Source organism: Pristiophorus japonicus, chromosome 4 (assembly GCF_044704955.1).
Source record: "Pristiophorus japonicus isolate sPriJap1 chromosome 4, sPriJap1.hap1, whole genome shotgun sequence".
NCBI classification, from domain to species: domain Eukaryota; kingdom Metazoa; phylum Chordata; class Chondrichthyes; family Pristiophoridae; genus Pristiophorus; species Pristiophorus japonicus.
Window position 1 is genome coordinate 98,358,639 of NC_091980.1, and position 72,089 is coordinate 98,430,727.

General features: G+C 43.9%; 1 protein-coding gene across 1 annotated transcript; it reads right to left on the reverse strand.

Annotated features, from left to right (window-relative positions):
• Positions 1–19,081: 19,081 nt before the first annotated feature.
• slc26a2 (solute carrier family 26 member 2) lies at positions 19,082–54,283 on the reverse strand. The gene is made up of 3 exons (XM_070878448.1): positions 54,144–54,283; positions 41,183–41,809; positions 19,082–22,554 (listed from the first exon to the last, which is right to left on the reverse strand). Exons 2-3 carry the CDS (start codon positions 41,795–41,797, stop codon positions 21,025–21,027), a joined length of 2,145 nt encoding a protein of 714 aa, XP_070734549.1. The 5' UTR covers positions 41,798–41,809; positions 54,144–54,283; the 3' UTR covers positions 19,082–21,024.
• Positions 54,284–72,089: the final 17,806 nt, after the last annotated feature.

Below are 72,089 nucleotides of genomic sequence, written 5' to 3' on the forward strand. Positions count from 1 at the left end.
GGGTCATTTTCAGGTTGGCAAATTATAACTAGTGGGGTGCCACAGGGATCAGTGCTGGGGCCTCAATTATTTACAATCCATATTAATGACATGGATGAAGGGATCGAGTGTAATATAGCCAAATTTGCCTCGGTGGGAAAGCAAATTGTGTGGAGGATGCAAAGAATCTGCAAAGAGATATAGATAGGCTAACTGAGTGGGCAAAAATCTGGCAGATGGGGGAAAATGTGAGGTTACCACTTTGGTAGGAAAAATAAAAATCAAATTATTATTTAGGAGATTAGAAAATGCAGTGGTACAGAGGGATTTGGGGTCCTTGTACATGAAACACAAAAAGTTAACATGCAGGTACAGCAACTAATTAGGAAGGCAAATGGAATGTTGGCCTTTATTACAAGGGGGATGGATTATAAAAGTAGGGAAGTCCTGTTATAACTCTACAGGGCGTAGGTGAGACCACACCTGGAGTACTGTGTAGTTTTGGTTTCCTTATTTAAGGAGGGATATACTTGCATTGGAGGCAGTGCAGAGAAGGTTCACAAAGTTGATTCACGAGATGAAAGGGTTGTCTTATGAAGAAATGTTGAGCCTACACTCATTGGAGCTTAGAAGAATGAGAGGGGATCTTATAGGAACATATAAGATTCTGAAGGAGCTTGATAGGGTAGATGCAGAGAGGATATTTCCCCTCGTGGGGGAATCTAGAATTAGGGGCATAATTTCAGAAAAAGGGATGACCCATTTAAAACAGAAATGAGGGGAAATTTCTTCTCAGAGGGTCGTGAATCTTCCTCAGAGAGCTGTGGAGGCTGGGCCATTGAATACATTTAAGGTGGAGATAGACAGATTTTTGAATGATAAGGGAGTCAAGGGTTATGGGGAGGGGGCAGGGAAGTGGAGTTGAGACCAGGAACTAATCAGCCATGATCTTATTGAATGGTGCAGCAGGCTCGAGGGGCCAAAACGTCTACTCCTGCTCCTATTTCTTGTGTTCTTATGTAATGGGAGCGGAAGTGGAAGCAGGCCCATCAAGCTCAGGGCGCAAGTGGGGGGCACTTAAAGGGGAGAGCCGTTGCGAGCTCTGCGATTCTTCTAGTTAGAGGGTTTCAGCCGGACCAGCGGCCTGACTCCCAAGAGGCAGTCAGCCGATAATAAAAAGTAAGATGGCGGCCTTGGCAGTGCGCCCTCCCCTTTAATGGTGGCCATGCTGCCATTTTACACACAGTGCAAACACAGTGCTCCAACAGAAAAAACTGTCGTGGCACCGAGCGGCAGCTGCAAGATTTTTCAAGGTAAATGTTGCTGCGGGGCGGGAGATCGGCGCTGCGCGCTTTGATGACACCTTTAGGAGGGTTCGGCAGCAGCGGGGTGGAAGTGGGGACCGCCAGAAAAACCACTGAGGTGAATTTGGCGAGCGCCGGGCATTCCACAAAAGAATCAGCAGCCATTCGACAGCACTGCATGGCCGCCGCTTTCCGGCAGTAACAAACCTTATCGGGAGGCTGAATTTCGTCACCGTGAAGTTATCCACTTTGATAGGAAAAAGAGAAGAGAGTATTTTTTAAATACTGAGAAATTGGGAAATGGTGGTGTTCAGAGAAACCTGGGGTGTCCTTGTGCACGAATCACTGAAAGTTAACATGCAGGTACAGCAAGCCATTAAGAAAGCCAATGGTATGTTGGCCTTTATTACAAGAGAATTTGAGTATAAGAATAAAGGGGGTAGAAATTGACCCCACCCAAAATGGGCCGCTCCCACCCCGTTTTGATGGTTTTTACAGCAGCTGCGGTTCAGGTTGCCTCTTGAGCGACATCTGGAGCCAAGGGAAAAAAAACGAAGAGCCGAATGTCGCTCTTAATGGGGGCGGTGACAACACTTGAGGGGCGGAAGTTGGGGTTGGTGCGGCGTAACCGCCGAGATAATGTTATCACAGCGCCGTGTCACCCCAGCTTTCCCCTTCACTTAAAGGGGAGATCCTCCGCGATTTTAAAACTTTGCCCATTGGGCCGCCAGGGAGGTTTCAGCCAGGCCAGTGGCCTGGCACCCAAGAGGGGGTGCCAGGCTGTCTGTTAGCGGCCCGGCCGAACCCAGGGGCATAATTGTCGGGCCAACATGGCAGTCGGCTGACAAAAAAAACATGGCGGTGGCGACAGTGCATCCTCCCCTTTAAGGGAAGCCGCACCACCGTTGCAGAAGGCCACAGCCTCACTGGACCACCACTGTGTGTTTGTGTGGGCATACTGTCCATTACACTGTGTGTGTGTGTGTTTGTGTGGGCATACTGTCCATTACACTGTGTGTGTGTGTGTGTGTGTGTGTGTGTGGGGGGGGGGGCGCATACTATCCATTACACTGTGGGTGTGTGTGTGTGTGGGGGGGGCGCATACTGTCCATTACACTGTGTGTGTGTGTGTGGGTGTGTGTGTGTGGGGGGGGCGCATACTGTCCATTACACTGTGTGTGTGTGTGGGTGTGTGTGTGTGTGGGGGGGGCGCATACTGTCCATTACACTGTGTGTGTGTGTGTGTGTATGTCGGGGGGGGGAGGGGGCAACCATACTGTCCATTACACTGTGTGTGGTGGGGTGGTGGGGTCGGTCTGTTGTGGAGAGAAGCGAGAATGCCGAACTTAAAAGGACAGAATCACCTCCTAATTTTTTCTCCCTGGATGGTACCTGCCAGGCTAAATGATGAAAATCCAGCACATTTTCTCTGCATTTGTTCCTTGTCATAGCTTGGCAGTTGGGTTGGGATCAGTTTGCAGCATGAATAGCCTAGCCATAGTGGTATTCGGAGGGATGGGGCGGGAGGATTTGTGGTGCAGCTCGTGGGAGAATTACAGCTATAATTAGCGGCAGGAGTGGGTAGGCAACATTTTGTCACAAGCTTCATTTCAGCCCTCATTATGTTGGGGTTCCACTCCTAGCAGATCCAGCTCATCTGTGATGGAAATCAGGATATGTCCTTACTTGCCACTACGACGGGCATCAGAGAGCAAATTCTACAATGGCAGCACCTCACCCTTGCCTCTATGAACCCTCCCAGCTGACACAACCGCAGGACCTTGTCAGGAATGCTAACCTGTGTGTTAAAGTTCAAACCTACTGAAAGCTCCACTTACTGTAATGTGCATAAATAACAAATCATGAGACAAGTGTTCAGTGTATTTCAAAGCAAACATTTATTTTACTGCAAGCTAAAGAGGTGGAAGGCTGTGTGTGTGAACATAAGGCTGTTAATTGGGAAGTGTGTGGCAATTGTAATGGGACAACTGAAGTGAGAGATGTGAAGACAGGAAGATGTTAGAGCAGAGAAAGGGGCTTTGGGGTTGTGCTAGGCAGTTGGTGTGTGCTAGGGAAATTGTAGGCGCCCTTGGCCAGAGTATAATAAGGAAAGGTTAGTAGTGTGAATGTTGCTTTAAGAGGGTGAAAAGTGTGATGGTGCCCAGGGTAGAGAGGAATGGGAGTGTGGTGACATGCTGCCCTTGCCTACTGTTGTGGAGTTCTCAATTTATGCTGCACCTTTGATCAGTTCTGGGCATGAGGGAGTTGGGCATCAGTGATGGGCTACCTCCCTGCAGGCAGCAGGACTGAGGTTGGTGTGTGGCTTGGTGAAAGGAAAACCCAGCAGTGTGAAGCTCTTTGAGTTGGGCTTGGAGATCATCAAAGAAGTCGGCTGAGTTTCTTTTGTCTGCTACCTTGGCGCAGTGCCCAGTGAGCACAGCTGGTAGCACAGACTGACACTGTGGGCGAGAAATGCTGTTACATAAACTGGTGGTGAGTGCCAGTAGAATCACTTGTCAGCCACTTACTTGCTGTGGGACAGTGACCTGCTGCTGCCTGGAGTCTATAACGTGCTTTTCAAAAGTTACACTGTTGTTGTTTCTGTGGGCCGGGTCAACAACTTACACAGTTTTTACATCCAGAGCTGAACCAGAATTACAAGCAACGAGGATGCGAGCCAATTAAAGCCCGGACCAAGTACAAACCAAAATGGAGAAAAATAGCCACATTAAAATACAAAAGAATGCAGTCTGCACACCTAGTTGAAATGTCATTAATCTCGCGAACAAAAGGAAAAAAAGGATACAGCGAAGAGGGAGGGAAAAGTTAAGCAAAATTGAAAAAAACTAACACAGAAAGTGCAATTAGAACTTTCTAATATCCAGATCCTACTCATCCTTTGCCGTCTGCCCACAAGAGTAGCATTCAGAAAGTGGAGCATAGAAAAATTAACATTTGGAAAAGTTTCACTTAAAACAGCGGACAGAAAACATAGGCCGAAAAATTCGATACTTTAAACATTGGCCATTAAGGACTTTTTGTAGAAAAAATGGCAACCGCCTCACACCCGCCCATTTCCGGCATGGGACATGGTTGCCACCATTTTGGCAAGGGCCATATCGCTGCTGTTGATAGTGCTGGACTCCCAAATTTAAATAAGTAGATTGTGACATCAATCGGTGTGCAACGCTCAAGTTGACACCATGACTGCTAATTTAGATGTTCTCATACTCAACTACGCTGTATCCTAATACATAAGCAAAATACTGCGGATACTGGAAACATCATCATCATAGGCAGTCCCTTGGAGTGGAGGATGACTTGCTTCCACACTAAAAATTAGTTCTCAGGTGTTTGAAGAATCCGATGCAGGACCGACAGTCACTGTCACAGGTGGGGCAGAAGTTGGTTGAAGGAACAGGTAGGTGGGGTACCTTGGTTGCTACGCGCTCCATCTGCTGTCGACATAAAAAATAACTGCAAAAGCTTCTATAGATATGTGAAGAGAAAAAGATTAGTGAAGATAAACGTTGGTCCCTTGCAGTCGGATTCGGGTGAATTTATAATGGGAAACAAAGAAATGGCAGACCAATTGAACAAGTACTTTGGTGCTGTCTTCACAAAGGAAGACACAAATAACCTTCCCGATGTACTAGGGGTCCGAAGGTCTAGTGAGAAGGAGGAACTGAAGGATATCCTTATTAGGCGGGAAATTGTGTTAGGGAAATTGACGGGATTGAAGGCTGATAAATCCCCAGGGCCTGATAGTCTACATCCCAGAGTACTTAAGGAAGTGGCCCTGGAAATAGTGGATGCATTGTTGACAATTTTCCAACAGTCTATCGACTCTAGATCAGTTCCTATGGACTGGAGGGTTGCTAATGTAACACCACTTTTTAAAACAGGAGGGCTCAGTGCTGGGACCCCAGCTCTTTACAATATCTATTAATGATTTGGATGAAATTGAGTGTAATATCTCCAAGTTTGCAGATGACACTAAACTGGGTGGCGGTGTGAGCTGTGAGGAGGACGCTAAGAGGCTGCAGGGTGATTTGGACAGGTTAGGCGAGCGGGCAAATACATGGCAGATGCAGTATAATGTGGATAAATGTGAGGTTATCCACTTTGGGGGCAAAAACACGAAGGCAGAATATTATCTGAATGGCGACAGATTAGGAAAAGGAGCGGTGCAGCGAGACCTGGGTGTTATGATTCATCAGTCATTGAAGGTTGGCATGCAGGTACAGCAGGCAGTGAAGAAGGCAAATGGCATGTTGGCCTTCATAGCTAGGGGATTTGAGTATAGGAGCAGGGAAGTCTTACTGCAGTTGTACAGAGCCTTGATGAGGCCCCACCTGGAATATTGTGTTCAGTTTTGGTCTCCTAATCGGAGGAAGGACGTTTTTGCTATTGAGGGAGTGCAGCGAAGGTTCACCAGACTGCTTCCTGGGATGGCAGGACTGACATATGAGGAGAGACTGGATCGACTGGGCCTGCATTCACTGGAGTTTAGAAGGATGAGAAGGGATCTCATAGAAACATATAAAATTCTGACGGGACTGGACAGGTTAGATGCAGGAAGAATGTTGGGGAAGTCCAGAACCAGAGGACATAGTCTTAGGATAAGGGGTAAGCCATTTAGGAGTGAGATGAGGAGGAACTTCTTCACTCAGAGAGTTGTTAACCTATGGAATTCCCTACTGCAGAGAGTTGTTGATGCCAGTTCATTGGATATATTCAAGAGGGAGTTAGATATGGCCCTTGCGACTAAAGGGATCAAGAGGTATGGCGAGAAAGCAGGAACGGGATACTGAAGGAATGATCAGCCATGATCTTATTGAATGGTGGTGCAGGCTCGAAGGGCCAAATGGCCTACTCCTGCACCTATTTTCTATGTTTCTATGACACTTGGCTTCAGCTTGCTCTCGAGGTGTTCAGTGCCTTCCCGGATGCTTTTCCTCCACTTTGGGCAGTCTTGGGCCTGGGATTCCCAGGTGTCCGTAGGGATACTACATTTTTTCAAGGAGGCTTTGACGGTGTCCTTGAAAACGTTTCTTCTGCCCACCTCGGGCTTGTTTGCCCTGTCGGAGCTCCGAGTAGAGCGCTTGTTTTGGGAGTCCCATGTCAGGCATGCAAACGATGAAATAAAGTTTAACGAAGGGTCATCGACCTGAAATGTTAATTCTGTTTCTCGCCACAGATGTTGCCTGACCTTGAGTATTTTCAGCATTTAATGCTTTTATTATACTGTGTCCTACCCATGTACAAAAGAGCGCGCGTGAAGCAGCCCTGCAGAGATGTTGTCAGCGCTTCTGAAAGGGACACACACATCTTTCCGGTAAGCTTGAATTTCAGCTTTTGGACTTAAAAAAATATATTTTATTGAAGTAGTGGCTTGGTGCAATAGGTTTAGAAAGTTTTTAAAGTGTGCAGAGACTGCTTCTGGCCGTTGCAAAGCTTCAGAAGGTAAAGAAAGGGCTCCGAGAAGACAGAAAATGCTGGAAGTACTCAGCAGGTTAGGCACTTGCTCATAGTCCTGGGAGCACATAGAAATGAAGCTGCTCGCAGAGGGAGAGAGGAAGAAGCAGAAGAGGAGAAAGCGGAAGGAAGGATGCAATCTTACACCATCTGTACCAAACACACCTCACATTCCTAGCTTGACCTCACCCCATTGGAGGAGACAGTGCTGGCCATTCTTGGCAGGGGCATTGCTGTGCCCTTGGCTAGCAGCAGGGTTGGAAGGATAGAAGATGCTGGTATACACATATCTTCCTTTTCACAGCTCTGCTTTCTAAAATGATAGGATAGCTTTAAGAGAATGCTGCCTCGCTCCAGGGATGCTACGGCCATTCTACAAAGGAGCAGACGGCTGGGATATCGGGGAGGGAATCATCCGCCTGCGGTACCCGTGACAACAGCCCCAATTCTCTTTCAACATTTGTCCCACACCTTGCCTTCCCTCTGTTACTGACCATTACTGTGTCATTTTGGCCACGATGCTGAAATAAAAACCATCACAAAGCAAACTTTCCAATCCAACTTTATAGATCTATCCATCCAATATGACATCAAGATTTCAACTCATCACCTTTGTACATTCCCTTAATGACTGTCTTGTGTGTACCTTTGCCTATCCTAGTGATGTCACGCAGTGCTATCTCAGTGGCTGTAGCATGGCTGTTGGAAGGCTGTGGACTTTCAGTGGGGGAGACTACAGATGGCCTTGCAGGACGACCTCGAGGAGCTGGTGACTGGGCGTGTCAAGTCAAGTGACTGTCTTCACCACTGTCCTCTCCCTCTACTTGGTCACCCACTGGCTGGGCAGGCTGGACTACTTGGGTGTCTGAAATGAGGAAGGCAAAAGGGTAGGGTTGTGGTGACGGGATGCAGGAAAGCAAGAGCTGCATGCTTACACCATTTGCACCATGTAAATCAGAAGATATTGTGGGATGAGGGAGAGGTGGGATGTGAAAAGGAGGATAATGTATGAGATTACCAGCACCTTATATCCTTTCAGGACTGCTGTGCCCCTGCCAAGAATGGCCAGCACCATGTCCTCCAAGGGGGTGAAGTGAAGCGAGGAATGTGAGGTATGCCTCGTAATTGGTAGATTGTTGATGAGTGGGGTGGGGGATGGAGGGGGAGGGGGGGTTGTGGTGCGGTACTGCAATGAGCAGTGTGTGAGACTAGTGGTGCAATTGGTAAGAGATGGCTTTTGAAGATACATTGACTGACCTTGACCACTTGTCATGAAACTTTATGAATTGGAGCCAGGTTGTGGGGGGGGGGGGGGAAGAGGAAAAGAGACAGGACACTGCTGGCAGTGACAGCCTCTGTGATCTGGTCCCACATCCTTCTTTCTGGAGACCCTCCAGACCTCTGTGGGCAGAGGAACAGTCTTGCAGTGTTGACCCCCTGCATAAAGCTGGAGTGCTGCATGCGAGACCTTGGTGCCCCTTCTCTGCATTGCTGAGCCATGTGTGTTATGCTGAAGTACTTATCATTTTCTTTTTATGTGCAGAAGGCAATTCAGCTTTAACAGCTGAAAAAAAAATAATTCTGTAATGGCAGTTATGTTTTTTTTTCAGAAGGCAGTTGAGCTCTAAGGGCTAAAGACCGCCTACTTTTCATTTTAGAAAGCAATTCCCCTTTAAGGGCTCGACACTGCTTTCGAAAATGACAGGGTAGCTTTAAGAGAATGCTGCCTTGGGGATGCCTCCAGGAATGCTACGACCACACTACATTGGGCCTCCTGCTGAGACTACCACCTGAAACAGCGCGTTACACAGTAGGTTTTGCGCTGCTCTAATTTAAATCAGCAGGCAGCACCAAAATACCAGTGCTGCCTGAGCTCTTTTGCGGGCAGCCATTAACCTCGACCCGCCTAACCGAATTTCTAGGCCATAGAATTTTGTGCTTGGGCTATCCTCTAAAATCTTCTGATCTGATCAATAAGGTGGAGAAGCTTTATTTATTTTTTCCCAGATTTCACCATCCTAATAAAAAGATAGCATCAACTCTAAGGGGTCAAGTTTTGGGCCGCGCCTAAAACAGCGCATCCCCAACAGCGACGCCCGTTTTTCAAGCCCAAAAGCGCAACAAAAACTTACCTTGGAATTGTCGGCCTCCCTGCAGGTTCCTCGGAGCTCGGCACGGAGAGATCAGCGGGGGACGGAGCCACAGCGTCACGCTGATTCTGGAAGTGCAGGGGGGCGGGGCTAACTTAGATGCGAGGACGTCGTGCCGGCAGCCCTGCGCATGCGCAATGGAGCGTGCGCGCACGCGCAGTAGGTCGCAAACATTGGAACTTGGTCATTTTTAAAAGGAACTTGAAGAAAAATGCTGATTTGTCTCGTGGACCTCTGGAAAGGCTTGGGATTGAATCTTGGTGATCTTTTTGCGCCTGAAGGAGTGCTTTTAGCAGTACTGTTGAATATATCACCTGCTGAAATCAGCGAGTGCTGCTTTTTGCTGCTAAACTTCCAGAACAAGTGCTGATAGGTGCATGCAAAATAAGGACTGTCTGTTTTGAAAAATAAGAGTGTCAATTCAATACAGCAATGGAACAACGTCCACCAAGAACAAAGAATTTCTTGCATGAGGAAGTGGAGATATTAGTAAACATCACTGAGCAGAGATGGCAGGAGCTGGATATCAGCAACAGAGGTCGCATAAAAGTGCCACCTAAAGAAATGAAGAAACGCTGGAACCAAGTTGCAGAAGATTACTGCGCAGTTGTGCATACCATGAGATCCGGAAGCCAGTGTAAAAAGAAATGGCACGCCCTAGGTCAAGTAGTGTAAGTGATATTTTCATTTTTTTATGTAATCGTAATTGTCATGCGACTATCTGTATGTCCCACCCTGCAGAAGAAATTGGCAAACAACAAAAGGGAAGCAACTCGAACAGAAGGAGGCACGTCCAATCTGCATCTACTGACACCCTTGGAACAGAGGGTTGCTGCTATGATGAGTCGTACATGGAAAAAAGCAATCAGTACAGCACAAGCTGGGCCTACACGCGAGGGAGAGGATAAGTCCTGAAAATGCATCTTGGCCCTTCAAATCAACCTGTTGCATGGCCTGCTATATGTGAGAGTACTCATCCCACCCATCCTGCTCCCTCCCTTGCTGTTAAACATTTGACTGTTCTGATATATTTTGCAGAACATGATGATGATGATGATGATGATGCCAACCCTGAGGATCCTGAAGATACAGAACAAGAACCAGTAGAACCAGATGCAGATGATCCAGATTGGATGCAGACGATCCAGATTGGATGCTGGCGGCGATGACTGAAATATCTACAGAGGAGACCTTCCAAATTAATGTTTATGAGCCCACATTAAGGGGCATCAGAGTTTCAAACCCTTGCATAGGTTCTGGTTCCACCTTCCATGGTTTTGATTCCGACGTTGCGGGTCCCAGTGGTGCTGGTGATATCATGGAGCAGTTTACACCCATTCACCCACCATCCCAGCCCACGGCTCGCACTCGAGTGCTGCAGTCTGGAACACCGAGCGTCCCACCATCCCAGCCCACGCCTCTCAATCTAGTACTGCCATCAGGAACACCGAGCGTCCCACCGTCCCAGCCAGCGCCTCCCAGTGTGGTGGTGCCACAAGACAGACCCAGGCAGAGGAGAAGGAGATTGGAGACACGCTCTCTTGAGATGCAGTGTGCAACAGATGTGGCTCAGGTTTGTAGCATTGGGTAAGGAGACCAATGAGCTTACCCGATCACTCATCGGTAGCGTCAGTGCAGTGGGTGAAGAGGTGACGGTACTGACAGGAGAAATAGCAGTAATGACACGGGAACTTAGGGAGGGAATGTCCGAGGGAGTGCAATCGACGGCACAGGCCGTCAGGGAGGGCATGCAAGTGTCGGCACAGGCCCTCGGGGAGGTAGCTGCTGCAATAAGGGCACACAGCCCGGCCAATCAAATGACACCCCCATGAAGAAGTGAACATTCACTGAGATGTGGATGGGAGATGGTTGCAGCCTTTCTTTGCTACTTTTGTTCTTGGAGCTGTAGTAGCATTTTTCAAATTGAAATTGTTTCATAACTTTACAACTTAGAAGTGATCTTTGGGTTTTTAAGTGATTTTATAGTGTAAATGCCCTCACATTTTGTATCTTATTTAATTTTGCACCTAAAAAATGATCCTGAAGTTTAAGTGATCAAGAGTGTGAGATTTTTCAATTTGAAATTGTTTTGTAAGTTTTGTAACTTTACAAGTTTATAAGTGATCTTCAAGAGTCATATTAAAAAGTAAAGTTTGATAAAATATTTGTTGTATTAGTGACGTTAACTTTTAATGAAAAAATATTTTATTGAATTCCATTAACACAACACAACATAGGCACAACTCCAAAAAATAAACATGCCCACGTGCAACAGTTGTCGCAGAGCCCTCAGGCATCAGTAATTGAAGCGTTCACGGATGAGCTGCTGGTGCAGGGCTCGAGCAGTCGGCGCAGGGCTCAAGCAATGTTAAAGGAGCACGATGGATGACCCTCCTCCGACATCAGGCACTTGCATGCTTTCTTGATTGTCGTCATCATTCTCATCCTGCTCTTCCAAATTACTATCATCAGGCACTGGCCCCTCATATGGGTCTTCTGGTTCCACTACCAGCTCCTGCTGCCTCATGATGGCTAAGTTATGCAGCATGCAGCACACAACAGTGAAGTGACCGACAATCTGAGGAGCGTATTGCAAGTGGCCTCCGGAATGGTCCAGGCATCGGAAACGCTGTTTCAATATGCCAATGGTCCTCTCAATGATGCTGCGCGTCGCAATGTGCGCTATGTTGTATTGACGGTCAGCTTCCGTCAGTGTCACACGTAGGGGTATCATGAGCCAGGTGGTCAGGCCGTACCCTTTGTCGCCCAGTAGCCAGCTCTGCCCTTCTGGCTGCTGCACAAACATGTCAGATATAACGCTGTCGTGTAGGATGAACACATCATGAGTGCTGCCAGGGTATCTCGCATCAACTTACATGATGCACTGCTTGTCGTCACACACGAGCTGCACATTGATGGAGTGGAAACCTTTTTTATTCCTGTACTGCTTGGAATCCTCCACAGGTGCTCGCAAGGCTATGTGGGTACAATCAATGCAGCCCTGTATCTTTGGGAAGCCCGCAATCCTGAAGAAGCCCACAGCCCTCTCATGGATCGCTTGTGCGGTCATTGGGAACTTGAAGTCATTCCTCTGCGCATAAAGTGCAGCCGTAACCTGGTAAACGCAGGAATGTATTGCACATTGAGAGATAGCGCACACATCTCCAGTTGTAGGCTGAAACAATCCCGAGGCATAGAAGGCAAGTGCAGCTGTTACCTTCACTTCAACAGACAAGGCAGTTGGGGTTCTGCTTCTGGGCTGCAAATCTGCTCTCAGCATATCACAGATCTCAACAACAACTTCTCTGTGGAAACGCAGCCTTTTGACACAATGAGCCTCGCACACGTCCAGGTACGAGCACCTGGCTCGATATTGCCGATGTGGGTAAGGTCTCCTGCCCATCAGCCTACGGGCTATGATGTTCCTGGTGCAGTGAGCTCTAATCAATTCTATCATGCAGTGAATTGATGGAAAACCATTGCATAATCCATGGTGTTGACAATGCAGCACCCATACAGGAATTACAAATTTAAGTTTTAAACTGGCTAGCTGGCTGGCTCTCCCTCTCAATGCTTTGCATGCCTTACCTATCCCCTGGCCGAATGGCCTCAGCCTCCTTCGCAGCTCGAAGGCTGCTTGCTGTTTCTTCGCCTGCCGTCGAGCCACTGACACACACCCCTCCCCCCCCCATCTCCTACATGGAAGGCCTGCCTGAAGCACCGCAGCTCGAAGGCTGCTGCTGCTTGATACAGGTAGGAATATTCAATATATTTTTTATTTGCTTTGTTTATAATTTTTAAAATCAGGATGCCTCTTTATTTGTACAAGTAAGACTGTTGAATGCTTGTAGAATTTAATTACTTCCCTCCCCCCCGTCTCCCTCCTCGTTCCCTACGCCTGATTTCTAAAGTGTAGGCAAGGATTTTCTGAGTGTACAAAAATCTACACTTACTCCATTCGAAGTTTGTTTGGAGTAAGTTTTTAACTGCCTAAACTTGCAACAGGACACTCCCCCTTTTGGAAAAAAAATCTGTTCCAGAATGAAACTGTTCCAGAATGACTAGAACTGGAGCAAACTAAATGCCGAGAATTGCAATTTAAGATACTCCATTTTAAACCAGTTGCTCCAAAAAAAAAAAATAGGTTGAAAGTTGACCCCTAAAACTCTATTTTGAGCACAGAACTGGAATTTAATGTAAACATTTTACAGATAGCAATCTTGAATGACTCAACTACCGGAAGCTGCAAGGAAGAATGAGTACTGCTGACGCCCAGGCTGCCTACATTAGCATTTGATGGAAAAATAGAAAAAAAAAAGGTTCAAAATAAAAGGGGTTAATTTTCTAAATTTGCTGAAATAGAAAATGAAAGTTTTGCCCTCCAAAAAGAACTCATCATGCTGCAGAGACATTAAATTCCCAGTCCCACACTACCAAATTAAAAGGAGTCAATTTATCACTGGGCAATTTCATACAGATAATACATCTTTAATTTTACCACATTAAGGGTCGTACATGCATTAAACAAAGCTCAAATTCATCAAAGATAATTAAGTCACGTGACATTAGTGGTCTGTTTAATTTCCTACAATTAAAAAAAAATCTATAACAGAGAAACTTGCACAAGCCCCAGCATCAATCCTCACACAAGGGCAATTCCCAAAATACAAGACGGTCACTTCTGAAGCTAGTTGATGTAGTGAATCACACATTAGTTCAAATTGGGCACAGATTACTGTGAGAGCTGAAAGTCTGCTATGTGTTGATTGTAAAGGTCCTGTGTGAAATAGTTTTGAGTCGTATCAATCCATTTCCTCGAACCATGAGCCTATAGCACTAAACTGACTGTAATCTGGCATTGTCTCAGATAGGCCTAAAAGATGTTTGATGTGGGAAATCGAAAGTGTCACACTGATGCAGAAGGGAGTGCTTTCTTAAATTGGCCCACGAACCACATAGCAGTTATATTCCAATTGCTACTTTATGTTTTAAACAGACTAAATACCTAAGTCAGAACAATTTTCAGTGCATCATATGCACATTATTAAAAAAAGACATTTATGTAGTTAAAAACAACCATTAATAAAAAAAACACAAATCAGCATCATAGTTCATATTTTTTTATTTAATAGGTCAATCTAATTGAACAGAACAGTAATAATCACAATACCCATAAAGTATGTGCATTTACAAATAGTTCACAATCCAGTTTCAGATATGCTTCACAAAACACAAGAATTGGTGAGGCACATTAGTTTGACAATAAAAAGAAACTTATTTACAAAGCATCATGACTATGAATGAATATAAGCATGTAACATTGTAGAGCCCCTCTTTCTTTTGATTGGACCATACTAATATTGTGAGCAGTCACATTGTTATTAGTGATCAAACTTGCAACCAAAAGCAGAAAGTGGCAATGAGAGTTCCCAGCTAAATTCACTCTGCCTTTGAACAATGCCAATGAAGATTTACTGGTCGATGTAAAACCTATTGTAAGCAAGCACTTTACTAAGATTATACTGCGCTGAATGCTAAAGTTCATTACATTATCTAACATAGATTCTTCAGGATTTTTAAGCAGGATGTGAAGCAACTAGAACTTTGTACTTGAGCAAACTATGGCTTGCAAAATTTTACCCTGATGCCAGTGATTAAAAAAAAGTGTTTAACTTTTAACTGAATATTCTGTGCACCTTATTATTGATTAAAAAAAACACACCAAAGTGTGGCTGTGGTCAAAATTAAACCATAAGATTTTAAATTCAGGTGTATTTAAAAACAACAAAAAGTTAAAACCACATTTCCATGAACTTCATTTAATTTGTATTGAAACCAACTAGAATATGGAGCTACATCGACCGCATGCCCGACACGAGACTTCCAAAGCAAGCGCTCTATTCGAAACTCCTACATGGCAAGCGAGCCCCAGTTGGGCACAGGAAACATTTCAAGGACACCCTCAAATCCTCCTTGATAAAGTGCAACATCCCCACTGACACCTGGGAATCCCTGGCCCAAGACCACCCTCTATGGAGGAAGAGCATCCGGGAGGGCACTGAGCATCTTGAGTCTCGATGCCGAGAGCATGCAGCAATCAAGTGCAGACAGCGGAAGAAGGAGTGTGTGGCAAACCAGACCCCCCACCCACCCACCCTTTCCTTCAACCACTGTCTGTCCCACCTGTGACAGAGACTGTAATTCCCATATTGGACTATACAGTCACCCGAGAACTCACTGAGAGTGGAAGCAAGTCTTCCTCGATTTTGAGAGACTGCCTATTATGAAGAATATGGAACTATTCCAGACACTAAATGTGTTACATTTCTAAACGTTATCAACATTTCAGTAATAAATTTAAGGACTGCATAAAATAACATTTCACAAGGGATGTTACAAGTAATAATTTAAGGTTTGAAACAGTGTCCCGATTATATAGAACCTGATATTTTAAATCCAGTGGTGTTTTGGGTTTTACAAACGTTTGCATGTCTGGATTTAAATTTGTTTGGCAGCTCTGCATTATTTTATTATTCTGTTAAATGTCAAATGGGATGCTAAACAATTTAAAGTATACCTTCAGATGGGTCAACACATTTAGAAGTTGCATAACAAACATATTGTTCAAACGGTTTCTTTAATTCTAACAAACTCGATTAAAACAAAACAATGTCCTCATTGAAGTTGGAAACTGCCTTAATGAATTTGTTATACAGTCTGACACGTTCATCTAACACAAGGTAATTGAACTGACTCTTAAAAAAAAGCTAATCTTTATCTGATAATGAGAAGACACATGTTGTTCCTTCAAAGGCAAATACCCTTGGCACAGTGTGTTATAGCACTAAGCAACAGTAAAGAAGAAAGTCAGACCAGACCATGGGCCGGCAACTTGAACTAACCAAAAGTCAAAAAACAAGGCTACACAAAAAACAGGATGATTAATGCTAAATATAGGTTATGATACTGAAACAAAAATTTAGGCAAACATTTGATGGATGTAAAAAGCATAAATGCAGTATAATAAAATGCTCAAGATGGGTTCACATTTCTTTGTCAAATGTTACAAAGATTGCATTTATAAACCCGAAACATTAAAAAAAGTGCAAAATATTCCTGACTTCAATTATTCAGCTCAGTTTTCAAAGACTGGAAAATATATTCCATAAATTATCAAAATTAACCACATAAAAACTTCTACATCCCATAATTACTGACAACAGGTGTGCATTAAACAATTAAGACAAATACAATCTTTGAGACAGTAGGCATATTAGACAATACACACGATTGAAGATAATGATCAATTACTGCACTATGTTCTTCACAAAGGATATATACAGCAAATAAAACAAAGTTTGCAACCAGGCAGCAGACAATGAATACATGGTATCATTAGAAAAAATGCTATTGATCAACATTCTAGGTATCAGAATTAAATAAATAGATAGACAATACTTCAATACCCTCCAAGATCTCTGCGATCCTTCAATTCCAGTTTCTTGTATATCACCAAATTCCTTCGCCCCACTATTGGGATCCGTGCTTTCAGCTGTCTAAGCCCCAAGCTCTAGAATTCCCTCCCTAAGCCTCTCCAGCTCTCTCTCCTCCTTTAAGATGCATCTTAAAATCTACTTCTTTAACCAAGCTTTCGATCACTTGTCCTAATGTCCCCTTTGGCTTGGCGTTGATTTTTTTTGTTGTCCAATAACTCGTGTGAAATGCCTTGGGACGTTTTGCTATGTTAAAAGGGCTATATAAATGCAAGTTGTTGTTGAATAATAAGCATCAACTACAATATTTCTTAAATTGTTGGTAGTCATGACTCAGTTCAATCAAAATTGGCTGCAGATAAAAATTAATGTTGGATATAGTTTTGCACTGCAGGCCTTTGGTTTAATTGTGTACATTTGTAAAATGCAGTGGAAGAATGGCTCACTATTCTTGTCCAGAATACTAAGAATTTGGAGTTTATCATTTTGGGTCCAGAAACTAATATAGGCAATCCAAACTATATAAAGTACTGCATTTCTTAGAAGTCATAGAATCGTAGAATCATAGAAATGTATGGCACAGAAGGAGGCCATTCGGCCCATCGTGTCGGTGCTGGAAAGACAGCACCTATGACCAGTGCAGGGAGTGTCAGCCTGGACTTTGTGCTCAAAACTCAGTGGGGCTTTGAACCCACAACCTTTTGGCTCAGAGGAGAGAGTGCTACTGCTAAGCCAAGGCTGACACCTTAAGCTTAATTGAGATCAGATAGAAAAAGCATTAAAATGTGTAGAAATGCTTTTAAAAAAAAATATAGCAATACATATATTTAAAATAAAACTATTTTGCTATAATCCATGCACCTGATAGTGTAGCAGTCTGTGCTCCATTTCTCGGCTTGCTCCGCTTCATGAGTGAATCTCAAAACTTGGATATGTAAGTACGATGAGGCTACTCAGTCCTAAATGGGTTGTAAATGATCTCCTCATAGCTCAAGCTGCTTGTGTTCTTTTCTTTCCACAGCTGTATCATGTAGCACCTTGGTTCGAAAACTCAAGGTTGCTAAGTGGATAGTGTAGCTTTAAACTATTTAATATTCAAATCAAACTAAGGCCTTAAATCACAGTAGTCTAATGTTATAAGAAAAATATATGGAGCCTTATGGTGATGGAAAACATCATGGGGGAGCAGAAAGAGACAAAAGGAAGAATCCACAGGGAAATCTATTCTGCCTTAAAATGCACACCTCTGACCATCTGTAAAGATGCCCACAATTTTGATTGCTGCTTTCAGAGATATGGGAGACTGAGACAAAGTCAAAGCAACAGGAGTCAGAAAAAAAAGTCAAAAAGTAAATGAGAAGAGATGTTGCTAGCTACTTGCATGATATTAAAAGTGTGAAACTGGAAGTTTTCATAAGGTATATTGCATTCACAACCGAGTAATTTGCAACAAGAATTTAAACTCTGAAATGAATGATAAAATGGAGTTAAATGTTTGATTAGTTTGAGTAGTAAATGTATAGAAATATATGCTATTTGTTTATTTGTGCTACAAATATGTAATGTTGCATAACTAAAAGTTCAGTCACAACAGGTTACTTTAGTTGTGCAGGTCACTTCTTTTCAATAAGCACATCTTTGTTGAAAAAGAAAGATATTAAAAATACAAGAGAAATAAAAACTGGATTGGAAATGTAAAACAGTACAAATTGATATTTTGTTTTGTCCACTTCTGTCAAACAACTTGAACTCCAATTACTTAAAGCTAAAATAGATTCTACAATCAACATGGACGGACGACTGTGAAACAGTACATTCCCTCAATTTGTCAGTGCTTTCCTTTAACAAAGGTATTTATATTACTAAAAGGATCAATATGCCTCAATTATCTTCACAAATCCAATAATTGATGGTTATCTAGAAATGATGTAGAAAGGCATAGGGAGGAACTTATGTTTTAAACACATTCACACACGCACAATTCTCATTTAAAAATCCACGTAAAGGTCACCGTCTTATGTTTAAAGAATTATGAAATGTTTCAACTGCCATGACCAGTTATAATTAGAATTTAGGATACATCATCTGAACTCATTTACCATCCAATAGAAATTAAGCAGTAATGCAAAGTTATAGCCTCTAAGTAATCATAATTTGCAATACCATCAAGGTTTTCTACTCTATTTAAAGATGTATATTTCATCTATTTGTGTCCAACACCTTACAATGAGTTGTATGCTGTGTACGAGCAGTTTGAGTCGATATAGATGAATTACCTTGAGCAACAGAGCCAAGTAAATACTCGTGCTGTCAATACCATTTTCAGTTTGATTAATTGACCAGGTCAGCTGCCTGGCACTTCCATATTGCTTTTCAATGAAAATGTTTAAATTGATTCAGTAAACAGCTTAATGCTTCTTCATAAAGCCTATAATTAGTGCAACATTATTGTTCATTGTGCATTGTGTAAGGCATATAATTACAAATTGAACTACAGCTTCCCATTGTTAGTAGGTCTATGCACATCATGAAAAAAAATCATGAGATTTAAGTAGATATTTAAACCTAGACCCAACAGAAATGAGAAGAAAACTTGCAATTAAAAATAATGTAGTGATATTTTTACATTTTTCTAAAATATACAGTAAATAATTTACAAGCCATCACAGTGACTAGCAATATACACACACATTATAAACCATTGTCCTTGATATTATTGAGTAAGCACATCTCCAAATTAACCTGGAGGAATTGCTGGTCAGTAATAAAGGATTACGCTTTTTAATGATGGATATATTGCTAGTGCTAGGATCAGGATAGAACAGATTTGCTATTGTACTTAATATAAATTTCAGGTTGTTATTTATATTAAGTTCACTTTAAAAGATGCATGTCCTTCTTAATTTCATTTTTTATAAACAGAATAATTTGCTGGTGTAGTCATTCTTCTGGTTAGACCAGTAAAACTTTTAGTTGCTAAAGCATCATATGGTGTATTACTGAGCCATACAGACCAGAAGGTGCTGTTTGATTCCTGGTCTGTGCCAAGTTCTTGGATCTCAGCTGGTACAATAGTTTGGCCTGGACTGGAGAATTTTGGCTATGAGGAAAGTTTGGAGATGCTGGGTCTGTTTTCTTTAGAACAGAGGAGGCTGAGGGGAGATCTCATTGGAGGTGTATAAAATTATGAGGGGCCTGGATAAAGTGAATAGGAAGGACCTGTTTCCCTTGGCAGAAAGGTCAACAATCAGGGGACATAGATTTAAAGTAATTGGAGGGAGGTTTGGAGGAGGGGAGGGGAAATTTCTTCACCCAGAGGGTAGTGGGAGCCAGGAACTCACTGCCAGAAAAAAAAAAAAAGAGTGGTAGAGGCAGAAACCCTCACCACCTTGTAAAAAATACTTGGATGTGCACTTAAAGTGCCGTAACCTACAGGGCTACGGGCCAAGAGCTGGAAAGTGGGATTAGACTGGACAGCTCTTGGTCAGCCGGCGCGGACACGATGGGCTGAAATGGCCTCCTTCCGTGCTGTAAATTTCTATGCATAGCATTCCAGGCTAGGGAGGGGATGCAAAAATCAAATCAGTCTGGGTTCCCTCACTTGACTGCCTCACAGCAGGATGCATGTGTGAATATCAAATGGGAACATGATCAAGCTCAGCTGGGATCTGTTCCATAATTGAATTGTAAGCTGATCCTCAAGCTTCACACATGAAGAATGGCAACATGAGTGAGAAGACACTCATGAAAATATATCTCACCAAGATTCAGCACCTTCGTGAGGGGGGGGGGGGAGGGAATTGGAGAGAACAGAAGAGAAACAAGGAAGAATAAAGCTCATAAGTTGCAACTTAAAAAAAATAAATGTATTCAAATATATAAAGGATCAACTATCTCTAGTGTGGCTGCTATCTTTGATCTATGCCAGTACAGAGACTCCACAGCATATTTTTTATAGTGAGCTTGACCCAATTTCCCAGTTGATGCATGGTATGTAAATGTATTGTGTTTGCTACCACACCCAGAAGTACTCTATTGAATCAGTAAAACTGAATTCCCCTAAAAGTATGTAAAATTGAAACCAGATATTCCACCCTCAAATAAATAATTTCAGGTATAATAAAGGCAAAAGCATATTTAGAGTTAAAAAATAAAATACAAATTAATCAGTATTCCACCTTTAACTGGCCAGAATCTACTGATTGCATCATTGTATCATGAAGGAATATTTTTCGTTAAAAATCTTTTGCAAAACCCACTTCTCAACTCAATAGCCTCCAGAAAAATGTTTAAAATAGCCGTTTCAAAAATTAAACTTCTCTGACATCAAGTGTTTAAAAACCAGTAGCCTCTTTCATTAAAAAAAAATGAAATCCAAATGAAGTGATTTTAAACAAATACTATTGATAATGTTGATTATAAATCTCTTATAATAAACGCCATGATTAGAAAAGCACAGAAACACATGTAAAAAAACATTCTACAGATGCATATAAAATAATTACTCGAGTTAAAATGGAGAAATGATTTCAGGTTGTTTTAAAACAACACGTTCAAGTTTCTCGAGCCAATGTTGTTGAGCGGTTTTCTTGTATTTGGTTACAGGGTCACAATTGAAGATCACAACAAGCTGTTTGCTTCACAGTCACCATTCTTTTGGTGTTCGTTTGAGGCAAACATGACAGCATCATGAACACTGTAAAATAGCAATGTGTTGATGGTACCATTTTCAAAATAGCCTCCTTTGCGAAGACTATCAATAACAGAGGCATTGCAGTTCGAAAGAAGAATCGGGATTCCAATCTGTTTGTAATCTTTAACGACTTCTTTCACTGTAGTTATACCTACAGTATCCAAGAATTGAATAACGGAACAATCAATGATAACAGTATGGAATTCAAACTCCTGCTTGGAGAGCTGCACTGTAACTTCAGTCTTTGTGGAAGCACTAGAATTTGCTGTTGTTTTTTGTTTCATTTCCCGAATTATTTTCCTTTCTGCTTTTTTCTTTGCTACTATGACTAGAATTGGGTTAACTCCTGTATGTTTATATAGGGATGTCTTGAAGACCTCTTTGTTTGCATAGTACAATGGAGCCTCAAATCTAAATATTTTGATACCAGGTACATTTCGAAGATTTTTATATCTTCCCAAGTCTTCATAAATTTCAGTCCCCTCCAAATGGCCAAGCATGGTGGCTGTTGGCAGTTGTGTTCGCACAATGACACAGATCACAGAAAAGCTAACCCCGATCAATAGTCCTATCTCTGTGCTGATGAAGGCTGACGATATCATTGTAACAAACCATATGGCAGTATCCATCTTGCTCACCTTCCACATTTTGGGCAACTCAATAAATTTTCTTAAAGCACCCCTGAGATTTACAATAGTTATGACACCCAAGACACATTTCTGAAGCGAATAGAAAAGAGGTGCAATCACAAGTAGCACAAGGAGGAGGACTAAAGCAGTCACTATACTTGAAAACTGTGTCCTACAACCAGTGGATTCTTTCACAAGCGTTTTCGCAAGGGCTGCACTGGTTGTAAAGCAATGAAAAAATGCTGGAATAATGTTACAGGTACCAATGGCAAACATTTCTTGATTGGCTCTCACCGTATATCCATGCTTCTTGGCAAACATTTCTGAGAGAGAAACTGTAATTGCAAAGCCAATGATAGAGATTGGAAGGGCATCTGCAGCAATCCGAGGTATTAAGCTCCAGTCTGGAGCAGTGGGAGCCATAAATCCAGTGGGAATGTTTCCAGCAACAGTAGAATTAAAATTTGCATTCAATTGTCCATAATGCGAGACCAAGGTAGCAACAACTACAACCAGAAGCTCGCCTGGAATTGGTGCTTTCAATTTGGATTTATAACATTCATTTACTTCTTTTAAAGGCACTAGAACCAGAAGGCACAACATGCTGGTTACAAGATCACAGATATTAGTATGATGGATATTTTTAAAGATGTGCACCCAGGTTTTCACAAGTGAACCAGGACCATGGGCACGTGGAATGCTGATGCCAAGAAGGTACTTAACTTGTGAGGTGAGTATGGTGAACGATGCTCCAGTGGCAAATCCACTAAGTAAGGAACCAGACAGGTACACCGATATAAAGCCCACTTGGAAGATGCCCATGGCCACCTGGAAACAGTTTTAAAAAACAATTGTAAATAACAAAAGTCAGAGACAGAAAAAGTTGTGGGTTCTTATGCTCATACAGTGGTTGATGTTTAAACCCCTTTATTTTCTCCAAGAATCTAAACATAATATTATTGAATCAAATAATCAAGTGTTATATTTTGTTAAAATGTCCTTATTGAAGTACACAAACGAAAAGCGAACAAAAATTATGCAGATGCCGGAAATGAAACAAAAACAGAAAATGCTGTAAATGCTCAGAGGTCAGTCAACATCTATAAAAAGAACAGATGAGTTTATATTTTAGGTGTGCACCCTTCATCAAACCGTATTGAAGAGCACTGGTCTTTTATGTGGCCAAAGAAAATGTGACCTGCATGAACCAATGATGTATTAACATTTCCCTGAAGCATGGAATTGTGGCTATAATTAGGATTGCTAGCCAAGTCCTTTATTTGATTGGATTGGACCTGTAATGTATGTAGCACTCAAATCACTGACTCCACAGTCTTGTGTTGTAGTAACTGCTGTGACCATAGTCCTTTATTGTGTAACTCCAGAGTGCCCCTCAGGTGTGGTGGGCAGCCCTTTATACTCTGTCTTGCAGGTACTTTCAGGTCTCCCACCACAGCGCCCTCTGTGGCGCACCATTTTACTTATACATTTAATGTACTTGGACAATACATAACAGGACCCTACATTTTTACTTTTACAAACAGCAATATTTTTGTCCTGCACCAGAACAGTACAATGACAATCACAGCCTGTAACAAGACATCGTTGATTGTGTTCCGTTTATCCTGAACTTATTTTTATGGTCATACAAGTCAACACCATCTTGGTAGCATTTTCCCAAATCTAGATTTATGAAAGACGATGAGTGGAATTACAGGCAATCAATTTTTGGGGTATCCTGTAAATGTACGTTAGGAAAGGAAACCTGCTGTGCTTACTCAGTTTAGCCTATTTATGTGACTCCAGTGTGATAGACTCTTACCTGCCCAATGAAGTTGCCTACCAAGGCATCCAGTTGTATCAAAGCCACAGCAACTAGTGAAGAACAATAAATGCTGGCCTTGCCAACAATGCATTCATCCCAAAAAAGTATAGCACACAATTAGAATTTGTAAGTTTAAAACCAGCAAAACGAGAGATTGAGATTTCATTTCCCTACAAGGTGGCAGATACTCCTAGTAAAAGCTTTTAATGTTGTTTCAATTAACTTCTTCAAAAGCAACTGGATCAATAAAATTAGAAATTTTAAGATTAAAGTTATGGAAATTAGAATAAGCAACGATAATCAAATACCTAGGCTGCTCTTGCCACCCAGGAGATGACATCTGTGGAAAGCAGGATGAATAGTGGATGCAAGGGGATGGATAAATATTCTGGAATATTGCTTGGACTACCTTTGGTGAGTTAGGGTGCAATGGAAAAATGATGAAGATCTTTCCTGTAGAAAATTAAATAAATCAGAGTCCAGGACAAGGCAGACTACACATGGTCAGGAAGGAGTGGGCTTGAGACAAAACAGATTCAATGTCAGTAAGTGTGAGGTGGTAATTTGGGTTGAAGTTAAAGTAATACTTGTACTTTGAATGGAGGAAGGCTGGGTGATGTGACATTGTAAAGGGATATGGGGCTTCAGGCTCATAAGACATTAAAAGCAGTACTTCAAGCGGACACGACCATTAAGAATACAAGAGGTGAGAAATTTGCGTAGTTTGCGCTTCCCGTTAGTGCCCCCTACCGCCTCCCGCAAAATTCCAAGGGAGTTACCAGAGGCGCTACGGGCCACTGTGCTGGCGAGTCATCACCACGCGCAGCGACTCGTTTTCACCTCAGAGCGAAAATTCAGTAGCACCTCAGGAGGCCGCTGCATGCAATGCCAGCGCCAGCTTCACGGTTCGCAAACCAGGCCGCACTCCGCTCGCAGGGTGAAAATTAAAGGGGAGGTGCGGCACGCACTTAATGAAAAGGGTCTACATGGCCTTGCTGTGTCGAATTCGCGGGGTCCCTTCCGCACTTTTGCAGCCCGGCACTCCGCTTCTGTACCGGGCTGCTGCCACTGCACCCTGGTGGTGAGGTGGTGGCCTCTTCTCTCCGATGCCGAGTCAGCAGCATGTCGTTCTTTTTAATGGAAGGGGAGGGGCTCGTGCTCCCACCAGCACTACACGGCACTCCGCCTAGCACTGGAAAAATTCCATACTTAGTGCTCCAGTCCCGTCCCCGAGAGGAATTCGAGTGTGCGACATTGCACTCCAGTTCCTCTCGGGGGCAGTAACCCCATTTTCACTGCAGGGGCGGGACTTCCTGCGTCCGGATGGGACTCCTGCGCGGTACCGAATTTCAACCCCAAGATCTGTAAACCAAGTGGAATGCTGGGTTTAACAGCAAGAGGTATAGAATATGAAAGTTAGGAATGCTGAATATACCTTAAACCATAATATGACCAGAGTTGTGAGTACTTTGTGCACTATTGGGCTCCGACCTATAGAATGGATGTTGGGTCAATAGAGAGGGTGCTATATAGATTCACTAAGATGCTGCCTGGTCTGTGAAATACAAATAGAGAAATACTTGAACATTGGGGCCATTTTTGTTAGGAAGAGATTATAGTGCAATTTGATAGAGGTGTTTAAAACTATGAATGGATGGGACAGAATAAATCTAAAGGCCTGAATTTTAACAGCAAGAGTGAGTGGGCTTGGGAGCAGATGGATAGTTAAAAGCGATGAAATTGACAGCGTGTCAGGAGGTTGGCTTCAATCTGCCAGCTATCGCATTTAACTCAAGCATGTTCAGCAACAAGCGAGAAACTCCCTCGGGAGAGGTGGGTTACCCATTTAAAGCAATTAACAGCTAGTTAAAAGGCTGGTAAGAGCCTTTTTTACCTGTGGTTTGAATGGTTACTGGATGTCCATGGGATTCCCAGGCTTGCTGAACCTCGCCAGTGTAAGTAAGGCTTGAGCAGAGCAGCAAGAGGGAGCTGAACAATTGTCAAAAAAATCCCATAAATACTGAGACCTCACACCTGCCTCCTTGCCTAAGGGAAATGTTTTTTGCTCATGCAACTTGCTCTGAGAGTTTGCTTTCAGCAGTTTGCAGGTGATTTCTACAACTTGGTCACTCTCACTACATTGGAGGATTGTGTGTCTGATCTCCACTTTCCATCCATCATATATCAGATCAGCATGGGTGTCACTTATGCTGTTTCCCCTTGGACCTCAGATGACGGCCATGATGAGCCCCAGCAGCAGCACCAGCAGCATCCTTTTCCGCACTGACCTGCCATTCGACAAGAGGGGATCAGCATAGGGGTGCACCTCGCAGGAGGAGAGAGCCCTAACACAGGGTATACAGGCAGAGGATGAGCTTCCTGGACATGACTGAACAGCAGTGCTTCAGGAGGCTCAGGCTATCGTGTCAGGTCGTGACAGACATTTGAAGCTTGCTGGAAGAAGACCTGCTACCAAGTGGACCCGGTGAATATGCCTTATGCACCAGTGGCTGTAGTGACCACCGCCCTCAACTTCTTCACCTTGGGCTCCTTCCAGGGATCTGCAGGAGATATTTGCAGGATCTCGCAGTCGGCCATCCTCAAGTGCATCACCCAGGTGACCAATGCCATGTTAGCAGAGCAGACAGTTATGTACACTTTGCCACTGATGAAGCCAGTCAGAATAAGTGGGAGCTCGGCTTTGTGACTCTGGCTGGCTTCCTACAAGTGCAGGCCATCAAGGCACCCCCAGATCACCCAGGACTATTTGTGAACCATAAGAGCTTCCACTCCATCAATGTGCAGCTTGTCTGCAACCACAAAAAAAATCAAGCATGTGGGTGCCAGGTTCCCAGGGAGCCACCATGATCATTCATCCTGCGCCAGATTTACCGGCTGGCTGCTTGGATACAAGGGGTATCCACTGAAGATGTGGCTGATGGCACCTTTGAAGGGACCAAGCAATGAGACTGAAAAGTGCTACAATCAAAGCCAAGTGACAACGAGATGTGTAATAAAGCAAGACATTGGGATGCTAAAGATGCGCTTCAGATGCCTGGACAGATCTGGAGGAACCCTTCAGTACGCAGCAGTCAGGGTCTCCAGAATAATCGTGGTATGCTGCGCTCTGCACATCATAGCGCAGCAGCAAAGATTGGAGCTGCTGGAGGAGCAAGGTGCAAAACCGCTTTGGAGGAGGAAGAGCTTGATGTGAACAGGACACCAGCAGTGGTGCATATTTCTGCCTGGGATGCCCCCGTAATGGCACGGTTTAGTTAGGTTGCATCAGTGCATCCATCTGGCACCCAGATGCTGAACCAACTAACCACCCCCACCACCAGAGCAGTCCTAAAATGACCAAACCATTCCTGTCACACACACCCATTGCTCGCAGTTATGTCATGTCTGACCATTCGTTACAACTGACAAGGCCACTTGCCAGGCAACAGGCAAAAGTGGGGAAGACGTGCCCGAAAGTAGTGCAAAGAAATAATTTTATGCGCCTCCAAATAACGTAAACTTAACAGTGAAACATTGCCCAACAAACACAGAAGCATACCCTTGTGCATCTAGAATTCTTTCATCTTCCCCTTCCCATCACCTCTATAGCATGCAACCCCTGTGACATCAACAGAGGTCGAAGCAGGCTGCTCACTTCCCTGCTCCTACATAAGAACATAAGAAATAGGAGCAGGAGTAGGCCATACGGCCCCTCGAGCCTGCTCCACCATTCAATACGATCATGGCTGATCCGATCATGGACTCAGCTCCATTTCCCTGCCTGCTCCCCATAACCCCTTATCGGTTAAGAGCCCTGCCAAGGATGGCTCCTCCTGCACCTGTGCAGAGACAAACTTGGCCATCGAGACAAGGTAGCAAGTGGGGCTCTGACTGGGGGCAGGGGGGCAACGGGTGAGAAGAGTCCCCACTTCCATGTCCCTCTCATGGCCCACCCACACTTCCCTGCTAGCGAGGAGCTGAAAAGCACTTTGCTGCACATAAGCGGGGCAATGATCGGCCTAGTTTCAGTTTCTATCCAAATTAAGGTGCCATTCAGAGCATGCATGCGCTCGTTTGAATGCTGTATTTGATGCTCCATACAGGTGGCCACCCTTTCCATGGACGAACACATCATAGCCAAGGCCTGCGACATGCCAGTCATTTTGGAGATGGACTCCTCCATTCTCCCTACAATTGCGCACATCACAGCTGGAAATCCTGCCAGAGCCTCATTTTTTGTTACTGCTCCAGAATCATCCTGTTTGTCGACGGCCCTCAGGGTTCACCATCTGCACGTAACTGAACACTGCTTGAAGCATCCTGCCCCCTCTGGTAAGGACTGTTCATTGCTGTCGCTATCTGCACCATCTGCTCTGGCTCACGGGATTTGAGAGACCAGGTGACAACACTACTATCTGACTTACTGGTTCCACCGACGTGTGTGTGTGTGTGTGTGTGTGTGTGTGTCTGCCCTGGTGCTTGGTGTGCATGCGAACTGTGACAGTGCACCCTCAGAGTCCACGACCTCCTCGGAGAGGTTTTCTTCCTCCTCTGTGTCAGTGTCAGCTGTGGCTTAGTGGGTAGCACATTCACGTCGGAGTCAGAAGTTTGTGGGTTCAAGTCTCACTCCAGGACTGTGAGCACATAAATTTAGGCTGACACTCCAGTTCAGTGCTGAAGGAGTGCTGCACTGTCGGAGGTGCCGTCTTTCGGATAAGAAATTAAACCAAGGCCCCGTCTGCCCACTCAGGTGGATGTAAAAGATCCCATGGCACTATTTTGAAGAACTGCAGGTGAGTTATCCCCGGTGTCCTGGCCAATATTTATCCCTCAATCAACATAACAAACACAGATTATCTGATCATTATCACATTGCTATTTGTGGGAGTTTGCTGTGCGCAAGTTGGCTGCCGCATTTCCTACATTACAGCAGTGACTATATTCCAAATGTACGTCATTGCCTGTAAAACACAAGAGATGTCCGGTGGTTGTGAAAGGCACTATATAAATTAAAGTCTTTCTTTTCCTCTGCCTGGACTGGCTGTGGGACACTAGATAGGCCTGTGGGGGAAGTGAACACATGAATTAGAACGGTTATGATAAGAATGTTTTAAGTGAACATTATGCACATGATCATATTTCAGTGGCTGCTGACATAAAATCAACATAAGTGACTGTTGTATGCTGTGTGGCTGAGAGATATTTAATTTGGTCACCAGGTAGCTGGGAGTTTCCGGTCACCCCATCTCCTGCCGCCATCAACTCTGCTGATCTCCAGCGCCTCCTCCTCTGCTGCAGTCAATGTTATTATGACTGGAGGACCACCTCCGGTTCTCCCTGGTGTTCTGGACTCTTCTCCTACAAAGAAGGAAACAAGAGAACTTTGAGTTAGAGTCATGGAATGAGTGGAAGAGATGGATGGCTAACAACTGTAGAGGGTGACTATGAAGGAGAGGCGTGACATTGCATTATGAGGGCGAGTGTTTGTGGTGGATGGTTTGATGGGGAAGTGAGCATGTGCATAGATAGGGAGGGATGGGTGCACCTGCTACGTAGGTTGGTATGAGGAGTGATGTTCAGGATTAGGCTTGGGAAGGCAGAGTGAGGTGGTTGGGGTTACACATACATCATTTGAATTTGGCACTGTACTCACCTTTCAAGGCCTCATGAGGTCATTAAATCTCTTCCTGCATTGTATCCTGGACTCCTGCTGCTCACTTCTGCCGCCATCTCCAGCCATGCTTTCATGGTGTCTGCAGCTGGCCTCTTCCTCCAGTCCACAGGGAATAGAAGTTCCCTGCGAGCCCTGACTCAGATGGCAAAGTGCCACAGTACAATGGGACCTGGGGGCACTTTTTATCAACTATATCTAGGCACCTCATAATATTATACATCTCAATGAGGTCTCCCCTCAGCCTTCTCTGTTCTAATTTAAAACAAATCCAGCCTATCTAATCTGTCCTCATAGCTTAGATTCTCCACTCCCGACAACATCCTCGTAAATCTCCTCCTTATCCTCTCCAGTGTGATCACGTCCTTCCTGTAATGTGGTGACCAGAACTGCACACAGTACTCCAGCTGTGGCCTAACCAGTGTTTTATACATTTCAAGCATAGCCCCCCTGTTCTTGTAGTCTATGCCTAAGCTAATAAAGGCAAGTATTCCATATGCCTTCTTAACCACCTTATATACATGGCTTGATATTTTCAGAGATCTGTGGACATGCACTCCAAGGTCCCTTTGTTCCTCTACACTTAGTGTCCTACCATTTAATGTGTATTCTCTTTCCTGGTTAGTCCTCCCCAAATGCATCATCTCACACCTCCCTGGATTAAATTCCATTTGCCACTGTTCTGTCCACCTGACCATTTGATTGATATCTTCCTGCACCCACAGCTTTCTTCTTCTTCATTATCAACCACACAGCCGATCATCTGCAAACTTCTTAATCATACTTCCTAAATTGAAGTCTAGATCATTGATGTATATCACAAAAAGCAAGGGACCTAGTACTGAGCCCTGCGGAACCCCACTGGAAACATCCTTCCAGTCACAAAAACACCCATCAACCATTACCCTTTGCTTCCTGCCTCTGAACCAATTTTGGATCCAACTTGCCACTTTGCCCTGGATCGCATGGGCTTTTATTTGTGACTAGTCTGCCATGTGGGACCTCATCAAAAGCTTCACTAAAATCCACAATATAAGCCTAGTCTACTCAAGCTCTCCACATAGGATAATCCCACCCCATTCCAGAAATCAGTCTGGTGAAACTTTGTTGCACTCCCTCTATGGCAAGTATATCCTTCCTTAGGTAAGGAGACCAAAACTGAACACAATACTCCAGGTGAGGTCTCACCAGGGCCCTTTATAATTGCAGTAAGGCTTCTTTACTCTTCTAATCAAATCCTCTTGTAACAAAGGCTAACATACTATTTCCTTTCTTAATTGCTTGCTGTACCTGCATGTTAGCTTTCAGTGATTCGTGAACAAAGACACCCAGGTCCCTCTGAATACAAACACTTCCCAATCGCTCACCATTTAAAAAATACACTGCTTCTCTATTTTTCCTACCAAAGTAGATAACTTCATATTTCTCCTCATCTCCATGGAATATGGCACCAAATTTGCCACAAAAGGCATGTAACAGAAGGGGTTTTGACTTATTGAATCGCTGTAAAGCAATGGTCTTGATAGTATTGCCTACATGGCATAACCACCCCTACTGTTATAAAACAGCTTATCTGCTGACTCAATGCAAGTAACATCATGGGATATGTGCTAGTTTAAAATTAAAAAGCTCACTATCTTCAGCTTTAATTCCTAGAAACAATTAAATGACAGCTTTAAAAATAAGTTGGTTGTACATTTTACTGCTGGTTATCCATATTTAAAGTGTTTGAATTGCTAGATCTTATCAGAAATTGATAAACAGACGATTGGAAGGCATGCAATAGGCAAGGTACACCCACATTAGGCAAGATAAGCAAATGTCGAAACTCTGGAACTCATGGGTGTACATTGCCTTAAAAACCAGACACAAATAACCTTTCAGCACCTTAAATGCATATATTTAAACAAAATGGTGTGTATGTGCAAGTACTAACTCCTTTTATTCCCTAAAAACTAGAGAAGTAATCTAAACTACAGAAAAAATCATCTTAAAATACAATTTTGCTTCTTGTTTACATTAGGGGTGGGGGGGAAAGAGAGAGGAAAGAAGGCAAGTGAAACATAATGGCCCAGATTTTGCATAGATAATAATGGTGAGGCTAACAACACTTAAGAGTAAATCGGACAGTAACTTCCGATGTCGGCACATGCACAAATGCAGAACACTGGAACTTGCTGTCAGAAGTATCCTGCTCCTCCACAGGGCGTGGCACAACAATCTTCGCCGATAAACTCAGCACTGAAATCAGTGCAAGGGCGTGAAGTTGGGGTCCTTGCCTACCAGTTATCCTCTAATGGGACTGAAAGCCGATAAATCCCCTGGACCTGATGACCTACACCCTAGGGTTTTGAAAGAGGTGGCTATAGAGATAGTGGATACATTGGTTGTCATCGTCCAAAATTCCACTGATGCTAGAACAGTTCCCATGGATTCGAAGGTAGCAAATGTAACCCTGTTATTTAAGAAAGGAGGGAGAGAGAAAACAGGGAACTACAGTCTAATTAGCCTGACATCAGTAGTAGGGAAAATGCTAGAATTTATTACTAAGGGCGGGATAACAGGGCACTTAAAAAAAAAATAATAGGATTGGGCAGAGTCAACACGGATTTATGAAAGGGAAATCATGTTTGACAAATCTGTCAAGAGTGTTTGAGGTTGTAACTAGCAGAATAGATAAGGGGGAACCAGTGGATGTGGTGTATTTGGATTTTCAGAAGGCATTCGATAAGGTGCCACACAAGGTGTTATTAAATAAAATTAGGGCTCATGGGATTGGGGGTAATATACTAGCATGGATTGAGGATTGGTTAACAGACAGAAAACAGTAGGAATAAACGGGTCATTTTCAGGTTGGCAGACTGTAACTATTGGTTGGGGTACTGCAAGGATTAGTGCTTGGGCCTCAGCTATTCATAATCTATATCAATGATTCGGATGAGGGGGATTTCTGCTGGCTCTGTGTAAGCTTGTGGAATTGTTTGGAACTTTCTAAAGTTATTTAAAGTTGGTGAGGTAAAAAGAGAGTGGTGCTGCAAGTGGAGAAGGCCTTGCTTTTGAATTCAAGGGTTCCGATCAGACCACTTGCTCCCAGTCATGGGTATTCTAGTTGTCATGCCCCTTGGCCGCAACCGCAAAGGTTACCATTCACTGAATGTGCAGTTGGTGTGCAAACATGCTCAGCACATCATGATGGCAAATGCTCAGTATCCTGACAGCAGTCATCATGCATTTTATTCTGCATAAGTCCGCTGTTCCCTCAGTTTTTGAGCCACCAAGACAAATCAGAGGCTGGCTACTGGGTAACAAGGACTATCCCTTGACCACCTGTCTCATGATTCCACTCCGCAACCCAACCACACATGGCCAGCATGCATACAACGAAAGCTGTGCTGCCACACAAAACATCATAGAGCACACCATTGGTGTGCTAAAGCAACGCTTCCGTTGCCTGGACTGCTCTGAAGAAGCACGACAGTACTCATCGGAATGTGCCCCCCAATTCATGGTGCTCTGCTGAATCCTCCACAACTTAGTCATCATGAGGGAACAGCCTTTGCCACCAGCTCAGGATCAGGAAGAAGAGGAAGAATCAGAATAGGAGGAATTGGAAGAGGAAGGAGGAAACCCAGCCAGCCCGTTTCTGGCTGGGATATGCAGGAGTGAATCATCCATCTCCGGTACCAGTGACGACAACCCCAATTCCCCTTTCAGCATTAGTCCCACACCTTACCTTCCCTCTGTTACTGACCATCACATTGTTCTCTTGGCCACAATACTGAAATAATAGACACACAAAGCAAAGATTCCAATCCAACGTTATACATCTATCCATCTAAAGGGGTAAAGTGTGTTAAAAAGACAAGCCTGAAGGCTCTGTGCCTCAATGCGAGGAGTATTCGGAATAAGGTGGATGAATTAACTGCGCAGATAACAGTTAACGGATACGATGTGATTGGCATCACGGAGACAGGGCTCCAGGGGGGCCAAGGCTGGGAACTCAACATTTAGGAAAGATAGACAGAAAGGAAAAAGGAGGCCGGGGGCGTTGCTGGTTAAAGAGGAAATCAATGCAATTGTAAGGAAAGACATTAGCTTGGATGATATGGAATCGGTATGGGTGGAGCTACGGAATACCAAAGGGCAGAAAATGCTAGTGGGAGTTGTGTACAGGCCACCAAACAGTAGTAGTGAGGTTGGGGACAGCATCAAAGAAGAAATAAGGGAGGTGTGCAATAAAGGTACAGCAGTAATCATGGGCGACTTTAATCTACATATTGAGTGGACTAACCTAACTGGTAGCAACGTGGTGGAGGAGGATTTCCTGGAGTGTATTAAGGATGGTTTTCTACACAATATGTCGAGGAACCAACCAGAGAGCTGGCCATCCTAGACTGGGTGATATGTAATGAGAAGGGACGAATTAGCAATCTTGTTGTGCGAGGCCCCTTGGGGAAGAGTGACCATAATATGGTAGAATTCCTTATTAAGATGGAGAGTGACAAAGTTAATTCGGAAACTAGGGTCCTGAACTTAAGGAAAGGTAACTTCAACGGTACGAGGGCGTGAATTGGCTAGAATAGACTGGCAAAGGATATTTAAAGGGTTGACGGTGGATAAGCAATGGCAAACATTTATAGATCACATGGATGAACTTCAGCAATTGTACATCCCTGTCTGGAGTAAAAATAAAACTGGGAAGATGGCTCAACCATGGCGAACAAGGGAAATTAAGGATAGTGTTAAAGCCAAGGAAGAGGCATGTAAATTGGCTAAAAAAAAACAAAACTGAGGACTGGGAGAAATTTAGAATTCAACAGAGGAGGACTAAGGGTTTAGAATACCCCTGGATGTTGAGTTCCCAGCCTTGGTCCCCCTGGAGCCCTGTCTTCGTGATGCCAATCACATTGTATCCGCGCAGTTAATTCATCCACCTTATTTAGAATACTCCTCGCATTGAGGCACAGAGCCTTCATGCTTGTCTTTTTAACACACTTTACCCCTTTAGATGGATAGATGTATAACGTTGGATTGGAATCTTTGCTTTATGTGGCTATTATTTCAGTATTGTGGCCAAGAGAACAATGTGATGGTCAGTAACAGAGGGAAGGCAAGGTGTGGGACTAATGCTGAAAGGGGAATTGAGGTTGTCGTCACTGGTACCGCAGATGGATGATTCACTCCTGAAGAGGGGGAAAATAGAGTACGAGAAGAAGCTAGCAGGGAACATTAAACTAACTGCAAAAGCTCTATAAATATGTGAAGAGAAAAAGATTAGTGAAGACAAACGTAGGTCCCTTGCTGTCGGATTCAGGTGAATTTATAATGGGGAACAATTAAACCAATACTTCGGTTCTGTCTTCATGAAGGGAGACACAAATAACCTTCCGAATGTACTAGGGGACAGTGGGTCTAGTGAAAAGGAGGAATTGAAGGAAATCCTTATTAGGCAGGAAATTGTGTTGGGGAAATTGATGGGATTGAAGGCCGATAAATCCCCGGGGCCTGATAGTCTGCATGCCAGAGTACTTAAGGAAGTGGCCCTAGAAATAGTGGATGCATTGGTGATCATTTTCCAACAGTCTATCGACTCTGGATCAGTTCCTATGGACTGGAGGGTAGCTAATGTAAGACCACTTTTTTTTTTTTAAAAAAGGGGGGAAAAAAAAAAAAAAAAGAGAGAAAACGGGTAATTACAGACCAGTTAGCCTGACATCAGTAGTGGGGAAAATGTTGGAATCAATCATTAAGGATGAAATAGCAGCGCATTTGGAAAGCAGTGACAGGATCGGACCAAGTCAGCATGGATTTATGAAAGGGAAATCATGCTTGACGAATCTTCTGGAATTTTTGAGGATGTAACTAGCAGAGTGGACAAGGGAGAACCAGTGGATGTGGTGTATTTGGATTTTCAAAAGGCTTTTGACAAGGTCCCGCACAAGAGATTGGCATTGGGGGTAATGTACTGACGTGGATAGAGAACTGGTTGGCAGACAGGAAGCAGCGAGTCGGGATAAACGGGTCCTTTTCAGAATGGCAGGCAGTGACTAGTGGAGTGCCGCAGGGCTCAGTGCTGGGACCCCAGCTCTTTACAATATACATTAACGATTTAGATGAAGGAATTGATTGTAATATCTCCAAGTTTGTGGATGACACTAAACTGGGTGCCAGTGTGAGCTGTGAGGAGGACGCGAAGAGGCTGCAGGATGACTTGGATAGGTTAGGTGAGTGGGCAAATGCATGGCAGATGCAGTATAATGTGGATAAATGGGAGGTTTTCCATTTTGGGGCAAAAACACGAAGGCACAATATTATCTGAATGGCGGCAGATTCGGAAAAGAGGAGGTGCAACGAGACCTGGGTGTCATGGTTCATCAGTCACTGAAAGTGGACATGCAGGTATAGCAGGTGGTAAAGAAGGCAAATGGTATGTTGGCCTTCATAGCTAGGGGATTTGAGTATAGGAGCAGGGAGATCTTACTGTAGTTGTACAGGGCCTTAGTGAGGCTTCACCTGGAATATGGTGTTCAGTTTTGGTCTCGTAATCTGAGGAAGGACGTTCTTGCTATTGAGGGAGTGCAGCGAAGGTTCACCAGACTGATTCCAGGGATGGCTGGACTGACATGAGGAGAGACTGGACCAACTGTGCCTTCATTCACTGGAGTTTAGAAGGATGAGAGGGGAGCTCATAGAAACTTTTAAAATTCTGACAGGACTGGACAGGTTAGATGCGGGAAGAATGTTCCTGATGTTGGGGAAGTCCAGAACCAGGGGACATAGTCTTAGGATAAGGGGTAGGCCATTTAGGACTGAGATGAGGAGAAACTTCTTCACTCAGACTTATTAACCTGTAGAATTCCCTGCCGCAGAGTTGTTGATGCCAGTTCATTGGATATATTTAAGAGGGAGTTAGATATGGCTCTTACAGCTAAGGGGATCAAGGGATATGGAGAAAAAGCAGGAAAGGGGTACTGAAGGAATGATCAGCCATGATCTTATTGAATGGCGATGCAGGCTCGAAGGGCCGAATGGCCTACTCCTGCACCTATTTTCTATGTTCCTATGTTTCATCCAATATTACAACAAAAAAAAATCAACTAATCACCCTTGTGCATTCCTTTAATGTCTGTCTTCTGTGTTCCTACGCAATCATAATGCATTTTATTCTGCGCCAGTTGCTGCAGCACGGCTGGTGGAACGCTGGTAACTTTCAGTGTGACTTCGAGCAGCTCTGGGCCGAATAGGCCTGGCTTTGGACTGCACCACCACGGCATGAGCAGCAGCAGTCTCGGATGGCTGGCTGACAGGCAACAGCAAGTGCACTGGCGGAGTGGCAGTGGTGAGAGGACAAATGCTGTCATCCTGAGAGAGGACAGCTGGTTCGTCTTCTACAGATCCATTGCCACTCCGCCGGGGCAGCACCTCAGCAATCCAAGTAATCTGTTGGAGTACAGACTGCTGGATTGTTTGCTGTGACACCCTGCAAGCCCCTTTCAACACTACTAAACCCAGCACTGATAGCAGTCTGTGCTTGCATGGCAACAAGCTGACCTTGCATGACTTCAGCTTCCATTGCAGTACTCAGACTTGGGTGGCTTCTACTTGTTCTGCAATGGAAAATGAGCCTTCAGCCATCAGTTGCAGCATGATAGTTGGGTCCACAAATGCGTTAATGGATCTTTCTGGAAAGGACAGGCTTCAAGCTCTGCCCAAAACCCTATGCAAGAGCTGAAATTGACATCTGTATTTCATACTTGTGAACAAAATTGTGCTGAGTATTTGTGTTCTCTCATTTTGGGAGGATAGGCATGAGCTTTAAAAGTTTCTGCTTCCACCATCTGCTAATTCTCACCAGCTATTTCTCTTAAGCAGATTTACAAAACCTAAGAGGTTTTAAATCATTTACCTGACAGTTTGCATATTGACATCCTTGACATTGCATTCAAGCTTTCTGGCAGGCTTGCCACTGCACCAAGCATTTCATCGTGCATACCCATCAGCGTTCTTCTGTAGGCTGCTCCATCGAAGTCCTGTACAGCAGAATACATGCCAAACCTCGGCCTCCGGGGAGCTGGTACATGAGCTAGCCTTTTCCCCTGCTCTGGCTGCAAGCCATTCATACCCGGTGTCTCACCGTGTGCAGATCCCATCTCTAACCTATTCTCTAAAGTAACAGACTATCAGTATCTGAGCTGGTGGCTTGGAGTGTGAAATCAAGTAATGGTGCTTCTTCATTTTCACTGTCCTCTCCCCCCTCATGTTGACTCACTGGCTAGGCAGGCTGGATTTCTTGGGTGTCTGAAATGAGAAAGGCACAAGGGTAGAGTTATGGTGAGGAGAGGGGGACGAAAAGCAAGAGGTGCATGCTTACACCATGTGTAGATTGGAAATGAGGGGGAAGTGGGATGTGAAAAGGAGGATAACACATGAGGATATCATCTTATATCCTGTCAGCCCCTCCGCTGGCCACAGGCTCAGCCATGCCCCTGCCAAGAATGGCCAGAACCGTCTCCTCCAAGGGGGTGAGGTGATGCAGGCGAGCCTGTCCCTCGCTGGTTAAGGTCTGCTGGCACTGTTATACACCACGCTAGCCTGCAAGCAAAAGGATAGTGTGGTGTAATGTGCTTGGGTGATGTGCCTGTCATGCTTGAATAGCTGACTATGTTCACGTGATGAGATGCAGACGTGAGGCTTGATGTAGTGGTAAGTGAGTGCAGGTGAGGTGTGAGTCGTGTTTGGTAGAGATTGTTGGTAGGTGAGTGTGGTGCATTGAGCATTGTGTGAGGCTGGTTATAGAGATGGTGGGATATGGCATTTGAAGATAAATTCACTGACCTTGACCACTTCTTCCGCATGGAGTCCAGGTCCTCGATGCTGCATTGCTGGCAGGTACCACAGTGGCTATTTGCTCTCACTGCAATCTGGTCTGTTGCCTGGAAGGCCTCCTGGCTCCCTGTGGAAAGAGGTCCTCTCTCTCCTGGAGATGACTTCCGAGAATCTAGGAACACGCCCTCACCCCTGTTGTGCCATCATTACTATTTTCTTCTTCAATATCCTCCCAGCCAGTTCAATTACCTGTTGCAGGCAGAAGGCACCTCCCCTTTAAGTAGTGCAGACTGCATTTAAGTAGTGCAGGCTAGCTTTAATTGCAGTTAACCTTGCAAGAACTTGGGAGTCCCTGCTGAGCCCTTCAGCCACTCAGCAGTGCATGTAAATTAGAATCACAATCATGTAAATTAGCAAGCAGCATGAAGTTTGTGTGCTGCCAGCAGTCCTCCGAACTGGTGCAGGTAGATTGCGTATTGCGATCGCTGTGCTCATTTTCGGACATTATCCAATTTCTTGGTGAGGATTCTTCAATCTGATTGGTTGAAGAGCCTTGCTGTTTCTTGACCTGCTCACAGATACCACAGCGGCCCTGTCGAAGACACCGCGCTGTACCAGATGCCCGATTTCAGCAAGCCTGTGCTGCAAGGCTCGGGAAAACTTTGTGGGCAGCAGTCGGTGAGGTTACCGGCGAGTGCCGTTCCTTCGCAGCTGGCTGCAAAATCCAGGCTAATGTTGGATTTTTACGGGGCTTTCTTAGTTTAAAAATTTTACTGATATAATGACCTTGAAATTCCTCCATATTTGCACCCAGAGACAAGCATAACCTAGGCACAAACCCAATTACGTGGCATAAAAGATCGCACAATTTTCGACGCAAGTTAATTAAGTGCAGATACAATATGCCAAAATATTCCTCAATCTTTTACAACTGCCCATCAATCAACTCTGACCGAACGCATCGTTGCCTAGCTCAAAACTGACACTGCCCCAAAGTTACAGCACCTGATACACTTGCTCAGAGGCTCACTTAAAATTATGACGAGATGTTCAGGAGCAGCAGGAAAATATCATTTTTCTGCTGTTTTATTGCAATTTTTTTTTTTAAATAAAAGTTATTTTATTTATCCTCATTGACACCTGCACTACATTTTGTTTATTTTAATGCATTTTTATGGCATCAATACGTGTCATATTAAAAACTAAACGATTCCCCAATTATAGGTTCTTACACACGCTGTGCTTGATGTGCTTGAATGATGGTTGAATAAGTTAGACCACAGATAGAGTATTGCATGCAGTTCTGGTCATCACATTACAGGAATGATGTGGTTGCACTAAAGAGGGTACAGCGGAGATTTATGAGGATGTTGCCTGGACTGGAGAATTTTAGCTATGAGGAAAAATTGGATAGGTAGGGCTTGTTATCTTTGGAACAGAGAAGATTGAGGAGAGACCTTATTGAGGTGTATAAAATTGAGGGGCATAAATAGAGTGGATAGGAAGGACCTATTTCCTTTAGCAGAGGGGTCAAAAATCAGGGGGCATAGATTTAAAGTCATTGGTAGGAGGTTTAGATGGGATTTGAGGGGAATTTTTTCATCCAGAGTGGAGTGAGGGTCTGGAACTCACTGCCTGAAAGGGTGGCAGAGACAGAAACCCTCACCACATTTAAAAAGTACTTGGATATGCACTTGAAGTGCCGTAACCTACAAGGCTATGGACCAAGAGCTGGAAAGTGGGATTAGGCCGGATAGCTCTTTGTTGGCCGGCAAGGGCATGATGGGGGCGAATATTCTCCTTCCATGCTGCAAATTTCTATGATTCTATGATTAAAGCAAGTTTATTTTTAACACTATTAAAACATTGTAAAAAAAAAATCAAAAACATAAATTGTTTTCTAAAATATTTAGTTTATTTTAAATCTATGTAAAGTGTTTTTTGTTTTGGGAGATATTCCCATTCATAGTAATGGCAGCACCGTAAAACAAGACTCTGGAGTTAAAAAAGAAATCGGGGGAGTGGCCTTTTCAAATTAACTTGTTTGACAGGCCTTGTGGGAGCTCCTATTTTCCAAATGAAGCCACAGTGTACCTGGGCGGCATGGCATCATGCGCTGCCCAGGACTCTGCCAGTCCAAAATGGAATTCTCCATGTGCAGAGGGACTGAAGGTAGGTGTGCATAGTTTTCGGTGGTCGGAGGCATGTGTCTGCGGGAATTTTTGATCAATTAATAAACTTGCAGAATGGGCATATAATTGGCAAATGAATTAACACAAGATAAATGTGAGGGATTATATTTTGGTAAGAAAAGGTAAGGTCACATATTACTTGGCAAATAAGAACCTAACTGGGGTAGAAGCGCAAAGGGATCTCAAAGTAAAAAAAAAAACAAGTCACTAAAAGTAGTAACGAAGGCTAATAAGACCATAAAAAAGCAAATCAAGCACTAGGGTTTATTTCTAGAGGGATAGAATTGAAAAGTAGAGAAGTTTCGCTAAACTTGTATCAAGCCTGAGTTAGACACTTGGAGGACTGTGTACAGTTCTGGTCGCCATATTATAAAAAAGGTTAAAGGCACTGGAGAGGGTGCAAAAAAGATCTACAAGGATGATCCCAGAAATGGGAGGTTATACCCATCAGAAAAGGATGAACAGGGTGGGTCGTTTTCTCTTGACTTCTAAGGGGTGACTTAGGTATTTAAAGTGATGTAAGGTTTTGATAGAGTAGACCCAGAGATAGTGTTTCCACTTGTGGGGAAAGAGCAAAACTAGAGGCCATCAATACAAGACAATCAGCAAGAAATCTATTGGGGAATTCAGAAGAAACTTCTTTATCCAGAGAATTGAGAAAATGTAGAACTCACAACCACAGAGTAGTTGAAGCTAATAGTATTGATGCATTTATGTGGAGGCTAGACAAGCATATATGAGAGAGAAGGGTAGACGGTGATGCTGATATATTTAGATGAGGAAAGGCAGGAGGAGGCTCGAGTGGAGCATAAATGCCAACATGGACTGGTTGGACCAAATGGCCTGTTCTGTGCTATACATCCTATGTAACTTCATCATTATATTATGCATACATCACACATTGATTTAGGGTTTATAAAGGTTGACTGATCTTCACCTTACCTGATAGGCTCCAGCCATGAAAGTCAACGTTGAGCCAATCCGAATGGCAAAGCAACTTCTGCCACAAACACCACTCGATTGGTTGAGCAATTCTGATTGGGTAGTGCCATTAATGTCATCAGAGAGGTCAAACCCAGCAAACTGTAGCTCTCTATCCACCACCTGGCCAATCATTAAGCAAAGCACACCAAAGATACCAACTGAGATGTGCCTTGATGTCCCCATCAGAAAGTAGATGATGCAGGCAAAGAATGAGGTATATAGCCCATATATTGGTTCCTGCCCTGCAAGTAACGAATAGGCTATTGACTGAGGGACTAGTAAGATGCCTACTATCAAGCCAGACATAATATCCCCCAAAATCCATTCCTTCCATTTGTACTTTGGAAACCATCGTACGGCAGGAAAGAAGTCAACAAAAAAGTTTTTTGCTTTTGTTGGGGTGCAAGAGCAATACTTCTTCAGCCTTTTCACTGCAATCTTCTTCACATCCAATGGTTTCTTTTCTTGCTCTTCTAAAATAATGGAAGTGTATTTTCTGTTCTTTGTGTTGGAAGAGGCTGGGATACTGAGTGCAAACGTGCTTTCAACATTATTAGCTTCTGCTGAAGTCATCCTGCAAGTTGTCTAAACAAAAAGAAGCTGGTCAGTCTTGGTTGCATTCATGGATGTAGCAAATCTCAACATATGACAATTGTAGTGAGATAAATCAATTTGAATTGATCAAAATAGCATCATAAGCAATATCATAACTAGTACCACACAGTTTTGAATCATTTTCTGCAGGAAGGCTCATCTCTTAGAATTTCTTTTAGATAGCATTACTACAGTATATAGAAATATTAATGGGCTCAATTTTCCCCAATACAGATTTGAGGAGTTACGCCAAAAAAAAGTTGAAAGTTTCCCCGTTTTAATTTGTGAATGTGGCCCGGCGCACATTGTCCTTAAATTCTGTGGGTGGAGCCTAAAATGTGCACCAAAGAGATCAGGTTGCCAGGGTGATGAGGGACACACTGGGCTCAGGCTGGAAAGCACATTGCAACTATTTAAGGCTGCAGCTTACCAACATGAAAATATTCAAGACTTTGTGCCAAAAGTCTATCCTGTAAATTGAATTGAAAAGGCCCCCTCACTCCCCCACCGATGCCCGGTGCCACTCCGAGCCCTGGCCGAAAGCCACATCTGCCCCCCCCCCCCCTTACCGGTGCTACTCCTAACCCAAGCTGAAAGGGTAGACAGACCAGACCATAGCCCCAGATTAAAGTGAATTGGATTCATTAGAGATTAAAGACAAAAAGGAGATTATTACAGTAATGAAGTTGTATTACAGAACCCATAAATAAAAAAGAGGAATCTATAGACAAATCAAGAGATTAGAGTCAGAATAACAGAGGTTATAATTACCCTGCCTCTCTGCCGTGGAACTGGATCTTCTGCACTGATTCTCTTACCTGTGCTGATTTTGTTAACTGCTCAGAAGGTTTTTCAGAGCAGATGCAAACACCATCTTAAGAAAAATCGTAGTTGGCCAAACTTGCATAAAGCGTCAGAATTGGCACGGGTGGCAGGTTACGCCCCCAATGAGGTAAAAAAAATCGTAGCCTAAAAAAAATCATACTGAAGTTAATTATGCTGGCACAGAAACTTTGGGAAAACTTGGAGATTTTAATTTACTCCAAAAAAAAAACGGCGCAGATAATTGGGGAAAATTGAACCCGTTGTACTTATCTCAACTAGCCTGACTATTCCTGCAACCCAAAAAAGGAGCAAATGGATGTGAATGTGCTACAGAACTAATCTATAATATTTGCCAGGAACAACCACTATGTTTTGCAATATGGCCTTCAAAGACTTTAAAAGCCAGCATAATGTGACTTGCATACTAGTTTTTAATCATTTGAAGGTACATTTTATAGCTTACAAATAATGAGCAAAATTTGAGTACTATTTTTCCTCGCTGCAAGGATACTTTAAAATATTTAACATTGTAATTTGACATTCAAATAAAAATCAGTTATCAAACTATACAGAACATTGTGAAATTTGAGCAGTAAACGGTAGTATTCATTGAACAGTAGTAAATACAGTAGAGATAAATAAAAAGTAGTTTGTGGATTTCAACAAATAATTTAGCAACCTTCACTTAAATATAATTGAATATACTGTATACAGTGGGCCAACCATGTTGATCATATCACATACAAAATGCCAGTACCTTCACCATCTAAACTGCTACAGGTACTCTATTTTTATAGAAAAAGTGCACATAAGTAAGAGTATTCAAGGACAATACCTATATAATCCTTTTAAAGATCATGAAAAAACACTTCAGGTACAAAGTATATAATCATTTATCTAGAAATCATTACAATCTTTTGTTCATTACCATATATTAGATTACTAGCCCAACCTAGACTTTATCATATTCTCCCTAAGTTCCCAAAACAAACTTCATAAAACTCAAGATCAGACAAATCTTAAATCATTTTTGAATAATTTAAAAATCTGACATTTAGCAGTGGAGAGAAAAAAAAAAAATCAGTAAATGAATTACAGCCTACTCTGCTTTCTTTGCTCGGAGGTTATCTAAACACCTCACTTTACGACAGAGGACCAATAATCTCTAGTTTGTGATATCTGTGAGGAATAATGGGAAGTGTCTATTTAATCTAGCAGAATGTCACAATAAGGATGCAATCCCAGTTTCCCAGTACTCACTAGTTACAGGGTATTAAGCATTGCAGCATTCCATTCCTGGTGTTGCAGTCTCTTTTGCAACAATGCTCCATTTCGAAAAACAAGTGCAAATTACAGCCAAGTTCTTGAGATGCCAAACATAATCAATCCACGCTATTTCATGTATTTAAAGTTTAAAAAAATTATTAACTACAGTTGTGAAACAGCCAGAAAGAATTTGAATTATATATACTAAAAGCTATGTTTGGTGCACACCAAGTGTTATATTGACTTTCCATAACACTTTCTCTCAATCAGATTTTCCTGATAAGGGTCACATGGTTATGAAACACCACCTCCTCTGACTCATTGCCATCAGTTAGTATTGAGAGGGGGAGAGAAGGTAGATCGGGAAAGCAATAGTGATAGGGGATTCAATAGTTAGGGCAACAGACAGGCGTTTCTGTGGCCGCAGACGTGATTCCAGGATGGTATGCTGCCTCCCTGGTGGCAAGGACAAGGATGTCACTGAACGGCTGCAGTGCATTCTGAGGGGGGGGGAGGATGAACAGTCAGAGGTCATGGTCCATATCAGTATCGACATAGGTAGAGAGGTGTCCTGCAGGCAGATTTGAGAGCTAGGAAAAAAAAAAGAGATTAAAAAGCAGGACCTCAAAAGGTAGTAATCTCCGGATTGCTGCCGGTGCCATGCGCTAGTGTATATAGAAAATAGGAGGATAGAGCAGATGAACATGTGGCTGGAGAGATGGTGCAGGAGGGAGGGGCGCTAAAGCCTTGGCGACCAAACGCAGATGTTGACTCCCACCAAATCCACCGGGGGTTTAGCGGCAGCGCTACAGCATAGAGCCCCGATCTCCTGTGCCCGGAAATCATTACATAGCGGTGCGCATCGCCCCGGTAGCACCCCGGATCTGAAATTGACTTCCGCCCCCTGCAAAGCACCAGGAAAAAACAGCGGTAGCTGCAGGAGGCGTGGATCGGGCAGCCATCCATGACAGGGCCGATAATTAAAACGAGGTGGCCGAGGTAAGTTTTTTTTAAAAAACTTACCTTTCGCACGTTCCTGCCTGCAATCGTTCAGCCCGGCACTCTGCTCGAGTGCTGAACTAATCTTGCAGGTCCACCGCTGCCTTGGTGGTCCAGGTAGGCCCCTTTTAAATTGCCGTGCCTGCAGCAATGCCCTTCCCTTTCAGGGAGGGAAGAATGCTTTGTATGCGGTAGCACTGCACGGTTGTTCAGAAATGTCTCAATGTATAGCAGACAAAAAGAAGCTACATTATAGAAGTTGCCAGCTCTTGTGTATTATGGTGTAAAGGCATTTGCTGTTATGGTTTCCAATAAATTTACATCAGCAGGAAAGATTCAGTATAGGTGCCGGAGTTCTTGAGCACATTGCCTTCGATACACTTGGGTATAATTAATTAATTACCTGGGCAGGGCACAACAAGGTAAATTGGGTGGGGAGGACAGTTTATCTGCACCAATTATACATCCATTTAAGTTAACAAATGGGAAAAAAAATAATCAGGCTGCAAACCTTCTTCTATGCACTCTGCCCAGACAACATATGCACAAACACAAAAAGAGGAAAAACCTGCCCCAAGAGCTCAACTCATAGGCTACCTCATTTTTGGCTTGGAAAAAATTGGCCATCCTATTCGAATAGCATGCAAGCAAAATCAATTCTAGAGCTAATTAGGGCTTTCCTTTTTTAATAAGTAAATCAACCTACAGCTCAATTCCTCCAACTGCTTCATCCTTTTGTCTTCCCTAAACTCCTCATCCACATCTCCACCACCACCACCTCATCATCATCTCTCATTAGACATCTACAGATGTCTACTTTATCTTTAGCCCTTACCTACAGCTTCCTACACTTCTCCAATCTTACTATTTTCATCACCTGACCATGGGAGAAAAACCCCACTTCCTCCAACTCACACACAAATCCCACTCCCTTATCTTTGCACTCCATCTGCCATGACATCTCTGTCACTGTCAACCTGGCTAATTGTTCCCTTGCCTTGAATATTCTTGTTCCCAGCAAAATCAATCACCGTCTCCCACCCTGTTCTCTCCTCCTGGTACAGCCCTGATTAACGTAGAGTGACAGAAGAGCACAAGCTTGAGCATACCAGGCTGTCAACTGGTCTCGTCATCAATGGCCAGATTTGGCTCAACTAAATCAAGCATTACTCTGCTTTGCTCCATTTAGCTAAAATCATCCATTACTCCAGGATCATCCTGCAGCACAACACTAGTATTGTTTTCCAACCCATGACAAACCATCTCTTTAAAGTCCTCTCACCCACCCTCACTTCAAACACTAAATCTGGGGAGTACATGACTTTCCATGGCCGTTTCATCCCATCCCAGCCTCTCTCCCACTCTAATCCAGTATTTCCATCTCTTTGACCATCCCTCTCCTACTTTTTCAACCTGCATGATCCATTTTCTCATCCCTCGATTATTCCCATTCAACTGCCTTCCTGGCCTCCACACCAACTGATATAGCCAATTGTTCATTTTCATCAGGCACTGCCCCTCTACTTCAAAACTGCTGTCAACACACCCTCCAACAAAAAAAAACAACTCACTTTTGTCATCTACAAAATGGCCCTTTCCTACTTTGCATCAGATTCTCAAATCCATTGCTCCCTACCAGTTCTGTGCTCATCTCTACTGAAATTTCCTACTTGAATCCCACTAGTTGAGCTACTGTCCAACTTATAGCACCGAAAAGACCCTAGCCAATTACAAGTGATATCCTTCCTTAACCTTTCCACATGATTGACACAGTTGAGCACACCATGATCCTCCAAGGTTTCTCCTCTGTTGTCTAGTCTGCTGGAACTATCTTTTCACGGCTCCATTTACAACTATCCAAATAAAGCCAGTGCATCACTACTTTTGGTTGCACTTATTTGTTCCTAATGGACACGCTGCGCCTTAGCAAAACCATCGGCAGGCGCAGATCAACTTTCAGATGATAACACCTACCTTTTCTCTCTCAACACCTCACCCACATCTATGCTACCAGATTTTTTTTTTTAATAATTGTTCCTGGATTGTGGGCATTGCTAGCTAGGCCAGCATTTATTGCCCATCCATAAGTGCCCGAGAAGGTGGTGATGAGCCACCTTCTTAAACCGCTGCAGTCCATGTGGTGAAGGTTCTCCCAAAGTGCGGTTAGGAAGGGAGTTCCAGGATTTTGGCCCAGTGACGATGAAGAAACAGTGATATATTTCCAAGTCAGGATAGTGTGAGACTTTGAGGGGAACTTGGGGTTCCCATGCTCCTGCTGCACTTGTGGTAGAGGTCGTGGGTTTGGTTATCTGATATCAGTTACTGGATGAGTCATAACTTTTTAAAGCTGGTCATCAGGAAGACCAAAGCCATAGTATTTGGTTCCAGTCACAAACTCTGCTCCCTTGCCACCGATTCCTTCTCCAGCCAAGCCACATGCTTTAGGCTGAACCCGACCGTTTGCATTCTTGATATCCTATTGGATACTTGACTAGACAGGGCTTTAAACTTCATATCCTATCCATCATTACCATCGCTTTATTTACACCGCTGAAACATTGCCTACCTCTGCCCCTACCCGAGCCACTGCCACTGAAACCCTTACACAAGTCCTTTTTTTTTAAAAAAGTCACTCATCAGAAACTGAACGAATCATCACCCACTTGTGAATGATGGTTAATCAGCTGTCATTTGGTCAAGGAATCAGACCTGCATCATTAACAAATTAGATCCCAACACAGGGAATGTAGGTAAAACTACTGTATAAAATATTATATGCTTACTGATTTTAGGCAATAGGAATTTGATTCAATTGAATGAAATTGTTCTGGGAGAAAGCTTGGACTGAACTGAAACCCAAGGGATTGTTTTACTGTGCTCGAGTATCAGAACAGTATAATCTTTTGAGTTATGCCCCATAAAATCCAAACATTGAGACTAAAAAATAAGGCCACTTTTGGTGGTTAATATGCAGAGTTCTGAAAACACAGTTGTCAGCTTGGCTCAGTTGGTAGGTAGCATTCTCATCTGAATCAGAAGCTTATGGGTTCAGGCTCCCATCCAGGATCCAGGCACCTAAAAATTGAGCCTTGCACTCTAGTCCAATAATCAGAATGCTGCATTTCCATCTTCAAAGCCCCATTCTAATAGTTCAGATGGTTGGTAAAGCTCTTACGCAACAATTCAAATAATAGCAGGAAGCATGCCCAGGGTCCTGACCCAAATTTCTCGCTCAATGAATGTCACATTATTAATCTCATTGCTGTTTGTAGGATGCTTATAAGATAAGATACTTTATATAAAATGGTGGTTCTATTTGCCTACATAATGACAATCAATGCATTGTGCAAGAAATGCTAAGCAACGGTAGTAATGTAAAACGTTTACTTAGAAATACAGGCACATGTCTATATTACGAAATGTTCTTGGCTGGAGATACAAATCCAACAAAGCTCAAGTGTTTTACTTCAACTATAGCTCCCTGTCAATTACTCAAGCCAAGAACATTTGCTAATGTTGATTGAATTTTGGACATGCACTAGTACAAGTTAATACTTCATCTTATTACTACATTCAGATACCTGTATTGTACTCTGATTATATATTTTGTATATTGGAGAGATTCTTGAATTCTTCCCTTTCATACAGACCTTAATGATTTGGGTGCCAAATTCAAGGTCATTCTTTTCAGACCAGTTGATCACTTATTTCCAGTTCCAACAGTGGTATCTGCATAATGCAGCTGACCTGCTGAATGGGACAGTTTTACATAGGGATATAATGTTTTATCAAACTGGTAGCAAGTTATTGGGCTGAAATTTGCGGCCTCACTGGGTGTGTATGATGTGCGCACGCACCCGACGAGGTCTCAAATGCCTGTTCTCGCACGCGATTCACATGTGCCGAGAACCAGCTTTTGCGATCTGTCAAAATTTCTTGGATAGATCCAACGCATCCCCACCTTTTATTATGTTGTGTTTCTTGTTTTAGGGGGATATGTGATAGTAATGGGAGCTCATACAAACAGAGCTCCCATTGTTATCAATGAGAATACTAGATAGTGATTGATGGTCCAGGCCCACATGATTCCAGGATACAAATACATACCTAGAGGACATGATCCTGTGCGCTGCACAATGAAAGAATCCTAAATTCCTCCGGGAACACCAGGTTGTTTCGTAAAATATTTTCGGGTCGGAGGCATTCGTCGAAGGAAGCCTCCGACCGCAATTTCCCACCGCCCCCCCCCCATTAAGAGAATGAGAGAGAGAAGCAACATAGGAATGGACTATTAACTGTGAACCAAGATCAATCTATAAAATCGTGCATGCAATATGACAGAGCACTCAATAACAACAGTGCACATCATATCATATCATATCTCGAGCAAACACGTCGATAGTCACAATTCTGAGTTAATTGACTTTAGTGCAAAAGAGCTCTTGCACCTTTTATGAGATTGTAAATTTCCTACTGACTGTACTCTAGTAACAAGATTAACAAGTGAGCAGTTACAAACCTTGCTGATATTTTCTCTGACCCCAGTTTTTAATTATCTAAAAAATATATTTTATAAGCAGTGACACCAAATAGGTAAACAAGCAAAAAGAGATACTTTTTTCACAAATAAATCTACTTAGCTTAAGGTATAGATTATGTGAAAACTCAAAATTGTCCTGACAAGGCATGGATGAGGGTTTCAACCTTAGTGGTGGAGAAGTCCGTAGCTCCACACACTTGCTGTTGGGAGACAGGGAACAATGATTCAAGGAGACAGTCAGTAGTGCAGAAGAAGAAGCTGGAGGTTATCTTTACTTTCCTGATGATCCTGGAGAAGGGAGTAGTTTTATGTAATCATAATGCACTTTAAAAGCAGTTAATTAATTTGAAAGTCACTATTATTATATAGATGAATAAGCAGTCGATATATGCACAGCTAGGTTCCACAAACAACAATGAGATAAATGACTAGTGAATTCTGTTATTTGGTGCTTTTGGTTAAGGGAAGAATGTAGGCCAGAGACATTTCCCTGCCACAAGATCTATAACATACCTAAACCATCAAAACAGGCAGTTTGGCGCTTTGGTTTAATGGCTCATCGAACAATGCAATAGGCCCTCAATACACCTCGATTCTGTCCCTAAGTTCTGGTTTGGGGCTTGAAACCACAATCTTCTGACCTAGAGCCAAAAGTTCTACCAGCTGAGCCAAGTGGACACTCATCTTTAGCACCCAGCTACAGGAGAAAAAGTTTAATTGTGGGTTACTTAGGTTTATTCAACATAGTAAGTTATCTCATTTTGATGTATTAACAAATGCTACAGTCGAGCTCTAGAATACATGCAAGGCAATTACAAATCAGCTAACTTACTGAAATTATCAAAACTATGGCAGCTGTATATACTATACACAATAACAGTTGACTGTAATTATCACATGGTGGTAATACATTGTTGGAACAGTGGTTAGTTATGGTATTACTTTAGTCTCAGTCCCAGCCAATTCATTCTGTAAAAAGTTGCAATGGTACTTTAGTTATAAAATAGTGCTCTAATTATATTACAGAACCACATTAAGAGCAGTAACTATAACAGCCTTGGTTCCCAGTGATATGGAGCCAGTCACATTTATATTGCAGGCTGTTTCCATCATATCTGTGGCAACAGACAAACAGCTGGACACACCCAATTACTTGACAGTCACAATTTTGACTATTTTCTGTTAACCAAACCTTTGCTAATGGCTGAAATATTTCATTTGGCACAGTGCTTGAGAAAGTGCATTACCGGTTGCACAACCCATCTGCAGCCAGCATCCCAGTAATTCTGTTGCTGCTCTGGTACAACTGCATCTAGAGAAGCTGGCTGAAAACACTGCTTCAGACGGGTCTTGCACCCTGCTGAAATGGAAGCGCCATCTTATTAGCTATTTGGCAGATGAAGTTTAATGTTGGAAAGTGTGAGGTCATTGCACTTTGGCAGAAAAAAATCAGAGCAAGTTATTATTTAAATGGAGAAAGACTGCAAAGTGCTGCAGTACAGCAGGACCTGGGGGTACTTGTGCATGAAACACAAAAGGATTGTATGCAGGTACAGCAAGTGATCAGGAAGGCCAATGGAATCTTGGCCTTTATTGCAAGGGGATGGAGTATAAAGGCAGGGAAGTCTTGCTACAGCTATATAAGGTATTGGTGAGGCCAGACCTGGAATAATGCGTACAGTTTTGGTTTCCATAGTTACAAAAGGATATACTTGCTTCGGAGGCATTTCAGAGAAGGTTCACTAGGTTGATTCCGGAGATGAGGGGGTTGACTTATGGAGGAAAAGTTGAGTAGGTTGGGCCTCTACTCAGTGGAATTAAGAATGTGAGGTGATCTTATCGAAATGTATAAGATTATGAGGGGGCTTGACAAGGTGGATGCAAAGAGGATGGTTCAACTGATGAGGGAAAACTAGAACTAGTACTAAGGGGCCGCCCAATTAAAACAGAGATGAGGAGAAATTTCTTCTCAGGGTTGTAAATCTGTGGAATTCACTGCCTCAGAGAGCTGTGGAAGCTGGGTCATTGAATAAATTTAAGACAGAAATAGACAGTTTCTTAAACAATGGGATAAGGGGTTATGGGGAGAGGGCGGGGAAGTGGAGCCAAGTCCACGATCAGATCAGCCATGATCTTATTGAATGGCGGAGCAAGCTCGAGGGGCCATATGGCCTACTCCTGTTCCTAATTCTTATGTTCTTATGTAATTGTACTGTTGAACTATGCATGAACACATAACTCTGTCACCATGTCTTCTTGTGCCATGCAGGTCCATTGTTTGAAATTGGGAAATGCTGGAAACTTGCCGGGAACATCGATGGCCAAGGATAACGGCTGTCAGCCAAGAGAGCGCAGGCAGTACTGGCATTTTGATACTGGCTGCTCATCAACATCAGTGTGGCAGTGATTTCCTAGTGCAACATGCTCTTTGCAGTGCTAATTTCAGAAGGAGGACAAAGGTCACCTCTGTCTCCCCCTTGAGGTGTAGGGGAATGGGGAAGAAAGGAGTGACCCGAACAGTTGCTGTACGTACTCCAAAAACAGTAGCTGCCACCCGATGTTTGACAATTTAAAAAAAATCACCAATGGTATGAATGCAGATTAAAGGGATCTTATCAGAGATCTTCTTCAAATCATTGCAATGGAGTTCACCCATTAATTTACTGACCCGCAAACAATGTAGGCCTCCTGGAAAGCTGTCAGAAAATGCAATCCGCTCCCCCCGCCCCCAAGTGAAAGTTTAAAAGAACATTGTTAAAGGAGGCGTTTGAAGTTCCGGCATCCACCTGAGGTGTTTTCCACTTGTCAGCGCCCACTCTCGCAAGTCCTGCCAGACTCCTCATGGCAGTTGATGCTGCTGAAACACCTTTTAGCTGCAGCACTCACTGGCGTGATTTAGCACAGATGGCAATGGGAGCGAGAAATCCAAAATAGATGACCTGGTGTCAACATGGTGTTGCACGCTGATTGACGTCACGCTCCAACTCATTAAAAGGCTCTCAGCAATGACAGGCAACAGCAGTGTTGTCGACCTTCCAAAAATGGTGGCCACCATGGGACCTGCCACCAGCTGGCGGTGGAGTGCCAGCCACTGTTTTTTCACCATTTAATGGCGGTAATAGGTGGCATAAACCACCCAAATTTCTAGGCCAATTAATCTAAAAATTTACTTGTAACACCTGATCTAATGTTTGGACTGTGAAAATCCCAAAATGTTTGCAAATTGTTCAGAATGTATATAATAGAATGATACCTACACTTGTGAATTAGCAACTGTTGTGCAAAGCAAACTTACAGTAAACACCAAGTGGCATGACAATGCAAATATTGAGATTATATCCTTTGATATATAGTCTTCCCCAACATGTGCAACTGAAGAAAGTTAAAGGCTGTCATTATTAAGTACCTGTACCACCATTACAAACAAAACTTTAAAGGTTTGCACGTTGGATACATTCTAGCAACTAATCAGGAGATTCAAACATCTCTACCAGGTCAATGTTATTAACATTTAGCAACAGTGAAAACAAAAAAAAACACATGGAACAATATAAACAGATCTATCGACAACATAGCAGCCTTTCAAGCTTGAGCGATTTCTAGCTGTTCCAGGAATTTAGTCTACTTCTTGGATTGCAACAACCCCTTTAACAAAAGCCAATTTTACCACCATTATTTGTAATTTTGAGCACACCGTAGGGCCTTATTACCCATGTCTAATCAGTATTCAGTTCAAACCAGACCCTTTTTAAGTTAGAAAGTATTTGTAACATGTTATAAGCTTTACCACCACCCTATGGAAGATCAATAATTGCATTATATCCCTTAAAAATAAGCACAGTTTTGGCTGCTAATCCACAACGTTTCTATTTATCCAAGGATGCATGCCACAACAAAACTATTAACTTTAGCAATTAATCTGTTGAAAGCGTAGTGCAGTATATAACAACATCACGTTGCTTTAAGCGTAGTAGAGTATATAGACACAGTACTCTGCTTTAGCCTGTTGCTAAAAAGTTCTCAATGGGAAAAGCCCATCATTTGCAAAACTGGCTTCAACGGATTTCCAAAAGGAAACGCCATGGGTGAACATGAAACGTCAACTCGGATGAAAAGGCATCGACCTGAAACATGCTAACTCTGTTTCTCTGTCCACAGATGCTGCCTGACCTGCTGAGGGTTCACAACATTTTCTGTTTTTATTACAATGCAACCGCAAAGCATCTTTTGATTCTCTCCCCACCACCCCCAAAGTTAGTTTCAAACAGCACAAAAAGTTGTTCGGAATTTCCATCCACTTTCTATTTAAAGAAACCGTAAATAAGATCTATGTCAGAAGTAAATTGCGGGTAGGAATGTCTCACAAATATCTCCTATACATCTACACCTACCTGCCACCTCACAAAAGAATCTACTGTTAAATGCCACCAAGCAGTGAAGTCGAACGTAGACACACCGACGGTTCAAATTACCCTTATCTTTCAAAAGAGCAGCATCTGACAGTAATTGTCCTCTGTAAAGCAGAAATTGTAGCTAGTAATCCAATTTGAAAGCCACCGAAGTGCATTAGATCACAAACAACTGAGCTTTTGAGCAATAATGTGCTGTCAGGAGGCGCGACCCAGCGCTGCTGAAACAGTGTCACTACAACAAACCCAGTGACCTGCTGTTCCTCGTTACAGTGACCGCACTCACCTGCTGTCAGGCCGCTGGTGCCAATGATTACAATGTAACACTTAATTGCACTCTCGCATGGGGCTGTAAAGTCATGTATTAAGATAAACTGCAGCAATATTTCTCCCAGCTAAGTATCATCCGGCGCGTCATTGGCCACGTACCCCGTCGCAACGAGACGCCGTGACACGTCATCGCCAGATAGGCCGACGGTGGCTCAGGGCCCCGCCCCCTTCACAGCCGCACCAATCCATGCGGACCTGTGTGAGGGCTGTCCTGGACTGGCCAGAGCTCCGCTCAACCGCTGCCGCACTAAACTGTGTGAGGAGCGCCCTCACACCAAACTCTGGGCTGACACTTCCATCAACATCACTGAAACAGGTTACCTGCTCAGTATCACGCTGCTGTTTGTGGGAGCTTGCTGACTGCAAATTGGCTGCAGCGTTTCCTACACTACAACAGTGACTACGCTTCAAAAATACTTCATTGGCTGTAAAGTGCTTTGGGACGTTCGGTGGGCGTGAAAGGCGCAAGATCCTGCAAATCCCCTGGGAGGATAGACGCACCAACGTTAGCGTCCTCGATCAGGCCAACATCCCCAGCGTCGAAGCACTGACCGTACTCGACCAGCTCCGTTGGGCAGGCCACATTGTCCGCATGCCCGACACAAGACACCCAAAGCAAGCGCTCTACTCGGAACTCCTACACGGCAGGCGATCCCCAGGTGGGTAGAGGAAACATTTCAAGGACACCCTCAAAGCCTCCCTGATAAAGTGCACCATCCCCACCGATACCTGGGAATCCCTGGCCAAACACCACCCTAAGTGGAGGAAGAGCATCCGGGAGGGCGCTGAGCACCTCGAGTCTCATCGCCGAGAGCATGCAGAAAACAAGCGGAGGCAGCAGAAGGAGCGTGCGGCAAACCAGACTCCCCACCCACCTTTTCCTTCATGACTGTCCCACCTGTGACAGAGACTGTAATTCCTGTATTGGACTGTACAGTCACCTGAGAACTCACTTTTAGAGTGGAAGCAAGTCTTCGATGGACTGCCTATGATGATGATATAAATGCAAATCTTCCTTTCTTTCCTGGACTGGTCAGAGCTCTGCCCACCTGCTGCCGCACCAACCTCTGCAGACCTGTGTGAGAAAATCTCAGCTGACACTCCAGTGCAGTGCTGAGGGAGTGCTGCACTGTCAGATGTGGCGTCTTTCGGATGAGACGTTAAACCGAGGCCCGTTTGCTCTCTCAGGTGGACATAAAAGGTCTCATGGCACTATTTCAAAGAAGAGCAAGGGAGTTATCCTCGGTTATCCTGGCCAATATTTATCCCCCAATCAACATAACAAAAACAGATTATCTGGTCATTATTGCATTGCTGTTTGTGGGACTTTGGTGAGCGCAAATTGGCCGCCGCGTTTCCTTCGTTACAACAGTGACTACACTTCAAAAATATTTCATTGGCTGTAGAGTGTTTTGGGACGTCCAGTGGTTGTGAAAGGCGCTATATAAATTAAAGTCTCTCCTGGACTGGTCAGAGCTTCCCCCCTGCTGCTGCACCAACCTCTGGATCGGGTGAGGACAGCACTGAATTGATCAGAGCTACGCCCAGTAACTGCCACTGCAACGACTGTGTGCGGAGCTTCCAACCACTGTGTGCAGATTGCTCTAATTGATTAGTGCCTGTACCTCAAATTTACTGTAGCTCCAAGTTCTTTACCAATAAAACTACTGAAGATTGTTATTTTCTTAACTGAGATTTTTTTTTTGAAATACTTTCATAGACACACCAGGTATTTTTGAAATACTTAAGTCCCAACATGGAACTTGTATGCATGTCAGAAACTGTCACTTGCATTTAATGGCAAAATTGAGTCTCACCTTTGCCCCCACACCCCCAGGCCACTTTCGCAGCATCACTGTTACTGGTACATTACTCATTTTGTTTAAGAAATGTAATCTATTTGTGTGCACGGCATTGAACACTCAAAAATAAACACGGCTGTTTATGCTTAAATGACTTTGCCATCTGTTGCCAGTCACAAATGTCATTCAACTGATGTCGACACCTTTAGAAGGAGCGCTAGGTTTCTGAGTTTAGAGTCACAACTACATTATGTAACAACATTACTATCTTTGCAAATGTGGTGACATACATTGCTAACTGGAATACTGAGATCTGAAGATCTGACCAGTGGTGTGTAATTGGGACTCATACAAGTGGAGACCCACATGTACAATAGATAGGTGTCACTATGTATTGCACTGGTGTGATAAATTAAAGATCTCACTCTTCGATTCAATGGGGGAAATTTTGGAATTAGTCATATAATCAAGTGAGCGGTGGGTGGAAAGCCAACTCTGCCCACCCTGTTCACCCGATGCACTTGATCAATTTTCGTGGTCGGGTCATGGCAACACTGAATTGGCAGGCTACCACGGATTATTGAGCACCTTAATTGCAGCTTTCACATTGGGAGAGTGGGGAACCAGGTCGATATTAATGGGCCTGTAACAGCACCTGAAAGGGTTGGGGTGATAGCGTTGGGAGTGAAAAGGAGCAGCGGTTTATAATGCTCGGGAAAATTGTTGCTGTTTATATCGGCAAGTTCAAATATTAGAAGCCTTTAAGGCTGGAAACACACAAGTAACTGCAGTAAAAATGAATGGCAGACCTGCCTACAGTGTGTCCTTACTGCAACTAAGGATCTCCTTAAATACGTCTGGAAATGGCTGCCTCCCGAATTGCACAACCGATGGTGTTTGTGCGAGTTGAGAAACTGGCAGTAGCAATTCAAGTAGAAATGGAAATGGAGTTGGCGTCTTAACTGTGCCATTTGACCCAATTTATATACAGGTTGAGCGTCCGAAATCCGGAGTTCCAAAATTCGGAATGTTCCGGAATCCGGGCCGATCCATGGCAGGGTTGTCTGGAAACTGGAAAATGTTCCGAAATCCGGACTCCCCCGACTTCGCCCGCCCCAACTTCACCGCAGCCCTCGGCAGCCCAACCACACTCCGACCCTCGGCGGCCCGACCTTGCCCCGGCCCCGACTTCGCCCCGGCCCCGGCTCCCCCCCTTACCTCGGCTGCCAGACCCCACCTACCTCGGCCCAGGCAAAGATGTTCCAAAATCCGGAAATACTCAGAATCCGGAATGGCCTCGGTCCTGAGGTTTCCGGATTTCGGACGCTCAACCTGTATATCAAAGAGGTCCCTGCACAAAAATCGGAATGCATGGACAACCAGCAGTCAGTTGGTGGGTCAGTCCTTCACATGATTTTGGTCCTGCTTCTTCTTAGGCGGTCCCTCGTATCAAGGATGACTTGCTTCCACACCAAAAACGGATGAGTTCACAGGTGTTTCAACGTCGATCCCGAACTACATATTGAAGAGTGGAAGAGGGCTGTGCGTGGATTTTTTTAACGTGTGGTGGCTGTTGCCCACTAGCCACCACACAGGCTTGACAGAGCTAGGTCTTGGTCCAGTGGCAAGAATTAACCAAGATGCTTGGAGACCAGCTCTGCTGCACAGACCTAGTGCGCACACGTATCGCAGTGTGGGCTGGCCCGTGCTACCCCTGGGCCCCGATCACATCGCTCCACAATCTTTCGCCGTTCCTTCGCCCTGACCTTGCTGCTCGTCTGCTGTTTTCCGTCTCTCCTGCTGTACCTGCCCACACTCCAATCAGCGACCTGGATTTTGGTAACTACTATCACATTTTTAATTGCAAATAGGGCAGTAGCAGGATAAAATTGGCCCCCCAACATTCTAAAACAGAGCTTGATTTAAGATATCTTTAACATCTTTTAAATTTGGCGAATCTGTTACTTCTGTCAACTCAATAAGTTGGTTACACTCCTGCCTCTGAATCAGAAGAGCGTGGACTCAAAGCTCACTTCATATTTTGTAGCATAGAATCTAAGTTGAGCTGCCATTTTCAGATGAGATGTTAAATCATGGTCCCGTGTGTCACTTCAGGTGGATGTTAATAATAATACTAATTGAATAAGAGCAGGGAGTTTCCCGACATCCTGGCTAACATTCATCCCTCAACCCAACCAAATCAACTGGTCATATCACTGATGCTTGTGTAAAATTGCCTGCTATGTATGCCTACAAAACAAAATAAACTTCTACAAAGCTTTTTTGTGTTAAAGGGTAAAAGAAATGCAAGTTTTTCTTTTCTGTTGAAGTATATTTTTGATGGGTTAATGGCTTACACATGCAAAGCCCTGAGGCTAAGGGAAGACCTAATTGAGGTGTATAAAATTATGAGGGGCCTGGATAAAGTGGATAGGAAGTACCTGTTATCCTTGGCAGAGGGGTCAACAAACAGGGGACATAGATTTAAAGTAATTGGAGGGAGGTTTAGAGGAGATATGAGGGGACATTTCTTCACCCAGAGGTGGTGGAGATCTGGAACTCACTGCCTGAAAGGGTGGTAGAGGCAGAAACCCTCGCCACATTTTAAAAATACTTGGATGTGCACTTAAAGTGCCGTAACCTACAGGGCTACAGACCAAGAACTGGAAAGTGGGATGAGGCTGATAGCTCTTGGTCGGCTGGTGTGGACACGATGGGCTGAAATGGCCTCCTTCCGTGCTGTAACTTTCTATAACGTCATCATACATTACGTTTTCTTCAGAATACATAAGTGATACTGCAATTTCCCACACTATGGTAGTAATTTTAACCCCCAAGAACGGGTGGATTTGGTGAATAAAAATGTTAAAAATTTCAAACTCAACCCCAAACTGCCCACTTCGAGTTTTAACGGCAGTGGGTCGGGGGCGGCGACCAGTCAGTTCTTAGGAAGTGGGTCGGTCACTAAAATCTTTTAAAGGAGGTTGTGTGACTCCATGAGTTTTATTTTTAACTAATGTCGGCTGGTAAAAAGAGGTGAGAAGGGCCAGATCCATAAGGTTGGTGCATTTACAGCACTGCTTATGAACCGGGAGGAGCAGGAGTGTTTCTTCCAGACCCAACCAGCAAACCTCTTTACAGACTCTGTGATCGGCTGACCTCCCCCACACCCACATCTCCCTCCCTGACCTCCACCCGACTGCCACGATCTTCAACCTCCCCGACCTCCACGGTCTACCCCCCGACCTCCACGATCTACCCCCACTGCTCCCACTATGATGTGCCGCAGGGTTTCCCAGACCAACAGGCAGACGGCCTGTTCATCAGGCGGCTGGGAAATCTGCAGAAAAATTTTAAAAGATGCTCTGCTGTTACTTTCAGCAGGATATATGGGAAAACCTTCCGGATTTCCCGTCTAGAAATCCTCTCCCCGTTCTCTTAATAGCCCACGTGAATACCAAGATAAGGAATTTTAAAAGAAGGGAAATATAAAGAAAAGTTCTAGTAAAACACCAAGGGTAATTTTTGCCTTCACCAGCGAGGCACTAAACTGGAAGAGCAGGTTCCCGTCCTTTTTAAGAACCTGATTAGATAACCGCCAGTGAAAATGAAATTAAAAACTTCCCCCTATTGGTACAGAATTGTATATAAAAAATATGCTAAATAATGCACTTCAGATTATTATGAAGTCTCTAGACTGAAGTTTAAGAACAAAAATGGATCCAAGGTAGTTTAGTAGTGCTGTTTTAGAAATACATTGCAAATCCAGTAAATTCTGAACTGATTTTAATTCATTGATTTAAATGTGCTTTCTCCCCAACTTCTCAGCCTGGCTTTCTCACCCCACTTCAAAACCATGTCATGGTCATCCTTCCTCACTCTTCTACTCTTGCTGATTTTCTTCATTATTAATGCAGTGTGTAAATTTTCTAGGGCCTATTTCTTCATGCATTGTACCAGACGTTTCTATTTAATTGATCGGGGTAGGGACTGGGACGTGAAGGAGGGATGTGGGGGGGGTCCCTGAATATTCTTGCTGCCGAGGGCCCCAAAATGGTTCTATTTTTTTCTAAGCCTCAGTCCCAACTGAGACCTAAAAAAAAATTGGACTGCTCTTTGGGGCTCTTCTATCTGCTTTAAATCCCCAGTTGCCTCTTCCAATGGTGTAATGGTAGGCTTCCTCATGCTGGTAGGAATTCCAGCCAGAGCCCATCCTTCATGGGAAATGATCCTGACCAAGGAAAATAGCTTGGGATTATTATGATCTCCAAGAAGCCAACTTAAGTACAGGTTTCAGAAGAAAGAAACCACGAGCAAAGACACTCAGCAACAGGGCAGCCAATCTTTTTAAGGTACATGCAGTTACATTTGCAAATGGCAGGCAAACGTCACGTGAGCAAACAGCTTTGAATCCTTCCAACCAGATTTTCCAGTCCTAGTGTATGTCTTTTTTTCCCCCCCTACCCTTCCCCATGTGCTGTTCCTTTTTAAATACTAATCATGTGATATCTTCCAGTTGTGCTGAAGGGGCCACACCTGAAACATTAGAAATCTGTTCTCTCCACACATGCTACCTGACCAGTATGTTCTGTTTTTCTTCCTGTATTTCGTCAGTCTAGGTGCTGTTAAGAGAAAGAGAAGACTCTTCTACACCAGAGAAGATCTAGTCATTGATACGGAGATTAAATTATTTGTCTCTTTCTCAAGTTCTAGTAACATCATTATATAATTCTGCATAAAATAAGTAACATTGAGATTATTTATTGTACTCTCAGTTTTAACATTAGATAAAAAGTAGAATAGTCGCATTCAATAGAATGCATACTGCATTCATCTGCAGTTTGTTTTATCAGCTCTGTCCTCATTGCAGCTACCATTGTGGAAATAAGGTCACTTTGTAAGCCATTGTAAAATTCAATTATTGAAGTCCTACTAATATGAATTGGCTCACTGGTAGCACTTTCTCCTCTGTGTCAGAAGGTCATGGGTTCAAGACCCACTGAAGAGACTTCAGCACATAAGCTAGGCTGATGCTTCATTCCAATACTGTAATACTTCAGTGCTGAAGGAGTGCTTTACTGTTGGAGGTGCCATCTTTCGGATGAGATGTTAATCTGAGATTCTGGGGCCGATTTTCATCAAGGCCTCCACCCGCCCAAGTGCCACCCAAAATGCCACCGATGGCCGCCGAGGTACCGGACGGCACTTTGGGCGGGATATTCATGGCCGAGGTCCCTCAAGGGCGGCGGGTGGAAAATGGATGATGTACGCCGCCAATCTGGGCAGCAGAGGGTGGGAGGTCTCATTCTCGGCAGCAGAGGCCCTTGTCGCCTAAGTGCCGCCAAGGATGGAGTTGGGCCCACGGATGGTCGGAGACTTGAAAAAAAAACAACAGTAAAAATGTTTTTTACGTGTCCGAAGACCTTCAGGGGACCCCATCCAGGTAAGTCGCTGTTGAAAAAAAAAAAAAAATATTCACTTACCTTTTTTTCAGGTTCTTCATACTTACCATCAGGGACAGACCAGCCTCCACACAGTGGTCCACCCTTGTTCTGCCGCTGACTCCCGCCCGCAGGAATCTGGGAGCTTGGCGGGTGGGAGGTCAGTTGCAGCACTCGGCCGTCCACTGACATCAGCGGGCAGTTCCCGGCGGCTCTCCCCTCCCACCCGCCCGCTCCAGGCCACCCCGAAAGTGGCACTGGGCAGATCTTCCAAAGGAATGTCGGCAGCAGTGGGTGGAGAGTGATGAATTTCGGCCCCTCTATCTGCCCTCTCAGATGGGCATAAAAGATCTTCAAAGATATTCTTTGAAGAAGAGCAGAAGTGATGTCCTGGCCAATATTCACCCCTCAACCAACACCTTATTGCTGATGGTGTAAAATTTGGCTGCTATGTTTCCTTGCATTACAACAATGACCACACTTCAAAACGTACTTTATTGGCTGAAAAGTGCTTTATTGGCTGAAAAGTGCTTTTGGGCACCCTCAAGTCACCCTGGGGTAATCTCTAAATGCAAGTTCTTTCTAACCAGGCAACACATTGTTCTACCTTTCTAAAGAAATTATTTGGAACTGGGTTTTCCCCACTGATGTCAATAAGTGCATACCAGTTAGATATGGAGCTTCAATAGCTTTTTTGTTGAATGAATGTGTCTATGTAATTCTTCATAAGACGTAGCTTCTGATCCATAACTAAGTAGATTGTCACTGCTTTCTTAGTTGGTACATTTAACAGAGGCTATGGCTGGATGGGTATTAAAAACATCTTTCATTTTAGCACTGACTATACAAGAAGTCACAGATCACAACAGTATATGATAGATTTTACACTTTGGATCAGGTTGAGAATCACCAAATCACGCAAGACTTTAAGCCAGCAGAGAAAGAAAAGGGAAAACAAAAGCAAAATACTGTGGATGCTGGAAACCTGAAATGAAAACAGAAATGCTGGAAATACTCAAGAGGTCAGGCAGTATCTGTGGAGAGAGAAACAGAGTTAACATTTCATCAGAACTCTATCGAATTTTGTTGAGAAAAAAAAAGGGGTTTCATGTATCAGTTCGAACTGAATTCATGCCAATGTCCCAAAGAGGAAGGAACAATTCACTGACACCCAACCTGCATTGCGTGCCTTTTTGTATGAGGCATACTTCCCTTTGACAATAACGTGTCACTTTATATCTTCACACATTGGCAGCTAGCTGTTATACAGGGTTAAGCTTGTTGATGCTGCTGTAGTCATATTCATGTTGGTCTACTTAACAGTCACTGCATTCAGCAATTCAATGTGTGAAATCTGTTGAGGCATTTCAATGTGAAAAGAGTGTATCTGAATGCAAGTATTATTATTTATTCTCTTACTCCCCAGTAAAATAAAGTAACATTTTTAAAATTTGGGCCGGATTTTCGGCTTTCCAGTTGTTTTGGCGAAAACAGTAGTGATACGTGAAACTTACCGTTTTTGCTGTGCTACCGTTTTTAGGCCGAACTTTCAGGTTTTAGATCTGCACGGTAAGAGGGTCATTGCACGAGGATTCGCGGTGCAACAAATTTAGTCTGGAGCCAGGGGACCTGGGGGGCGGGGGGAAATTGCAAAAAACATTCACAAAATCCTTAGCTAGCAAATCGCTGAAAAATAATTAAAAAATCAAAACTTTACCTTACTTTTTTGCCGGTTTTTATACTTACTGCTGCTGGCAGGGCTGTACTGACAGTATTCTGGGTGCAGCGTACAGGTCGGGAGAGAGCGGAAAGTACGACGGTAATGCAATCCGCGTCAATACACGTTGGTGCACCTCTCCCTGGCAGTATTTGAGTTAAATTGGTAAGATTGCTAAGAATCAATTAAGGTCTATGTTTAGTGATACCGGGAATTTTCTTAAACTTGTTAACCTTCTAGATTACAATTTAAAAAGATGTCTTTATTTTAATCTTCTATATAACTTTCTCTCAGCTAAAACTTACATAATTATCGAGCCTCAACAGTAAAACAAATTTTAGATTTAGTTATTACTGCTGAACATGCAAATATAGTATATAGTGTAATTCACTACTTAGCGAAAACAGGTGTTATTGTGGATGTATGGATCTCCATTTTCAATTAACATTCCCATTAACAAAATAATTGGTCCATTACTCTGAAAAACACAGATCTTCAAGATCGCAATTTGTTTCAAAATGAAGAATTGTGAACAAGAATCATGGAAAATATTAATTCAACTATACCATGAAGTTCCAAATATTCTATTCTGGAAATCTTAGAGTAGCACTGAGGTATCAGTGCACTGTGTCAAAGAATGATGGGGCATGGGTTCATGCTCCAAATACAGCAAGCCCGTATTGTCATCTGGACCATTAAGGGAACAGGACCAGCAGAAGAGTCCACATGACTGGTTTCATGACCTTAGTGGAGCAGTACTCTGATATACAAGTTTAGTTCCACTCCAGCAGGGAGCTTGTTGACTGTGAGGTGGAACATGACAGCGAGGAAGATTGAGAAGAGGGTTGGAGCGATGATGCAGCCCTGTTTGACTCCGGTCCAGACGTGGATTGCGTCTGTAATGGATCTGTTGGTAAGGATCACGGCCTGCATGTTGTCGTGCAGCAGGCGAAGGATGTTGACAAACTTTTGGGGGCATCCAAAATGGAGGACTCTCCATAAGCCCTCACGGTTGACAGTGTCAAAGGCCTTTGTAAGATCGAAAAAGGCCATGTATAAGGGCTGGCGCTGCTCCCTGCATTTTTCCTGCAGCTGTCACGCTGCAAAGATTGTGTTCATTGTGCCCCGTAGGGGATGAAATCCACATTGTCATTCTGGGAGGAGCTCCTTGGCCACAGGGAGAAGATGGCCGAGAAGAACTCTAGCGACAACTTTCCCAGTGGCTGATAGCAGGGAGATTTCCCTGTAGTTGCCGCAGTCGGACTTGTCCCCCTTTTTAAAGATGGTCACAATCACTACATCTCAGATCTCCCGACATGCTCTCCTCCTTCCAAATGAGGGAGATGAGGTCATGTATCTGCGCCAACAGCAACTCTCCGCCATACTTTAGCGCCTCAGCAGGAATTCCATCCGCACCGGTAGCCTTGTTATTCTTGAGTTGTTTTACCAGTGGGAAGCTGCTTACGCCGCCTCCAGGCCAGGTCCAAGATCACCCCAACCTCTGTCATTGAGCAGCAGTATGCAGACAATGCCTGTGTCTGCGCACATTGAGGCCGAACTCCAGGATATAGTCGATGTATTCACCGAGGCATATGAAAGCATAGGCCTTACGCTTAACATCCGCAAGACAAAGGTCCTCCAACAACCTGTCCTCGCCGCACAGCACTGCACCCCAGTCATCAAGATTCACGCTGCAGCCCTCGACAACGTGGACCACTTCCCATACTCGGGAGCCTTTTATCAAGGCAGATATTGATGCGGAGATTCAACATCGCCTCCAGTGCAGCCTTTGGCCGCCTGAGGAAAAGGGTGTTCGAAGACCAAGCCCTCAAATCTACCACCAAGCTCATGGTCTACAGGGCTGTAGTAATACTCGCCCTCCTGTATAGATCAGAGACATACAGAAGACACTTCAAGTCGTTGGATATATATCACTAACGATGTCTCCGCAAGATCCTGCAAATCCCCTGGGAGGACAGGCGCACCAACATCAGTGTCCTTGCCCAGGCTAACATCCCCAGCACTGAAAACACTCGATCAGCTTCGCTGGGCAGGTCACATAGTTCTCATGCCAGATACGAGGCTCCCTAAGCAATTGCTATCTGAGGAGCTTCTTCATGGCAAACGAACCAAAGGTGGGCAGCGGAAACATTACAAGGACACCCTCAAAGCCTCCCTGGTAAAGTGCGACATCACCACTGACACCTGGGAGTCCCTGGCCGAAGACCGCCCTAGGTGGAGAAAGTGCATCTGGGAGGGCGTTGAGCTCTTCGAATCTCAACGCTGCGAGCGTGAAGAGGTCAGGCATAGGCAACGGAAGGAGCGTGCAGCAAATCAGTCCCACCCCCCGTTCCCCCGACGGATGTCTGTCCCACCTGTGACAGGGTCTGTGGCTCCCGCATTGGACTGTTCAGCCACCAAAGGACTCACTTTAGGAGTGGAAGCAAGTCTTCCTCGATTCCGAGGGACTGCCTATGATGATGCTGATAATATACAAAAATCAAAAACCATTGATTATATCACATATAATAACGTTAGATTTTTATATTTCATTGGAACAGGATCAACTGAGAAAAACTTCATGGGGATATCACCAGAATCACTGCTATTCATGCATTTACTTTCCTTTAAAATTAAAAGTAATCTAATTTTTTGGCATTTAATTACTTACTTAATGGGTGGCATAAATTGAATATGTGATGAAGATGTGTTGGGTATGGCACTGTTCATAATTAATTTGCAGCCTTGTAGGTTGTCAATTATCAGATCAGTCTATTTGTGTGGATGTAATGGCTGTACCTCATGTTTCCTCTATTTACAGTAGAAATAGGAAGTGAACTGCCCTGCTCCAAAAGAAATATGAGCCAGCTGGCTTCACATGTACACAAAAGTGAGATTTACTCCAGATTGACCTGAAGATAACGCACGTTGCTTTGTTGGGTAGTTGCCAATTTCTGCAGCCAACTTCTATAAAATGGCATTCTTAAACTTGTGTACATTAACATGTAGGTCCATTAACTTGGAAACACCGTCAAAACATTTTCTTATTTCTGGAATACCAAACTATATATTATATATACACAGATTTTTATTTTTCTCTAAAAGAATATATAGAGTGAATGAAGGACACGCCGAGCACGGTTTCTTGATACCTAATCTTCCTTCTCTTTCTCGGCCCCTGACTGTAGACGGAGGGAAAAAAAAAATCAGAAATTAATTATTTCCGCACGCTTTCTAATCCATTGGGTGATTTGGTGCTCAGTCACTTTTTTGAAAGCTGGATCTGGCCTACTCTTTTATTCCAACTAACGTATGTAAAGAAACTGTCATATATGTATACTCTGTGTATATAATATGCTGGTACCACTAGAGGGTGCAACTGTGGGAGGCCCAGGCAGGAGCTGTATAAAAGGCTGGTCACCACGCAGTGAAGGCACTCTGCAGTTACAATAAAGAGACTAAGGTCACAGCAGTTCAAGCACAGCACTAGACCTCGTGGAGTTATTCTACAGATAAGTAGAGACATATTAACTGTCGACGAGTACAGATCACTCAGATGGCTGCCGTGGGTAGTTTGGAAAAGTTCAGAGGGTGAAGCGTTTACTCGGGTGTTGCTAGCCAGGTATCGCTTCTACACACACCACCACACCAAGGGCCAGCATTTAGCGGAATATCTCGCAGACCTACGAAGGCTCGTGGAACCATCCGAATTTGGCGAACTCCTCAACAATGTGTTGCGGGACGTTTTCGCGTAGGGACGGGACATGAAGCAGACCATCACCTTAAGCCAATTGTTCACGACCTCAACGTTGAGATTCTCCCAGAATCAAAACTCACTGGCAAGTACTGTGCAGAAAATACCTGTTGATCAAAGAATTAATCCGACTCAGAGTCCGCCAAGGGGTGTAAATGTGAACCGTTTAACATGCTGGCATTGCAGGAGTAACCATCGGGCACGTCTTTGTCTATTCAAACACTATGTGTGCAAAGGCTGCGGCCAAAATGGCCACCCTCAGTGAATGTGCAGAAAAACTGAAACTCAAAACATGGCAGAGGAGTCGGCAGGAGGTTTCTGATCCAGCAAGGATCAGAAAGTACAAACTAGAGAGGTGACTCAGCCCGAGGAAGCAGTGCACGGGGTGCACACCTTCACTACCAAAAGTCCCCCCATGATGATGAAAGTCAAGATAAATGGCATTCCTGATTCCATGAAGTTGGACACGGGGACGAGTCAGTCACTTATGAGCCAGAAGGCATTTGTTCTTTGTTGCCCCACATCCTCTCAAAGACCCAAGCTGAGCCCGATTCAGACAAAGCTGCGCACTTACACCAAGGAACTGATCCCAGTTATCGACAGTGCGAACATAAAAGTATCCTATGATGGAGTGATACATGAATTGCCACTGTGTGTTGTACCAGGCGACGGGCCAACGCTGCTTGGCAGAAGCTGGATGGGGAAGATTCAGTGGCACTGGGAAGACATCAAAGCACTATCTTCAGCGGATAATGCTTCCTGTGCTCAAGTGCTAAGCAAGTTCCCATCCTTATTTGAACCAGGCATCGGCAACTTCACAGGCGCCAAAGTACAGATCCATTTGCTCCCCGAGTCACGGCCTATGCATCACAAAGCTCGAGCGGTCCCTTAAATGATGAGGGAGAAAGTGGACAGACTTCAACGCGAGGGAATCATATCACCAGTCAAATTCAACGAGTGGGCCAGCCCGATTAGTACCGGTACTAAAGAGGGATGGCACGGTCTGAATCTGCGACGACTACAAGGTAACGATCAACTGAATTTCATTACAGGACCAGTACCCGCTATCCAAAGCCGATGATCTCGTTGTGACATTAGCAGGGGGAAAGGCATTCACCAAGCTGGATCTAACCTCCGCTTATATGACCCAGGAGCTGGCTGAGTCATCGAAAAAATTAACAGGCATTAACACACACAAGGGACTGTTTTTATATCACAGGTGCCCGTTCGGGATCCGCTCGGCTGCAGCCATCTTGCAAAGGAACATGGAGAGTCTTTGAAATCAGTTCCACACACCGTTTTATTTCAGGATGACATCCTAATCACTGGTCGCGACACCACCGAACACCTGCACAACCTGCAAGAGGTTTTAAGTCGACTAAATAGAGTCGGACTCCGGCTGAAACGATCCAAGTGTGTCTTCCTGGCGCCAGAGGTAGAATTCCTGGGGAGAAGATTGCGGCAGACGGCATCAGGCCCACGGACTCAAACAGAGGCCATCAAGAATGCACCCAGACCACGAAATGTAATGGAGCTGTGCTCGTTCCAGGGACTCCTCAACTACTTTCGTTAACTTTCTTTCAGGGTTGAGCACTTTGCTCGAACCGTTGCACAAATTGCTACGCAAGGGAGATGACTGGGTTTGGGATCAAAATCAAGAGGCTGCCTTCAAAAAGGCCAGAAACTTGCTGTGTTCGAACAAGTTACTTGTATTGTATGACCCAGGTAAATGTCTAGTTTTAGCATGTTACGCATCATCGTACAGTGTCGGGTGTGTTTTACAGCAAGCAAATGTAGCGAGCAAACTCCAACCGGTTGCATATGTGTCTAGAAGTCTATCCAAGGCTGAAAGAGCCTACAGTATGGTCGAGAAGGAGGCTTTGGCCTGTGGCTATGGGGTAAAACAAATGCACCAATATTTGTTCGGACTCAGGTTCAAGTTAGAAACCGACCACAAGCTGCTAATCTCACTGTTTTCGGAAAGCAAAGGCATAAGCACCAATGCTTCATCGCTAATCCAAAGATGGGCACTGTCTGTGGACCTGGCCCTCAAAACCATGGTCCAGGATCCACGTAGATTATGCGGGCCCTTTTCTAGGAAAAATGTTCTTTGTTGTAGTGGACGCCTACTCTAAGTGGATCGAACGTGTAATAATTGCATCAAGCATATCCACCGCCACCATTGAAAGCCTCAGGGCCATGTTCGCCACCCATGGCTTGCCCGTCATTCTGGTCAGCGAGAATGGTCCGTGTTTCACCAGCTCGGAATTCAATGAATTCATGACCCGCAATGGCATCAAGCATGTCACGTCTGCCCCGTTCAAGCCTGCATCCAACGGCCAAGCGGAGTGGGCAATCCAAACCATAAAGCAGAGCTTGAAATGCGTCACAGAAGGCTCCTTATAAACCCGTCTATCACGGGTGCTGATCAATTATCGGACACGATCCCACTCACTTACCGAGGTCCCTCTGTGGAGTTACTAATGAAACGTGCACTCAAAACCAGGCTCTCCTTCGTCCACCCTGACCTCAACGTTCAGGTGGAAACCAGGCGTTATCGGCAAAACATGTACCGTGATCGCGCGGCTGTATCACACAACATCACTAAACGACCCGGTGTTTGTGCTGAATCACGGTCATGGCCCAAAATGGGTCACTGTCACGGTTTTAGCCAAGGAGGGGAATAGAGTGTTTGTTGTCAAACTGCTTAACGAACAAACGTGCAGAAAGCATTTGGACCAGACCAAATTGCGATTTACAGGTAACCAGGAACTACCGGGAGAGGACCTTACCTTCAGTGATCCACCTACACACACCCAATCAGCAACAGACCCAGCTGCCAACCACGAGGATGATCCCACCATCTCCAACAGTCCAGTCAGACCAACAGCGCTGCAAAACAGCAGTGGCCCGACCAATTCACCCATGCCAGAAGTGACACTCATCGATCGCCTCAACCTGTAACTAACTCGCATCAAAGACTTTGGGGGGGTATGTTGTTATATATGTATACTCTGTATATAATTTTCTGGTACCACTAGAGGGTGCAACTGTGGCAGGCCCAGGCAGGAGCTGTATAAAAGACTGGTCACCATGCGGTGAAGGCACTCTGCAGTTACAATAAAGAGACTAAGGTCACAGCATTTCAAGCACAGCACTAGACCTCGTGGAGTTATTCTACAGATAAGTAGAGACATATTAGAAACCAAACCAACTTTGAACAGAAAATAAAAAAAATCAGGGTTTACCTTGAGTGCAAATAACGGGCCGGATTTTACAGCAAAATAAACGGTGAGGCTGGAACATTAGAATTAGGAGCAAGAGTAGGCCATACAACCCCTCAAGCCTACTCTGTCATTCAAAAAGCTCATGGCAGATGTTCGAGCAGAACTCAACTTTCCCGCCCAATCTCCAAATCCCTTGATTACCCTAGAGTTCAAAATTATATCTATCTCAGCCCTTAATATACTCAATGATTCAGCATCGATAGCCCTCTGGGATAGAAAATTCCAAAGATTTATAATCCCCTGAGTGAAGAAATTCCTCCTCATCTCAGTCTTATATGGTGAACCCCTTATCCTGAGCCTAGTTCTAGACTCTCAGCTAGGGGAAACAACTTCTTATAATCTGCCCTGTCAATCCCCCTCAGAATCTTATATGTTTCAATGAACTCACCTCTCATTCTCTAAACTCCAGAAAGTATAGGCCCAAACTACTCAATCTCTTGTCATAGGATAACCCTCTCATCCCAGGTATCAATCTAGTGAACCTTTTTTGTACCACCTCGAAGGCAACTATATCCTTTGTCAGATAAGGAGAACAAAACTGTGTACAGTACCCAAATGTGGCTTCACCAAAGCCCTATACAATTATAGCAAGACTTTCCTTTCACTTGTACTCCAACCCGCTTGCAATAAAGGCCAACGTGCCATTTGCCTTCCGAATTGCTTGCTGTACCTGCATTCTAACTGTTTCCTGTATGAGGACACCAAAATTTCTCTGAACGCCAACCTTTAATAGTTTCCACCATTTAAAAAATATTCTGCTTTTCTATTCTTCCTACCAAAGTGAATAACCTCATATTTCCTCACATTATACTCCATCTGCCAGCTTATTTCCCACTCACTTAACCTATCTATATCCTTTGCAGGTTCTGTGTTCTCCTCACAGCTTACTTTCCCACCTAGCTTTGTATCATCAGTAAACTTGGATACATTACACTCCGGCCCTTCATTTAAAATCATTAATATAGATTGCAAATAGCTGAGGCCCAAACACTGATCCTTGTGGCATCTCACTAGTTACAGTCCGCCAACCTGAAAATGACCTGTTTATCCCTACTCTCTGTTTTCGGTCCTTTAACCAATCCTCTATCCATGTTAATATATTACCCCCAACCCCATGAGCCCTTACCTTATGTAACAATCTTTTATGTGGCATCTGATCGAATGTCTTTTGGGAATCCAAGTATACTATATCCACTGGTTCCCCTTTATCTACCCAGTTAGTTTCATTCACAAAAACCTCTAATAAATTGTTAAACATGATTTCCCTTTCATAAAACCATATCGTCTCAGCCTAATCATATTGGGACTGAAATCGTGGCCTTTCCAGATGCGCACGACCCATGTTTGGGCATGCACTGCGCAGACACCTAAACCCGGAACTTGTGATCTGTCAAGATTTCCCTTGCCAGATCCTCCGCATCCCCAGGAGATGGGACTCAGCTATTTGCTCAACTCCTGCCCAGCGAATGTTCTTCAAATTCTTACACCTGGTAAAAGTAGGCGCAAGATCTGCTTTTACCAACATAAGTGTAAAGTCCTGTCCCCTCAGTACAGATTCACATGAGGCATGTAGTGAAGTCAAGGTCACTCTGGACCTGCAGCTTTATTTCACAGCTCTGGAATGCTGCACTTGCCTGAGACCGGTCTTTATATACCTGTCTCTTGCAAGTGCACCCCTGGTGGTAAGGTATGCTGGTGGTTACAGGTCATATCTTATTACAGTCATGTATAGCATTTTAGGATACTGTTATATATAATGATGTAAGATACATGACATCACCCTCCCCCAAGGTCTTATTGTCTTTATAGGTTCAGTCTCAGGTGGTCTACGCTCTCGTATGGAGCGTCTGAGTTGTGGTCAGTTGTTTGCCTTGGTGTCTGTTTTTCTTTGGGTGTGGTTG

Coding starts and splice junctions, on each gene's coding strand:
- slc26a2 (XM_070878448.1), bottom strand. CDS start 41,797: ATGACTTCAGCAGAAGCTAATAATGTTGAAAGCACGTTTGCACTCAGT. Junction 22,555..41,182: donor TCATGGCTGGAGCCTATCAG/GTAAGGTGAAGA, acceptor AACTGTTTCCAG/GTGGCCATGGGCATCTTCCA.